The following is a 64,848-nucleotide window of genomic DNA, read 5'->3' as shown; positions in this document are numbered from 1 at the left end:
AAGGAATGATATATGTTGACTCCCATTAGAACAAAATACTTTTATTTCATCTGTTGGTTAATCGTCATGATTTACTAATTTTGTTACAACAAAGATACTTTATTGGCATTAGCCAGAAGATGTGCATTTGTTTAATAAATATACAAAGAGACCATCTCTGGACTCTACTCAAAGTTTTAATAGATGTACAAAAATGTGTCACAAAAACAAAAATACAATACTACAGTGAAAATTGTGTCTCCTTAGGTGTAGTAACTTGTGTAGTGCATGACCTGAACAACTGCATGAGGCCACCATGAGTTTAGCCTACGTTTAGTGAAACTCCTATGAGTCAGGCATTTTGCTAGATGCCAGAAATGCAAACATGAAATAGGTGTAGTTCTGATCTTCAAGGTACCCATACAGAACAGTTACTTTTAATGGTTTTTCAAATTAATTTCATTCACTTATTCATTTAACAAGTAATTATTAAGTATCTTTCAGGGGTACTAGGTTATGACCTAATATTGGGGAATAAAACATATTTTTCTTACCTAAATATACTTTTTAAATTACTTTATATATTACATATGCTTCTACTTTGAGGGTGATATCTATGTTCCCTTACTTAAATCTTTAATTATATTCAATTTTCAAGGCAGCTAAGTTTTGCTACAATATACCATAATAGAATAATCAGCAAATCGCTTTTTCAATAGTTTAAAAAATTAAATGCCAATTTAATGGATTATAGCCATTCAAGTTTGTTTGTTTGTTTTTGTCCTTTGGCATAGGTCTTGTCATAATGCTTGATAAAGCATGATTATGGAAAGGGTTAGAAAAGTGACATCATATGATGCTAACTCTTTGAACCATCATGCCATAAGAAGTAGTCCAGACAGCTTCTCTGCCACCTAAAAGAAAGAATCCCAAGAGATCATCACTTAAAACAAGAATCGCAAACCCTTTATTAGAAATAGAGTTCAGGGCTGGGCATGGTGGTTCACACCTCTAATCCCAGCAGTTTGGGAGGCCAAGGCAGGTAGATGACCTAAGGTCAGGAGTTCGAGACCAGCCTGGCCAACATGATAAAACCCCATCTCTACTAAAAATACAAAAATTATCTGGCATGGTAGTGCCTTTCTGCAATCCCAGCTACTTAGGAGGCTGAGGCAGGAGAATCACTTGAACTCGGGAGGCAGAGGTTGCAGTGAGCCGAGATCTTGCCATTACACTCCAGCTTGGACAACAAAAGCGAGACTCCTTCTCAAAAAAAAAAAAAAAAAAAAAAAGATACAGTTTTGCTTACATGATATGAACAAACATTTATCCCACTGTGGGAGGGACAACTGATGACAGACTCTGGAAGCTTGAACATGTTGATATGAGTTGCATCTCCAGATGGTCCCACTCTGGCACATGTCTCCACTTTCTCAGAGGTTCCTCTTCAACTTAATTCATTGAGTGTAACCTCCAAGTCGTTCAGAATATATGAATTCTTAACATGGGACTTTTTCATTTGTTCTTTCCAAGAGAGAGAGAAATGGCCACGTTTGCAGGATTCAGTCAAAGGATAGATAAAATGGCTAGGACTAAATGAATTTATGAACATCTTCCTGAGAAGAAGAATAGAGAGAGTAAGTAAGTACATTGGTCTCTCTTGCACATCTCTCCCCTGGTACCTTGAAAGTTTTTGCAAGGGTTGTTATCTCTTACCTGTTTTCTATCATCTGCTATTTTGTACAATACAGTGCCTCTAGACCTTACAATGGATGCTTTCTGCTACACTCAGTGGTGTCTACCAATATTCCCTCCTTGGACTTAAGGATTAAAGAGCAAAATAAGTATGCTCTCTGACCCTACTGGAATAAACTCAGAAACATCACACTATTTAAATTTGTCATTGTCCAATTGTGACACCAATTCTGTTCATGATGACATTTTCTGTTAGTTTGATAGGGTCAGGTTAGGATTATGATAACTGTAATTCACTTTTAGGTATCAAATTTTCATAAATCACATCCTCCCTTCCATATGATGGTGTGCCACGTGAGACATTTTAATGCATTAATTGCCTAACAAGAGTATAATGAATATTCACTCTGGAATATTGTTCAAGTATGTTCCAAGGGTTACTTTGTAGCAAAGCCTCAGAACATTATATTCTTAATGTTGTTATATATTTGTTTAATTGAATTCCTTATACTTTTTAGTAATGGATGAGAATTCTGAAGAATAGTCTTTAAGCTGGCAAAATTTTATGATTCTTTTATTATCTTTTAAATAAGACAGTGGGGAGACACGGAACTAGTATTTATTCAATGTTTTACTACGGGTTAGACACCATGTTATGTGCTAAGCATATCTTCTCTGCATAATTATAATCACTCTACAAGGTTGCCATGCTGTTCATAGAGATTGATTGGCCCAAGATTCTACAGTTAAAAAAATGGTTAAAGCATAATTTAACTCCAAGCCTGCCTGGCTCCCAAACCCATTCTCTTTCCTCTCTCCATGGTATTTGTACAGCAATAGTATCAAAATGTGGGATCCAATAAGATCCACTTGAAGAAGTGAGATTTAGTTATGTTTTCACTCCAGTTGAAATTTATTTCTGAGAAGATTGATTAGACCTAGAGTTTGTTCTAGTTGAAGTGATAAGCCTTGTTTTCCTCATCCAGTGTTTGAAGGCAGACCTCAGTTAACCATGGCCTCAGGACCATAGATGAGTTGATTGGCTTCTTTATCTTCATGAAATTGACATAAGCAATATCTACTCTGGCAAGTCTGTTCTTCTAGAAATTACAATACATATTTCGCAACACAATGTACAATGCAAATATACTATGCATATGGACTATGTTACACTAATTAGATTCAGCATCTATTTAGAGAGTGTTTCTAATTGGTTTCTCTACTTAGGAAAATAAGTCAAGGGTAAGGAGTCTTACTGTGAATTTAAATCAAATTAATTGTAGCCTTTTATATCAGCTATACCTAATAAAATGTTATTTTCTTGAATTAATTAATTACTGCAGTGATCATGAAATCTCCCTGGTACCTCTCAGTTCCAAAACTTATATATATATATATATATATATATATATATTTATATATATAACCTAAATTTATATATAATATAAATATGTTTGTATATTATATATAAACATATTTATATATGTAATATATATTAGTAATTATATATAGAGAGAGAGAACTCTATGTATATAAAGAGAACTTTTTCTCTATCTTCATTACTGGTTCTATACTTCGAATGAACAAAATCTTAGAAATATTGCTTATCTTGTAAGACGAATTTAAATTATCTTCCCCGGACCAATATTACAAAGGAATTTCCCTGTACTTCCTAAATATATTCATTAAGAGTATGGTAAAAATTCTTCATCCAAATCCCAGAATGCAAGCTCTGCTAAAATAATTCCAGAAGCAATAGCTCTTGATAACCACATTCTAGAGCTCCCCAACCTCAGGAATTTTTGTTTCATAGTTATTTTATACCCATTTTATATCTCCTGCATAATTTTAAGCTGTTTGAGATCAGGAGTCATATTTGTAGATTTCCTGGAGTACCTGGAATAATGTCCAGCACATAAAAGGCATTAAAATGCAATGTTACAATAATGTAATCTGCATAATATGCCTAGCAATATTTTTGAATTTCTAAATGTATGGCATACATTTATATTCCCTATTGATGTTTATGATGTGTAAGTTCAATTAAGTTATGTTGAAGAACTGTAAATAAAAAAGAAGAACACAGTATGTTCTCTGATATTTTTTAATTGTAAGCTTATACAGGGAATTTTAGACCATAATTTCCCATTTTTTAACCCATGCCCATGTATCATTAAATATACATTTCAAACCATATATAGAGAGAAGTATCAGATTTTATTTTAATAATTTATCTATTTTTGCACCTCTCTGTCTTCTAGCTCTGTCCAGTAATCTACAGCTGTCAGGTAGTAGTAATAAGCATATGACAATTTATAGTTATAAAATTAAGCTATTATTATTTATTACAATAAGTGTTTATAAATAAATAATTGTAAAATAATATACATGACTTTAATTATAAATGTCTATGAAAAAAGTTTCTGATATGTATTGTCATAGACTTTATTATTCTTACCTTTTTCTTTTACTTCCTTGGCTTAAGCTCATACCTAATTGGTTTGTCCTGTCACACCTCTGTCTCTACCACTCCTTCCTTCCTCTCTCACTTGCCTCTCTTTCTCCTCTCCTTCTCTCTCTCCTTTTTCTTTGATAATTATTATAAGCGAAATGTCCACCTCACAGAATCCATTTATTCAATGTCTAACTCTCTCAGTTCATCTCCTTTTTTTCATCTCCATTGTCAGTGTATTTATTTACAGCTTTCTACTTAGTAGCTATATGTAAGTGCAGACACTCTCCCATTGCCCCCACAGCGTGTGTGTGTGCTTTTTTTTTTTTTTCTTTTCTTTTTCTGGGAAGGACCTGAACTTACACAATCATTTTTCTTTAGTTTTTTAAACAAATCAAAGTAACCTGTACCATTTATGATTTCACTTATCTAAATGACTTCCTACCAATAATTACATTTAACTATTTTTTTCTGCAAGAGATCATTTGGATGGCATGAACCTGGCATTTCGATGTATAATGAATTAGATTCATTTCCAAAAACTAATATTCGTCAATAGTACTCTAAATGGTAACCTAATGAATACCCTATTCTATGTATAGTCATAAAATAGGGGGAAGGAATGTAATCTTTTGTGGATTATGTACATTTAATCTCATTTGATCTATACCCTAGCCTTATAAAAAGGAGTTAGTAATAGACAGAACATGGAATTGATCTCAAATATGTCTGACCCCAAACCTGTACTCTTTGAATTAGATCACATAGCAAAGATGAATATTATTATTTGGCCCAATTTGATACTCATTATTCTTAATATTTTTCCAGAATATACCAAAACTAAGTTTATCAAATTAGTAACTACCTCTCAGCCATATAGGAAAGTAAGGTATTTGAAATCTGTCAGTTGAGTTATGTAACAATTTGAAATTTAAATTTCATATACTTTTTTTAAATTTTAGATTCAGGGGATACATGTGCATGTTTATTACATGCATATATTGTGTAAAGGTGGAGATTGGGTTTCTAGTGTACTCATCACTCATAGAGTGAAAATTACCCAATAGGTAATTTTTCAACCCTGAGCCACCTCTTATACTCCCCCCATTGTAGTCCCAAGTGTCTATTATTTCCATTTTTGTGTCCATGTGTACCCGTTCAGCTCCCACTGATAAGTGAGAACATGTGATAGTTGATTTTCTGTTTCCAAGTTAGTTCACTTAGGATAATGGGCTCTAGCTCCATCCACGTTGTTGCAAAGGATATGATTTAATTCTTTTTTATGGCTTCATAGTATTCCATTATATATATAATTTTATGTATTATATATTATATATTTATCTATTATATATATCATAGGATGTGTGTATATATACACATAAACACATTATATATATACACTATACACGCTATATATACAATATGTATACAATAAATGTTATTGTGTATATATACAAAAATGTTATATATGCGTGTGTGTGTGTGTGTGTGTGTGTATGAATGAAACATTTTCTTTATCAAATCAACCACTCATGGACACTTAGGTTGGTTCTATGACTTTGCTACTGTGGATAGTGCAATGATAAGTGTACATGTGCAGGTGTCTTGTTTATAGTTTCATATGCTTTATTTTTTACTGTAGTAAATGAAAAATATGGCCCCATCAAATCAGAAAATTGAATCTTGCTTGAGGACAATAATTAAAATTCTTCTTATATCATCAAAGTCCAGGGCTTTCTTCAAATGTAAACTTCTGTTTTTTAAAAAAGTGTGTCCTTGCCATTTTTACATACCATCCCTTATCCCCATAATTACATATCACCCTTAAAATATGGCAAGACTCTCAGAAAAAACATGGACATTCTTAGTAGCCTCTGTAAAATAATTTATTTTTAGATGTAATAATTAACAGCAATACATCTATAATATTAAAATTTACAAATCGTTGTTAGAACTAAACAATTCATAGGTAACCAATAAGGGAGGAAAGGAATTCGAAAGCAACCAAGAAAAACAGCTATAAGAACATGGAGATATACTTCATATTCAATAAAGTGGAAAAATTATTCAAAAAAACATGATAAATATAAAGGATGAGTATGTTATACATGTGCACATATTAAATGTTTGAAATCACAAATTATGATTTATTTTCTCGACTCAACAGTTACCATAGAATCATAAGAAGGAAGAGAATCTTGATTTTTCCATTAGAGTATACCATGTTAGATCTGGCAGATGACCTTTCACTTTTTATAGTGCTCAAAAAAAATGGTACACTTCCCTTTGCCTTTTGGAGACATCACTGACTTTGGTATTCAGGGTAGTAAAATCATGATATACAAATTCTTCCCCATTAAAACTCAATTATCCTATTTACTTGATTTTTGGTCCCTTTCTTCATTTTCCTTATTTAGATATTAATCTCTACTAAACAACCATTACTCTATTTAAAAAATTTAAGTCTAAAGCTTGAATAATCACAGCTCTATTAATATTGGATATTAGGACCTCCCCTCAATTTTTACTCCTATGTCATATCAAAAATATTAGTATCTTCTTTGAGGGAAATGGGAAAATTATATGAGTTTTAAAAGGGGTTTATATTTCTTTCTTAAATTAGTATTCAGAATGCCCCATAATTCTGTACTCATATATGCATTTCTCCTGTACAATTTTAAAATCTGTTTTTTAAGATTAATTTTTTTAATGAGTCTTCTTAGAATATCTTGCTTTGGAGTTTAGGAGTTAAATCCTTTCATTAAATGTTTAAAAAGAATATATATTCTGAAGTCTTGGGATAGAACGTTCTATAAATGGCAATTAGGTCAAGATGGATGAGAATATTGTTCATGTCTTCTAAATCCCTACCGATTTAAGGCTACAGTTTTTAAAGACTGATAGGGAGGGACTCGATGCCAGAATCCTGAGGGATAAAGTAAGGTAAAAAAGTGTGTAGAAAGACAGTATAGATCAGTGCTCCTCAAACTTTAATGTGCATATGATTCACCTGGGGAATTTATTAAAATTCATATTCTGCATTTTATATCAGAGATATAAAAAGAATCCTGTTTGGGCATAGAAGTTGTTTTCACATGCCTCTGAGGTACTTGCTCCTATACTAGCACAATGGCAGGCATTGCTGGTTGTCCATCCCATCCCCATTCTTCTCTTTTTCCTAACAGCAATCCTTTTTTTATTTGGAATGGGAAAATGTCACTATAAAAGGAAAAAAGTCCCTCACCTTCCTAGCCTCCCTTGTAGTTAGGGTGACCATATGGCGAAGATCTGGCCAATGGCATTCAAGCAGTGTATTTTGCCAGTATAGTCTGCTGGTTATAGTTGGAAAAGCATTTATTTCTCCCATGTGATAATCTCACTTTCCTATTTCATCCTTCTTTATTCTCTCTAATTAGATGGAAAATATGAGTCACAAGATGTCACAGACAAATTATTAGAACAAAAGGATGGCAAACAGAAAATAGTGGCCTGGGTACTGGGTCACTTCTTTGAGTAGCTGCCCCATTCTGAACTGCCTTCCTTTTCACTTTTCTATTCTTTTTTCTTGAGATAAATGAACTTCTGCCTGTTAAAGCCACTGGCAGTCAGAGTTTCCAGTGGTTATAGCCAAATACGATTCTAACTGATGTACTCACCAATGATAATCATAACTTCCTTTCATATGACACTTTATGGTTTCTAAAGTACTTTCCATACATTGTCTCATTTAATCTTCACAACAACCCAGGGAGAAGTCTGGGCATTTGTCTAATCTTTTACAGGTTAAAAATTTGAACGTTTATGAGCTTAAATTATTTGTACATTTAAGTGACACAGCCAAGATTAAAATCCAGTCTCCTGTTTGAAGAGTAAGCCCACATTCCATCTCTAAGAGTCCCCTACCTTCCATATATCATGTAACCCGAGAAGCAGAAATGATAAAAGGCGAGCAAGGAATAGTCGAAAACCTAGATAAAACAGTATTCACACATGAAGGCATCAGAACTTGAGTCACCAGTGAAATGGATCCATTAAGAAGCTATCCTGGACCTTAATCTAGGAGTGCAGATGCCCTTCTCTCCAGCCAAGAGACCTCATTTAAAGACTCCTCTATCCTCACCCCAGAAAAATCCATAGAGGTTTGCAGAAATATTCCTTAGTGGGTTTTCAATTCACAGCCTTATGCATGAAGAAAGGTATTGGCTGATGCATGAAATACCACTACCAGTAGGCTTTGCTTGTTTAATGAAACAAACCCATCAGGAGCCCGAAGATAATTCACCATATTGGTGGAGTGATGGCAACAAAGGCTAACTGTCTAACACCCCGTAACAGTGGCAGGGCTGAAAATGCTAGAGGCCCATTAAGAGGGTTTGCTGACAGCCAGCTGTACTTGAAGACTTTCTGCAAAATGTGAGCTGGCGAAATTTCAGCAATGCCCCCAGAATCAGAAACCCTGAGACAGAGTCCTAAGGATAGAAAATTCTTATTTGCAGAAGAAGGACCTAGAAAGTCTTTGTGTCCTGAAGAAGTTTGTGACCAGGAAATTTCATCAATATAAATGTGTTTTGAAGAAGGGACAGACATTACTGTCCAAGGGGTAAGCTTTTAGATATCACTGATTACTTCATACTGCTATCAGAGTCAAAGAAAAACCCAACTAGACTCATGCTTTTCCTGTAAAGCCATTGACTCAAGAAGACTGATATATGACTCCCACAAAGAACTTGAAATTAGCTCCCTACAGAATCTTTTATTTCCTAGAATAGATTCTGAGTTTGCTAGAGTATCTAATGCACTCAACTTATTAGGTGAGTGCAAAAGTAATTGCAGTTTTTGCATTGTTGGAATTTGCCGTTTGATATTGGAATACATTCTGAAATGTCATTGTTATACATCATTTTAATGAGCTTTTCTTGCTTTATGTTTGTTTGCTAATGACTTATTACTTGTTGTTTATTTTATGTGTATTTTAGACTATGGAAATGATGTTAGACAAAAAGCAAATCGAGTGATATTCGAATTCAAAATGGGTTATAATGCAGCGGAGATAATTCGCAACATCAACAATGCATTTGGCCAGGAACTGCTAACAAACATGCAGTGCAGTGATGGTTCAAGAAATTTTGCAAAGGAGACGAGAGCCTTGAAGATGAGGAGCACAGTGGCTGGCCATTGGAAGTTGACTGCAACCAGCTGAGAGCAATCATCTAGCAATCCTCTTACAACTAGCTAAGAAGTTGCCGAATAACCCAATGTCAGCCATTCTTTGGTCATTCTGCATTTGAAGCAAATTAGAAAAGTGAAAAAGCTCAATAAGTGGGTGCCTCATGAGCTGAGTGGAAGTAAAAACAAATTGTCGTTTCGAAGTGTCCTCTTATTCTATGCAGCAACAACGAACCATTTTTCAATTGGATTGTGATGTGCAACGAAAAGTGGATTTTGTATGGCAACTGGCGATGACCAGCTCAGTGGCTGAGCTGAGAGCAACCACTTTAGGAAGCTCCAAAGCACTTCCTAAAGCCAAACTTGCACCAAAAAAAGGTCATGGTCACTGGTGGTCTGCTGCCATTCTGATCCACTACAGCTTTCTGAATCCTGGTTAAACCATTACATCTGAAAACTATGCTCAGCAAATTGATGAGATGAACTGAAAACTGCAACTCCTGCAGCCGGCATTGGTCAACAGAAAGGGCTTAATTCTCCACGACATTGCCTGACTAAATGTCACACAACCAATGCTTCAAAAGTTGAACGATACCACTGCGCTCCAGCCTGGGCGACAGAGCGAGACTCCGTCTCAAAAAAAAAAAAAAAAAAAAAGTTGAACGAATTGGGCTACGAAGTTTTGCCTCACTGCCGTACTCACCTGCCCTCTTGCCAGTCGACTACCACTTCTTCAAACATCTGGAGAACTTGCAGGGAAATGTTTCCACAAACAACAGGAGGCAGAAAATACTTTCCAAGAGTTTGTCAAATCCTGAAGCAAGGATTTTTACACTACAGTAATAAACTTATTTCTCATTGGTAAAAATGTGTTGATTGTAATGGTTCCTATTTTGATTAATAAAGACGTGTTTGAGCCTAGTTATAATGATTTAAAATTCATGGTCCAAAACTGCAATTACTTTTGCACCAACCTAAGAAAAAGGGATATTCTAACAAGCTTACTACTAAGCAAGTAGATTGCTTTGCTGTCGTATTCATACTATTTAATTTCTTAATTCATCCTATTGTAATTTTGATAATTGCTTTGCTTTGTATTTTGCTATTGCTCAAAGAAAAATAGATATGGCAAATGGCATTATTTAGAAAGTTATGTTATTATAAACTAGTAACAAAATGGGAAAATTGTAAAGGTAAAATGGTGAGATTTTCTTTGAGGAGAAAGGCTGTCTACCTTCCTCTTATTAGGGTGTCTCTTTGAAAACATAATAGGCCCAATAGGAGACATGACCTTTTGATTTTACAATGCAAGGTATGGACCTTCTGGCCTTTGGAGGAATAATCACATTCCTCCAAAATGAACTCTTAAGAGGTGTACAGGAGACTATCACGAGGTGCATCTATGTGTCTCCTGAGAAATTAAGAGAAGATTCAATTGTTCTTTCTTCTACCTTATTGTATAAATTTGTTTGGAATTCTGTCCAGACTTGTGGACACCTTTGTGCTATCTTTTTATGCACGTAGAACTGTAATTATTACTAGTAGAGTTTCCCCTTTCTCTTTAAATGTCTCATTTGAGCCTACTTATTTAACCTACCCCAATACAGCCATTAGGGATTTATTTTACAAAAGATCAAATAAATCTGAGATTCTAGCCCTTGTTTAGAATCAGTATGCATATTTTCTTAATTGTGAAACTTGTACCCTAAACAAATTTCAGAATTCTTAATCAGCATTATGTGTGAGACAAGCAAAAACAAAAACAAAAAAACTGCCAATGTATGTATTTCAAGACATCCACAGAATTCTGTTATTAAATAGCATTGATGTGGCAGTCAGCCAGAATGTTTAAGCTGTCCAAAATTACTGCCTCCTCTGTGTTTAGGGAGTCTGCTCTTGGTCTTACAAGTCCAAAAGCAGAATATCACAAATTCACATAGAAGTGATCAGGATCTAGAGTGCCATGCAGATTCACAGGGCATTTGTTTATAAAATTTGTGCTAGAAGATTACTTGTGAACTAGGGACAAACCCTTAATTATGAATAGGGAAACCCAGAAGATAAAGCTGCATTCAAAGTCTGCTTGATGGAAACAGAAATATCAAAAGATAGCCTTACAGGGAAAAAGTTAAGGTGTTACCACAAATGTATACATGAAATGGCCAATAATTTTATATTTCAAATAACTAGAATTGTACAGAGTTTAATTTTACAGCTTTAGGGCAAGGATAAACTCATTTTTATTTTTGCAGTAAAAGGTATAAATATTGAAAATTATGTAGGTTTCAAACTTAACTATGATACACATTCTCAAATTAATGAATTTTACTGAGATTTTTATATCAAACTTACTGATATTTAATGCAAAATAATAAATATTAAGATTCTTGGTTGTACATTATAAAATGCATCACAGAGCAATTTATTGACACAAAGGAACCATTTTGGCTCATGTAATTGAAAAGTCTAGGAGTCACATCTTCAGGCATTGCTGGATCCAGGTGCTGAAATGATGTCATCAGGCCCAAAATGTCTCTTTATTGCTTGATTCTGCTTTCCTGAGTTGGTACCACCTAGGAGACCCTCTCTACTTGCTCCATGGCTGCTCCAGGCTCATACATACTTAGTATTAAGATTTTCTCCTCCTCTTTAATATAAAGGAAATTCAGCTAGATGATCTTTACCTTTAGTTCAAAATTCTGTAATATATAAATAACTCTAAATAACTGGTAACAGTTAATGAAACATCTCCTGATTCAGTAAAGATAATGGTTATTTACAATTGAATATTTCATATTAAAAAGTTCATTAAAGGTTTATTCTTATAGTTATTTCAAATTTGCCCTTTGCATTTTTAGTAATTCTTTATGAGTGATACAAGCAAAACTACAACCTAGCACAAGTTGAAGTATCACAAATTTCAAGTCAATTGCTACCATATTACAGAGATTTTAATATAATTTAGATACTAATATTAGTGTGTAGTGAAAAGTGTTTGCTAAGGGGAAACTTGGCCCATTAATTGTCAATCAAGAGTCAAGATTTAGAAACCTCCTTTTTTACAAGAAACAAGTAAAAACTGGGATGGGAGAATAACATTAGCAATTGCAAACCTCAGTTCATTCCATTAAAATGTTGATTGCCTTGGGAATAGATTCTGTTACAGGAGGAAAAAAGTGTAAATTCAAACACTTAAGGAATAAACTACTATAAAGTACAATGTGCTTTATCAATTAATTAAATTTGAATTTCACGGAATGAAATATAAGTCAACAAATATGACAGTTTATGTTTGTTTATTATGGAAGAATCATTAATAATTTGATAATTAAATGGCCCTGAATGGTTAGACATGTTCTCCGTATTTAAATAAATAGTATGAAAATATTAAAGTAATTTCAACTTGATAGAGACCACTTATTTTTAGTTTAGGTAGAGTTCCAACCTAATGGTAATAAGATTCCAGATCCTAAAGATGTCATGTGAATATTGCTCTGAAAAACCAAAATTAAAGCTTTCTTAAAGATGCTATGTAGGGCTGAGAGGTTTTTCACTTGTACCATTAACAGTCTTTAAGTTCAGCAAGTTCTGCCTCTAGAGAGCACCAGAACAGCTACTTATGATTTATTTCATGACTCTGAAACTATTACTCCCTCCAAGGGCTGTACAAAGCCAATACAATGTGCACTTGGATACCTAATCCCTCATGGCTACTGCACAATGCTTAGGTTGTTTATATTTGGAAGTCAGAAAAACATGTTGCTTGCAAGGCATTAAGATGCATGAGGTCACTTAAAGCTATTGATTGTATTTTCATTATCTGTTGGCACTTAGGGAAGGCATTTCCAGATAATTGTCTTCAGTATGGCTGGTCATTAGTTCTCTAATCTGTAATTTAGACACTGCTGTCAAACTAAAACATACAGTCCTTTGTTAAGCTCTATTTTTTATCACTTGCCCTAAGCTATGAGCAAAATGCCTACAGTGGCAATAACACGTTTATTAAATTGCTATATCAACCCATTCACCACTCAGTCCAGCCTAGTGTTGCTATTAAACTTTCTCTAGATGTCTATCCTATGGGCTCTCATATCACCCAATACATATCTTCACCATGTCAGTATTTACCTGCTAGGGAGATGGCCTTACCCTACACTTGAAAATTTCTTAAAGCCTGTCTTAAAGACTAGTATCTTGTAAGTCTTTGGTTACATCTAAGTTCCCAGCACTTAGCAGTGTCTGGCATTTGGTAACTCTCATTGTTTTTTGAACAGATTGTTGCAAAGTTAGTTGTTTTTCTTCCTTGGCACCAACCTTAAAGGTTAGAATCACCATTCCAAAATTTCCTTTCCATAAATTTATATACGTCTTTTGAAACTCTGTACTGCCAGCCTTTATCATACCTGAAAATGTGTCAGCTCAGTTTAATTACTGCAATTACCTCCTAACAATTTGCCTCCAGTTTCTCTTTCAGGTTACCAATACTGTTCAATGCATCCAAATTCATGTTCCTTTAACACACCTTACATTTTTAATCCCCTAAAAGCAACTTGCTGCTCTAAGAATAAAGTATTAACTTTGCACTAGTATTGAAGGCCATCTTTTCCCTTCTCACTAATTTTCAATGAAAAATTTATTTAGATAGTGAGTTGGGGGTCCCCAAGATCATACTGAGGTTCAATGATACACTTGGAATCACAGGACTCAGAAAAGCTGCTATGCTTCCAGTTACAGTTTATTACAGTGAAAGGATATAGATTAAATGGAAAAGGTGTGCAGGGTGAAAATCAGGAGAAACCAGGCACAAACTTTAAGATGTCCTCTCCCAGTGGAGCTGCACAGACAGCACCTAATTCAGCAACGGTGTTTACCAACACATGCAAAGTATTGCTAATGAGCTCTCTTGAGCCTTGGTGTTCAGGGTTTTTATCGGGGTTCAGTCACATAAATATTCAGCTCCCTCATAACTGACCTTAGCTACTGAATCTCCAGTTTCCCAGAGCTTAAACTGTAACAGTAAGGCCCATGGTCTCAGGCGTACAAAAGCACTTGTAACAGGTAAGATATCCCAAGGACTCAAGAGGTTTTCTTCCAGGAACTGGTGAAACACAGGTCCGTCCTTTGCAATATAAAGGATTTGAGCCTTTACTGTACAGAGAGGTCAGTCTACTCCTTATTAGTCAACCACATCTTACTTCTTCCTGCCTTCCTGTCTGCCAATCTGAAGTTTTCGTAACCATCTATGGAAATCCTTACTATCCTTAGACTCCAGCACAAGTCATCCATTTCCATGAAGATTCTCCTCCAACCTCTCCCATATTGCTATGCATAGAGGCAAATGCACCTTTGCCATGCATGGGAAACTTTTATATATTGCCTTCAAACACCACTTTACCGGGCATGTCATCTCTGTTATTGTTGTCATGCAGTAAATACTCAGGAAATGAAGGATTACTAATGAGTTAAGGTTTATTCTTCTTTCTTTAATGTAGAATTTCATTTTGACCTAAAATTATCCTTCCTGTCTTCATAGAATATTTGGTTTTAACATACAAAATTAGATATGCAAGCTTCTTACCCATTCATTTCAGATCTCCGGCATATTCTTATTTCTCATTTATCTTTTCACACTAAAGAAATCGTAACCTTTTTATAATTTAATCACTTTGACTTTGGTTGCTCTTTTCTGTACTTTCTCTGCCTCATGTTACTTTTAAAAATTTGATCAAATTTTTAATTTTAAAAAATGTCATAAAACATCACATTACTTTGCACAAGGGAAACATACTTTCATTTCCAATACATTTCTAAGTCTGTCCAGAATTTTCATAGTTTTTTTTTTTCATCAAAATTATCAGGGAATGCTATCAATTACTTCTTAGTACTTTTCCTAGGCCACAGTAAATAATTTGGAGTCCCTCATTCAATATCAGGATAATGGTTAGCTATCATTAATATTGACAAATTAGTATGTTCTAAGGAGTGCTAACGCTTATCTTAATCTTGACAGTACAAGGAGGCAGGTACTCATTTTCATAGCAACTAAGACACGGGAAGATTAATATGCTAAACTCTACAAAATAATCTGACTCCAGAGTGTGTGCCTTTCACTGCCATGCTACACTGGACTAGCTCAAGACCCTAATTAACAATTTCCTTTTAAAAACCATACCTCCTATTAGTGTGAATTGAAGTGTCTCTGTAATTGGCAGAAGCACAATTACAATAAAGTTTATCCAAGTCAGATTGAGACAGCTACTTTTTAAAATAAAATTTTAAATTTTAAAATACAAAAATTTAACTTTTAACTATCATTGTGATCACTTTCAGGGCATTTGTTTTAAAATGTTAAATAAGCCATAGTGCAGCATGTTCTGGCAACTTGTATCAGTTAATGAGTTTTCTAGAGTACGATTTATTATAACCATCTTGATATGAGATGAAACATAAGATAGCTTGTGCATATTTTCATATATCAAACAGAAACACATTAGTTTCCTGCCTGTTCCCCACCCCAACACACACTAATTTTTAATACAAGACACAATGTATTGTGTCCCCCTGGAGATGTCTCCCACCCACCCTGACTCCTGGATTCTTTTTAGCATATTTCAAATGTAATAACAATTTGGTACCATAGTAATTATATGGCATTTGTAAAGCCAGTATATCCAGGGGTGGGGGGGGGAACTACGTAAAAGCAAAATATTTACATTATAGTTGAACATTATCCTAAAGAGAAGAAAGCATATCATATATGGTTGAAAGGACATTGATGGGAATTTGATACTAGTTGTAGCAATGCTTGATCTGTGCCACTTCCGACAAGTAATACTCTGTAAAATAAAAGGACTTTGGCTGGGCACAGTGGCTCATGTCTGTAATTCCAGCCCTTTGGGAGGCCAAGGCGGACAGATCATGAGGTTAGATCGAGACCATCCTGGCCAACATGGTGAAACCCCGTCTCTATTAAAATACAAAAAAATTAGCCGGGTGTGGTGGTGCGAGCCTGTAGTCCCAGCTACTTGGGAGGCTAAGGCAGGGGAATCGCTTGAACCCAGGAGACAGAGGTTGCAGTGAGCCAAGATCACGCCACTGCACTCCAGCCTGGCAACAGAGCAAGACTTGTCTCAAAAATGAATAAATAAATAAAAATTAAAGGACTTTAAAAAAAAAGAAACACTAAAAAAAAGAAGGAAATAAAAAGGCATAACAAAACCTAATACAAAAATTGAGTTTTAAAAAAAAACTTAATGCCAAAACCAACAAGAGGTCTGAAAGATACCTGGCAGAACAATTCTCAGCTCCTTCATTCCACAAATGACGCCAGTAGGCAGCAGATGGATACTGCTAACTAATGAAAGAAATTCTCCTGGTGAAGTCTTATTTCGCCTTTATCCTTAGAATTATGCAACCTACAGACTTAGCCATCTTAAAAGAAAAAAATATAGATGGGGAAAATAATTGATTTGAATTATATTCATTTAAACAAGACTATTTCTAGTTGTTTTGAATGAATCCAGAACCCATAAATTATATCGCAGAACACTGAAAGAATCTGATGAAATAACACATGACCTTGGACAGTAAATCTGAGTCAAGATGATTTGGTTGAGATAGATAGATAGGTAGAAGCTTCACAAGGTGAAGAATATTGTTCCCTGGCTTATCCACAGCTTTAAGCGCACTGCCTGGCATGTATTAATGGCTTAATAAATGTCCCTGACAAAATTCCAAAATCTAATTTTTTGAAGCTTGTGGACAGGTAGAAAAGCAAGCAATGGCCACTAGGAGGCAGCATCGATTTACGAAGACTAAGCACGTCTCAGTTTCTCACTATACAGAGGAATGAAGATCACATCAAAGCATCTGACCAAATCTCACATCAATAATCCCTATAAACAGGATGAAGCATAAGTACTAGATATCTCACAATTAAATGAATTTGTCGCTAGTTTAATGGGAGCACTATGCTATTTAATGGGTATCAATCTAAATGGAGATAGCTTTACCTTGTCATTTTTTTCAGTATTACATGTAGACAGAAAGCAATTTTTATCAAATTTGCCCATGACTTAAAACTGAGATTCACAGCCCAAGTTTTTTTAAACCCAAAATAAGTAAAATTCAATTTAATAAAATTAAATCTATATGAGGTAATGACTATACAAGTACAGAATGGAGAGGTTCCGCTTTACACGTGAAAGACCTTTGAGTTTACACTTTCAAACTCCTTGAGTCAAGAGTATATGCTGACATAGAAACAAATTTTATTGTACATTTGTTAAAATAGTGTAAACTTATACATACTTCCCACACAACCTGTATTCTTCATCTGTTCTCTTGTAGAGATATGGTAGTCAGTGGGACAGACATTTAAAAAGCTAACCTGACAAGACCTGTATTTGTAACTTTTATACATTGGGCCTTTGACTACCTGGAATAGTATTAAATAGCTGTTTACTGTTAGGTCCTCAAAATCATACCAAATGTTTAAAATGCAGCCTAATGTTACTTTTTACAACCCAAGAAGATAGATGTCATTATCCTTATCTGGAATAAGATCCTGTGTTTGAATTCAATTCTGTGGGGTTAGAGACTCATGCTAGCACGTAAGTGCTAGGTCTTTTAATAATTCCACCATGCTTTCCTTCACTGTTTAGCGACTATTCCTTTTTCCTCCATTACACAGCTGCTGAACCACAACGAGTAGAGCCCAAGAAAATTTTTAAAGCACCTTAGGTAATTATAATGAAAATGACCCACAATGCAGGTTTGGGAACTGTGTTAGATCATCTGGATATTTCTCATCAGGCTTCTGATAGATGCTTGATAGCAGATGTTGAGACTATACTTTCTGATAACAGGCAGTAGTATAAAGAGCTGAAAGACCTAGTTGAATTTGAGCAGTTACTTACTAGTGCTACCTCTTATAAGGCACTTGACCCTGCTGAGCCTCAATTTTCCCATATATAAAATGATCATTGTAAGCACTCAGCATCAGGCTTGGCACATGATATGCACTCAATAAATGCTACCTACTAATTTTAAAGATGAAGGCCCAGAATATACTATATTGTCAGTTAAGAGTTGCTTTACAACCCTGGCTACTAAACTGTCTGGTTCACATGCCATTATAAAGGGACTTTACTTTCTCATTCACATGATGAATCTTAGGTTACACGGCTGAGGAAAATGCTGACATCGTTATTCTGTATTTGCATTAAATAACGTTCAAAAGTTGTTTTTATCATACTTGTATCTCACATTATTAGCTTAAAAATTAGGAAGGATGTTAAACAGGATGTTTAAGCAAATATTAGTAAAACTTTCTCTCTTGTTCTTCTGGGATCAAGATTTGTAATATTTAAGCCAAAACTGTCAGCATGTGAGGCCAAGTTACCAAAGTGCTTTGACCTAAAAGCAATGTTATTTTAAACTATTATTTTAGATAGTATCTTGTCAGTCAAAAAAAAAAAAGTCCTTTTTGCAGTTAATTGCCCTTTCCAAATAACTTTAATGAAAATATCTTGCCAAGAAACATCTCTGATTCATTAAGCTGGGTTCAGATTGTGCCCGAGTCACAAAGCACAAAGGTAATTACAGGTTGAAATTGATTTGAGCCTCTTTATAAATAAAAACTGGTTATAGAATAAATGTCTCATTAAATATATCTTGACACTGTACATTAATTATGTTACTACTCATGGTTGTGGCTCCCTTACAATTCTCATGCAAAAATAAATCCAATTTTAATCAGTCATAAGCATAAAAAGTTGACCATGTGCTTGTATCCAGGAATAAAGAATTACATAGATCATCTGGCATATTATCATTCACAAGCTCCATAACTATTCATAAAAACAATAATTCACATTTTGGGAATGCTTTTTCCAACATCAATCAGGAAAATAAAGCTTTATAAGGTGTTTCAGATAGCCAAGAATACATCACATTAGAAACTCATTATCATGAGGGACAGGACTGGTTTTTATTTACTTGTTTATGTGTAATTTCTGTTGATATGCCAAGGATTTTGAGAAAAGATCTGACTCTGGACTTCATTTGTACCATTAGAATGCATTTTTCTTAGCAATTGAATGATGTGTATTCTTATTTAATTTTTGGAATTACTTTACCAATTAAAAATGCCATATACTATTTCATTCAGTCCCTAAATTTGCCGGTTTGCCTTACCCACTTTCCATCATTTTATTAATAAATTGATTATAAAACATTATACTATAAAAGCCAAACATTTATGAATAGCCAATACTAGCTAACTTCTCTAATCCTCCCAGAGACAGCCCTTAACATCAACCAAATAATTCTAGGGAATAGTGCTTCTCCCCTTACAAGGCTGATTTGAGTGAAGATATTTTCCTCCCCCAAAAAGCTATTATGTTTAAAACGTATGGAGTTTAAACTGTTTTAAAATATGAATGAAACCCACCTCTAAACTCTCTATAAGGATCTATTCCAGAATTTATACAAATTGTTCATTTTTTATTGAACTTGTATTGTTTAAACCAAGGGACAGCAACTATGCCTTCAAGCTCAATCCAGCCCCCACCTCCATTTTTATAGATGAAGTTTTACTGGAAGACAGCCACTATTCATTTATGTATTATCTATCGTCATTTGTATGCCACAATAACCGAGGTGAGTAGCTATAACAGAGACCATATGGCCTTCAAAGCCTAGAAGACTTACCATCTGGATCTTCATAGAAAAAGTTTGCCAACGACTATTTTTAAGCACTTTCATAAAAACAAAACAAAGAAACTATTTAAATTTGTTTCAAGTACAAGGATGTAAATATTTTTCTATTTTCTTCTCATCACAAAGATACACACTTTGGCCTATACATGAGTTGATCAGAAATTTTGTGGACTAGCCTGGATATCTAAACACTACTTACAGCATTGTTTCTATCAATTATTTAAAAAACTAAGTTGACGTCTTCTGAAATCAGGTTTATGGATAATGAATCATGTAAAATTGCTGACAATAATAGCTAGCACTACTTCAATACAAACTTCGAGTTTATTTACTCACATTTATAAACGTTAATATTAGAAATTCTCCAATTCTTAAAAATTAAAAATTGAAGACTACACAGAATCAATTTTTTTCAGATAATATACTGTCTGTGAAATTCAACATTAATGTGTTCATATTACTTTCATACCTAATCAATTGGGCATCAAGAGACTTTACCAATCATCTCTGTCAATTCTACCATTGCTAGTCATTCTTAATATTCAAGTTGGAATTTTGGGCCAATCTATTAAAACCTTGTCAGCATTTTTGCTTTTCACAAGCAAACACATTTTTACCTACCCACACCTCAAAATGCTAGGGAGCAACTTTTAGAAGCACTAGCAAAACACTACCAGTGGAATTGGATAAATGCCGATGATTCAGATAACTCCAGGAAAGATTTGCCCTCCTGTGATTTTCCTAAATATCAGGGAAAGAAAACACACATATCCTGTACTACTAATGTTATTTGAATGCCTGATTTATATAGCACACTAATTTCTCTTTTCCACTAGTTTCCATAAATACTAAAGTATCAAAAAGTACTACTTTTTGCTAAAAGTTTTCAAAATGACCATTATATTTTCACACTATTTAATTAAAAAAAAGAAACCGAGCTACCAAACTTATATTTAGGCAAAAAAAAAAAAGTTTTTTCAATAAAATGTAGAAATATTTTAACTTACACATTACAATGAATCAACAAGGAGTCAAAATCCAGTTACGCATTCATAAAAATTCCATATATCATCCTCAGAATAATCAGTTTCTGTACAAAGATTTACAGATGTCCAAGTATGTAGTTTTTCCTCAGTGTGCTACAGAATTTAAAGGCTCTGCTCGAATATTCCCCAAATCAAGCGCAGAATCTGTTTCTTCATCAATTTCTCCAATGACTGCACTAAAAAAGTCAGAGTTAAAACAATCACATTTCTGAAATAAATTTACATGTGTTTCAAAAATCTTATTAATCAAATCAAAGCACTGAGTACCATTATTCCAAAACATAAAACTGAGAAAGCATAGTAAAAAGAACTAATTGAGGTAAAAAAGCAAACATTGGCATGAGTCAGTGAACTGCATATTTAAATCACAAAACTCAAGAAATAATTTGAAGGCACATTACAGGAACCAATATTAAAGGACACATTGTACATAGTGATTATATCATGAATCTTTAAAGGAAACAAACACACAGGGACAGATACGGTAAAAAACTCTCAAACTTGCAAATCGTATTATTTCAATTCAATTCTAGGACTGTATTAAAAATAAATTTCGCAAAATCCCTCCTAAAATAATTAGTAAATAAAAGTATCAATTATTTGAGTAACTTTGATGAATTAAATCAATGATACAGATAACAGCTATTAGATTGTTTTCCTAAGTTTTCAGTTAAATCCAAAGCCATTTCTTCATATACAAAAGTAATAGTAGGACCAAGTACTTTGGTATCTAACAAATCATTTTTTATGTGATTGGCTCAGGTTAAGGCTAGAAAATTTTTTCTTGTTCAACACTAACATAATATCTGTAACTTTAAATTCATTAATACCATGCTAGATAACCAACCCATAGCCCTCTAACTGGAAATATTCAATGTTATCACTCAGACCACAAGATGACTATGAAATATTATTTTTAAAAAGTATTTGTTGGGTTTACATTTGTTTGGTTTTATTAAGAGTAAAATTTATTATTTTTTTTCTTTTTTTGAGATAGAGTTCTGCTGGTCGCACAGGTTGGAGTGCAGTGGCACGATCTTGACTCACTCGAAAACCTCCGCTTTCCAGGTTCAAGCGATTCTCATGCTTCAGTCTCCCGAGCAGCTGGGATTACAGGCGCCCGCCACCACACCCACCTAATTTTTGTGTTTTTAGTAGAGACAGGGTTTCACCATGTTGGCTAGGCAGGTCTCCAACTCCTGACCTCCGGTAATTCGCCAGCCTCGGCCTCCCAAAGTGCTGGGACTACAGGTGTGCGTCACCGTGCCCGGCCAAATTCTCAAGACGAATACTAGTAATAAGCGATTTGCCCAATTTTGCTTCAAAATATATAAAGTCTTAAGTCCTCTAATAAATGAAAAATATCAAACTCTGGTAGAATAAATTAAGTTTTCTCAAAATAAACTAAAGACCCCAATTCCACTCTTAAATATTTAGTATCATTTAAAATCCCTATGGTAAGCAGTGAAATGCTGATAAATGTTTAAAAAACAGCTCTCTGGAAAAAAAGCGGTAGCCTGATTTGCAGCATTTACTAATATCCCTTGTGCAAACACTCCTACCACAGCCAATTTCAAGCTACTAACAAGACATTAACTACCTTGTAAAATTCCTTAAAATATAACAATCTGCTTTCATAAGCCAGTACAAGCTGGCTCTAGCATACCATTTTTTTCACTGAAGCTCAAGAAAAAAAATTGTTTTAAGGAGAAACCTTAAAATCAATTATTATGCACAGCTCCCATATAAACAGTGTTGTTCTGATCCAGAGACCTGGGCCCTATCTGCTCTGCCTCTCTCTCATTACTTATAGCTCACCTTGTAACTCCATCTAAAAGTCATCTCTATAAAATATTTTATAAACTCTTGATTTTTGATTACAGATCAAATTACTTATTCATCTAAAGGTGATGCTAACATAAACAACTTAAATGAGTAAATTATTCCTGCACTTTTTATTTTAAGTTATTCCAGGGGACAGTTAGTCCCTTAGAATGTGTTAATGTATCTAGCTTAATGTATCTTAGCTTAAAATTGCTAATGCATCTTTTGCTTCTTTCCAACTATATTTTGATTCAGTGTAGTACTCTCTAGAAAATTGATTTGGCATTCTTCTAGCCTCTATAACTATTCTAACACTGGCCACATGTAACTATTAAAATTAATTACAATTAAATAAAATTTAAAATTCAGTTCCTCTGTCACATCAGCCACTTTTCTTTTTTTTTTTCAAGATGGAGTTTCACTCTTTTTGCCCAGGCTGGAGTGCAAAGGCACAACCTCGGCTCACTCCAACATCCATCTACCAGGTTCAAGAAATTCTCCTGCCTCAGCCTCCCAAGTAGCTGGGATTACAGGCATCCATCACCACATCAGGCTAATTTTTGTATTTTTAGGAGAGATGGGGTTTCACTATGCTGGCTAGGCTGGTCTTGAACTCCTGGGCTCAGGTGATCCACCCACCTTGGCCTCTCAAAGTGCTAGGATTATAGGCGTGAGCCATGGCACTGGAACCACACCAGCCACTTTTCTTTTTTTTTTTTTTTTGAGACGGTGTTTTGCTCTTGCTGCCCAGGCTGGAGTGCAGGGCTGTGATCTTGGCTCACTGCAACCTCCACCTCTCAGGCAAATTCTCTTGACTCAGCCTCCCAAGTAGCTGGGATTACAGGCTTGCGCCACCATGCCTGGCTAATTTTTTACATTTTTAGTAAAGACGTGGTTTCACCATGTTGGCCAAGCTGGTCTTGAACTCCTGACCTCAAGTGATCCACCCACCTCCGCCTCCCAAAGTGCTGGGATTACATGCGTGAACCACTGTGCCCGGCATTTTTTTTTTTTTTTTTTGAGAAGGTATCTCAATCTGTCACCCAGGCTGGAGTGCAGTGGCATGATCTCGGTTCACTGCAACCTCCACCTCCTGGGTTCAAGTGATTCTCCCACCTCAGCCTCCCGAGAAGCTGGAACTACACGCGCACGCCACCAAGCCTGGCTAATTTTTGTATTTTTAGTAGAGACAGGGTTTTGCCATGTTGGCGAGGCTGGTCTTGAACTCCTGACCTGATCCACTTGCCTCAGACTCCCAAAGTGCTAAGATTACAGGCACCACGCCTGGCCAATTACTCTTAAACTTTTATATCTGTCTGTCCCAAGTAAACTGAGGCCACAGGGACATCGTAAGTGTGTCAATGATACTAAAAAATTAAAAGAAAATGAATAACAAGTAAGTACTTATTTACAAATACATCTATGTTATTGAGCATGAATTAGTATTGTTCAAATGAGAGATTTCAAAACCATTTTTCAAACTTTGGCCTTGGACTCTAGAAATATGTTCCTCTAAAATTCTGGGTATTTCTAAGAACATTTGAAGAAGCCTCTCTAATGAAGTATTTAATATAAGGCAGGGCCCTTTCTGGACTCTAACCAGGCTACTTAACTAGTAGAAAAATGGGAAAATCTCAGGTAAGTTTAATTTGTAGAGAGAAAGCTTTGGTTGAAACATAAAGTGTTGACATAAAATGTATAGCTATGCCTTACTTTATGCAAATATAAGAAACGCTGTATTTACAAAAGAAATGAATGCAAGATTCTATTAATTACATATGGACAATACAATAGGGTACTTTGGGTAAAACCTCTTCTCCATAAAGTAAGGCAGTATCGGCCGGGCGCGGTGGCTCACGCCTGTAATCCCAGCATTTTGGGAGGCCGAGGCGGGCGGATCACAAGGTCAGGAGATCGAGACCATGGTGAAACCCCGTCTCTACTAAAAAAATACAAAAAATGAGCCGGGCGCGGTGGCGGGCGCCTGTAGTTTCAGCTACTTGGGAGGCTGAGGCAGGAGAATGGCGTGAACCCAGGAGGCGGAGCTTGCAGTGAGCCAGGATCGCGCCACTGCACTCCAGCTTGGGCGACAGAGCGAGACTCCGTCTAAAAAAAAAAAAAAAAAAAAAAAAAAAAAAAGTAAGGCAGTATCATTTATAATTTTAACAGATATATTTTACTTACACGTTGTCACCTCTTACAATGTATAATCCTAGTACCACTTGCTCTACCCCCTGTGAAGAGCTGAATACTCGCTCATGGCTTTCATCCAAAATCAAATTAATGGTCTGGTCAAAACCTTTCAGTGTTCCCTGTAAAGAAAATATTCAGGAGAAAAAGAGAAATATTCTGGTTTACCTGAAAGTGTAAATTCAGCCTCACAATCATTTCAGTTGCTAAGTATTCCAATACAAGTAACAATACAATGTCAAATAAAATACCTTTTTTATAACCAACAGTATTCGAGGGTACACAATTTACCTCTTGGTTGTTTGGCTGGGGTGGGGGTCCTGCACCACACATCTCACTCATATGCAGAGTTGACGGCAGTTAGAAACGACAACTATGTACTAATTTGAGTATCTCCAAAAAGTAACTAGCATAAAAGCTTACGAAGACCAGCAGCTAAAGGTATAAACTAAAACAAAGGAGATTTAAGGGAAACTGATGGGCAAATATACATAAATAAGGAAGAACCATACATACCAACTACAGCAATGTAATGTATCACTATATGCTACATACCAGCACTAAGCAGTGTGCTAAACACATCGTACACATTGTCTCAACTCATCTCTACCCTTTAATACTATAATTAGCCCCATTTCAAAGAAGAAACTGAGGCACAGAGTGGTGTGTCTTATGGGCACATGGGTAGTAAGTGGCAGAGCCAGGAGATGAACCACAAAAGACTAGCTCCTGAGTCAGACCACTAAACCGTAACATTCTATACTATCATGCACAAGTAAATATAATTTGCCATTTTTCAGAGATTCAAATCAGTCCCATAAATATTTTAAAAATTTAGTAGTTACATATAACACCTAACGAGTACTTACTAGTTACCGGTGCTCCGTCTGTCTCACATGTATTGTTTAATGTGTATCAAATGGATGTATTATTGAACTCTCCCAGTAAGGTAGATACAAATGTGACTATACTAATTAGAACCAGAACTTGAAGGAAATAATCAGGGAGAGTTTTATGAAAGTTTAGAATTGAATAAAAGAAGGCATGGGTCTAGCATAACAGAGTAACTCAGATGGTATTCAAGTTTCTGAAGAATTATCAACTAACATTGGTTTTGATGGTTAAATCTCTCAAGCTCTTAAACTGTTTTATCCTCTGAAAGTCAAAATATATAAAATGAGAATTAAATAAAAAGAAATCTATAACTTGGAAGAGAAACAAAATATGGAGTATTTATTGAACTAGTTAGCAAATGGTTATTATTATAAACACCCATTCATAACTTATTGGCTTCATTTTGCCCATTAACTATCCCATCAAATAAATTATGTGTCAAAGAAATACAGAACTATTGAACTTTAGAACTTAAGATGCTCTTTTTATATCGCTTTCCTTCTTCTTTAAAATTAAAAATAATTTCCCAGTTTATTATCTATCCTGTTAACAAAAATAAGAAAATTTAAACGTAAGGTTTTCACTAAATAAAAAATAATGCAAACATCTATTAATAGCAATAGGCTTCTTGAAGTGTTGAGGTTAAAATATGTCAAACTGTCCACATTTGAAAAAATACAATGTGAGGTGCCTAAGAAAACATGATTGCTTCCTTAAGAAAGAAGCCAGGCAACTGGCCTTGGCTTTGATGTCAAAGCAAATTTAAATCCCAGTTTGGTTCTGTCACCTGCTACCCTGTGACTCTGAGAAAGTGAGTCACCTTCTCTGAACTTGTTTCCTAATCTAGAATACAGGGGTACTTATTCTTCACAAGGTTGTATGTACATTAATTAATGTAACACATATGCACCTGGCACACGATATAAATTTAGTAAATGGCAAAGCTAGAACTTTGACTAACAATAGTCACTAAGAACAAACGAAAGCAAAACTGCAGAATGGAAAAATAAGTGATCAAATTATTTAAAGAAACTAGGTAGGGTTAGAAAAGTTTAGTAGCCTTAAAATTCTTTTGAAAGCATTTGGAGTAGGAATTTTAAGTGAAGAAATAATCAAGTACCCAAAAATCTTGAGATGAATTCCTCAGATCAAATTCCAAATACAAGTATCACCATAGGAACGTTTTATCTTTGTTATATGACATAAATTAGCAAGGGAGAAACAACTTCAAGGAACAAGCCAATTTTACGTAAATATGTGTATATAGAGAGAGTCAATCATCATAATGTGTCCTACAGAAGACATGTCACACAACCTAAAAACAAAGAATGTTAAGATTGTATACAAGCCTTAAATGTTGATATGTAGATATTAATAGTATCTAAATCATTAAAAAGTTACTAAGCATATGCAAAATTTCAAAAAATTCTGATTCATGTGGTGCCGAATGAGGAAGGAAATAAAAATGGAAGAAGAAAAGTAAGTTTAATGAAGGTCTGCAGACTAGGAGCTCTCTGAGGGCAGAATCTATAACTCTAGCTCCTAGAAGCCTTGTAGGTAACACGCCACGTTTATGAGTGAGGAAAACGTGGATTGACAGCAAAGTGATAAAGAGCTGAATTATAATAAAACTGCACTACAGGTGTAATGTGCTGTCTAGGCATTAGAGATCAGAGGTTTCACATAAAACTTGCAACCAATAAACCTACAGGAAAGCAGAGAATGAAAATTCCGAAGACTTACCACAATCATCCTCCCATCAGATGTAATAACGGCAACAGTTCCTGATAACTGAATAAAGGAAAGTGTTTCTTAGGGAATGCAAATTGAAAACAGACTCTGGCAAGGTAATGATTTAAATTATTAGAACAAATATGACAATTAGGTAAAAGTGTTCAACACAGCCACTAAGTTCACTACATAAAAACGTTGAAAGATTTTGGGACGCCAAGGCAGGAGGATCACTTGAGGTGAGACTAGCTTGGGAAACACAGTGAGACCCCCCCCATCTCTACTACCCTGGCCTGGTGACCTATAGTCCCAGCTACTCAGGAGACAGAGGCAGAGGCAGGAGGATAGCTTGAGCTCAGGAGTTCAAGGTTGCATTGAGCCATGATCAAGCCACTGCACTCCAGCCTGGGCAACACAGTGAGACCCTCGACTCAAAAAAAGAAAGAAAAAAAATTTTTTAAAAGCTTGTTTTAGTTTTGTGATAATTACATGACTAAAAAAAGGAAAAAATAGAAAAGAAAACCTCTTTCTGTATGTGATCGGTGTATCCTATCTCAAAATATCCTGGATTTTTGACACTTTTCTACTAGGAATGCTGCCAATCTATTATTTCGGACAGGATATTTCGTTTCTTGGGCCTGTTTATATCTAAAATGAAAACTGGATGAGTACTAAATTCATCGATGTTGGACGATTTTCAAGCATGTTAAAAAACTGTCTTCCGGGGCAGGCTTCTGTAATTCAAAAGTAAATAAACTATATAATCAGTGTCACAAGGTACTAACAATGCCTGTAACATTAAAAGCATTCGGTATTTAATTTTTGTCACCCAGTTTGTACCTGAACTTAACATAGTGTTTTTGTTCTGAGACTTTAAAACGGTAACACTTGTAAAGTCTATTTTAAGACTTCCCGTGGGGTTGTTACTTGCTCCTCACTATAATCCATTACAACAGCAAGCATTTTTTTCATTCCACCACCAGGTAGGGTCTTCAAGTGGTAAAGGGACAGAAACAGTCTGTGAACCATCGTTAAACTTTCTGCTATCCTCGAACTAATGAGCATATTATGTGAATAAAACAAGTACACAGATTTGCAAAACTGTTGTCGCAGCCAGGACGACTGTTCATCTTATTTACAAACTTGAACACTTATGCCCTAGGGAAATAGTAAGGAAGAATCAAGAGCGTAATTTTTTTTAAGACAGAAAAGTTCGGAAAAATCACACTGGGTTTTTATTTGGCTTTTGTAGACAAAATGGAAAGGACCCCTGGGCCCGCAGCAGCTGGCAGGCTCTAGGCGCCGCCGCCGAACTCTGGGTCATTCCGGGGTCCTCATCTCGCCCGCCCCCAGGATCCCGCCGCGGCCGGGCCTCCCAACTTCCCACCGATCCCCGAGCGGCGGTCTCTCCGCGGCCCCGGCTCACGCCCGCGGCGGCCAGCTTGAGGATACGGTTGATGTAGTTCTCCAAGGCGGACGTCATGCTGCTCGGACCGGCAGTTCCGGATAACGCAGTGGTGCCGGCCACAAGCAGAACTGAAAGGGCGCGCCAGAACTCGGCAGCGGTTCGCGTCTGCGAGCCGCCGCAAATATCGTGAGAGTTGCTGCTCCGCAGCCCTTTGACTCGGAAATTGGGACGAACTAGCCAACCAAACAGAAGCAGCGCCGCTCTGACGAGAGAGTGCGCGTGCGCAGTGTGTTTTCGCTGTAATTCTGGGCCGTGTTCCGGAAGCCGTGTAAGACAAAGGGAACGAGAGGCGGAAAAAAGGAGGACGCTTCCCGAAGGTGGGGTACGAGAGAGAAGTTGGGGGAGAGTGGGTTTCCAATCCGAGTAAAACCCAGTGTGGTGGAAGATAATAAGTGAAAATGTTGAGGTAGAGCAGGCAGGAAGAAACAGGATAAGGCGTTTTTTATTAGGAGTGAAGGAGGAGAGTAGACGAGCGCTGTTGTGTGAAATGCGGGTGCGGGTAGTTGAATCCCTAGTTTTCTGCAGCAGGAGCCGAAAATAACACTAAAAATAAGTCCAGTTGGCCGGGACAAAGTTGCGCACGTTATAACCACACGGTGTAAGCGTCTTAAGAACTCAACAATGAAATGCACGTTCGTATGTTCTGCTTTTGTCTCTAAAAGTGGTCCAAAATGGAGGTGTTTTTACTTTTTAAAGAAACTAAATGTAAATAGAAAAAGGTGTGTGACCATCCCTTAGAAAACGAATGTTCACGCTTCTACCACGCCGGGATGGTCTGCCGGAATTCTCCAGGGTGAAATTAATAAATAAAAGGCTCCTTCAGCACCAAGAAAGGACTGATGCAGGAAGGCACCAAACTTGGTTCTAATCTTGGCTCTGCTAACGTATTGGTGTCATTGCACAGGTCACTTCAATTCTTCTGGGCCTCAGTTTCCTTATAGTGCCATAGGTATCATTTCAGATATTTCCCAATGTGATACTGTTCCCACTTTATTTACTGTGTTGCCCTAACTTGAGAGAGCTTGAAGTTAGAAAGAGATTTATACACAAAACATCAGCAGGAGCGATTTCCCTTTTTTACAAAATATCTTTATGATTTAGGTTAAACATGTATTTTCTTAAGAATTGTGGCTTTGGAATAACTCTTGCAATGTCAGCAGTTTTCCTGGGAAAAGGAAGCATTTCTTAATTAGAGCATACCCACAAGATACCTACAAGATGACTCCCAAATAGTTAAAATTTTATATTCTGGAAGTTATTCCGATCTGTTTGAAATCAAATGTAGTCAGGAATTAGATTGTGAATGTCTCATATTCTCAGGGTAACAAATGAAAGTGTCTTCCACAAATGAAAGAACAAAGATAATTGTGTGATTTGCAAATGTTAGGAGTTGAATCAAAACCCAAAGACTAATTAATGATTAACGAGGTGTTAAGAGTTTTGTTTAAAACAAAAAAATTGCTGGGAGTGTTGGTGTATGCCTGTAATCCCAGCTACTCTGGAAGCTGAGGCAGGAGAATCGCTTGAACCCGGGAGGCGGTGGTTACAGTGAGCTGAGATCACGCCATTGCACTCCAGCCTGGGCGACAAGAGCGAAACTCCATCTCAAAAACATAAAAACTAACCTCTGTGTGATCTTATAAAAATAAAGCTGGGTACAGTGACTCACACCTGTAATCCCAGCACTTTGGGAGGCCGAGGCGGGCGGATCACTTGGTCAAGAGATCAACACCATCTTGGCCAACATGGTGAAACCCCGTCTCTACTAAAATACAAAAATAAGCCGGCGTGGTGGCGGGTGCCTGTAGTCGCAGCTACTAGGGAGGCTGAGGCAGGAGAACCACTAGAACCTGGGAGGCGAAGGTTGCGGTGAGCGGAGATCGTGCCACTGCCCTCCAGCCTGGGCGACAGAGCGATGCTCCATCTCAATAAAATAAAAAATAAAAGTAAAAAAATAAATACTCCCAACAGCTTTTCATCACTTAGAGTGTGCTTTTGTTTTGAAAATGTTTAACATTATATGGTAGCTTACGAAACTACTTTCATCATAAATACATTGTAAGTCTATGGCCTTGTGTAGTTATTAAAGTAATATGCCAGATAAATAACAGATGTACAGTATTTATGGAGCATCACAAAATCTCTTTGGCTGGAAACTTTTTTGCATGTGTCTTAAAACTGCTATGTTTTCTGTAGTCTGTAAGGATCACAGATGTAACGAGAAAGCCTCTGGATAGATAAAAGTCCAGTTATTAAGACAAAAAATGAATTACATCTGGATGCAAACATTACATGTATGATTTATCTGTATTAGCCATGTACCCTTGAGAGTATGTGAATGTAGAGAGCTTAGCATCTCATAAAGGAGAATTACGTTAAAGCTCCAACAAGGGAAAACTGATACATATAAACATCTGACTACTAAAAAATTAAGAGTTAAGGGTGAAACTTGCCCCTTAAGTCCAAATCTCTCAAAGTAATGCGTATTTAAATGACATATCACTGATAAAGTATCAACCAAAGTATGCTTGTAATAGATAATTTTATTCCATTACTTCTGAATCTAACTCTTGAGCAGAAAACATTAACCTAAAGGATCAGACTTCTGGTAGAATCTGAGGAAACTGAATTTGCCCTTCTCTGAATAGTTTATGGAAAACTATACAATTTTTTAAATAAAATTTTTAAAATAAAATAATATTTTTAACCTTATGTGATGGGAACTTTTATTTCCTTTTCTGTGTTTATGCTTTACTTCCCTGCAAGTTGCAAGGGTGTTAACCAAACAGTAATATATATTGAATAGATCTAACCAGAGTTCTCCTAGGCAGAAAAGGACATAAGTAGATCGTGCGTCTCTACTTACAAGGAAATTCCTGAATAGTTACAGACCTTTAAGTATAAAAGTGAAATAATTATTGCATTAAAAAATGAATATTCCAAATTACAAATAAAGGTTATTAATAGTCTCCATTTAACACTATGCATTACAAAGTGCTCTACTTATGTTTTTCATTTAGGGTAATAAAGACAGGTAGATTTAACTCCATTACTTTAGGGATGGAAAAAATCAAATATAGGTGATTCGGTAATTGAGAAGGAGTTTAGGATCATTATTAAGAACACTGACTCAAGAACTGCCTGAATTTTTATTTGTGTGACTTTGAGCATACTTAACTTTCTGTGCCTGTTTCCCCATCTGTAAAATGGGGAAAACTACACAAAACTACATGTAATTGTTGAGGAACTAAAAGTAATACTTGAAGAGCCTGATATATAATAAGTACACACTATTCAAGGACATAGGGTATACCATAAAGAACCTTTTTTTTTCTTTTTTTTCTTTTTTTTTTTTTTTTAAGTCCCAAAGCTTATTCCAATACGGTGTTTTGTTCACTGCCGTTTTTTATGATTGGACAGATGCAGCTGTGCACATTTTAAGTGCTTAAGGAAGGGAAAGATGGATATGAGTTTGAATCTTAGAAGGTTTTACAAAAAAGGTAAGACTTAAATCAGTGCCTGAGAAGAAGTGCAAATACACTAAATACACTTTAGGAAAATAACCTCACATTAATTTTTTTTTTTTTTTTTTTTTTTTGAGATGGAGTCTCATTTTTTCACCCAGGCTGGAGTGCAGTGGTGCGGATCTCAGCTCACTGCAACCTCTGCCTCCTGAGTTCAAGCAATTATCCTGCCTCCGCCTCCCGAGTAGCTGGGATTACAGCCATGCACCACCACGCCTGGCTAATTTTTGTATTTTTAGTAGAGACGGGGTTTCACCGTGTTGTCCAGGCTGGTCTCAAAATCCCAACCTCAGGTGATAAAGTGCTGGGATTACAGGCGTGAATCATTACGCTTGGTCCTGACATGAATATTTAGCAGAGGTAAAAACTGAAGATAAAAAGGCCAGCAGGAATTGAAGTATGAGTTTCTGATTTGTAGCAATAAGAATGGAGAGGCATATTCTGTGCTGACAGAGGTTATTAAGTAAATAATAATAAAAGGATGGAGAGGCAGAAAAAAATGTGATGTGAAGACAGAGCCTAAGAAAGGTAATGAGGCCAGACCCAGTGACTCCCATGTATAATTTCAGCACTGTGGGAGCCAGAGGTAGGAAGATTGCTTGAGTCCAGGAGTTTGAGACTAGCCTGGGCAAAATGGCAAAACCCCATGTCCACCAAAAAAAAAAAAAAATTAGCTGGGTGTAGTGTCATGCACCTGTAGTGCCAGCTACTTGGGAGGCTAAGGCAGGAGGATAGCTTGAGCAGGGAGGTCGAGGCTGCAGAGAGCCATATTGGAGCTACTGCCCTCCAGTTTGAGCAATAAAGTGAAACCCCATCTAAAAATGAAAAAGAAAAGGCAGACAGCAAATCCTCGGTGGCATAGTGATGGCAGTTGGTGAATCAGAAGTTAGCAAGATTAGGGAGACACAGGAAAAGGCAAGACTGCTTGTTAACAAAGTAGATAGGGCCAATCTGTAGAACTATGTAAACATGATGTATTTTTTGTTCTGATGTATTACATAGTTCTGTAGAATTATGTAAACTTTGCTCACTAGCCAATGGCGAGGCCACAGAACATACTGGTGATACTTTCATGGGCATATACTTTACCTTAAAGATCTGGAGAACCAGTATATCTTAGGAGGCCCTCTGTTTCACCTCATAAAGGGCAATATATACTAATAAAATACTTACGTATGCTTTTATGCATTCTTTATGGTATTTTTAAAATTGATTTTTATTATTAAAATTTTTAGACCAGGTGCAGTGGCTCACACCTGTGTTCCCAGCACTTTGGGAGGCCAAGGTGGGCAGATTGCTTGAGCCCAGGAGGTCAAGACCAGCCTGGGAAACATGGGGAAACCCCATCTCTACTAAAAATACAAAAATTCGCTGCACATGGTAGCCCACACCTGTGTTCACAGCTACTTGGGAGTCTGCAGTAGGAGGATCACTTAAGCCCAGTGAGCCGTGATCATGCTGCTGCACTCCAGCTTGGGCGACAGACTGAGACTGGTCTCAAAAAAAAAAAAGAAAAAAAAATTTTTTTTTTTTTAACTAGCCATTTTCACTCCCCAAATCCTGCTATCCCTTTACATTATTTTTATTTTGGAAACTGGGCTGCTATAACAAAATACATTAGATCGGGTAATTTATGAACAACAAAAATTTATTTTTTTCAGTTTTGGAGGCTGAGAAATGCAAGATCAAAGCAACAGTAGATTCTGTGTCTGATGAGGGCCTGTTCCTTATAGATGACAGTTTCTTGCTGCATCCTCACATGGCAGAAGGTGGCAAGGCAGCTCCTTTCAACCTCTTCAGTAAGGGCACTAATCCTATTCATGAGGGCAGCGTCCTCATGTCTTACTTCCCAAAAGACCCCACGTCTTAATGCAATCATATGGGATATTAGGTTCCAACATATGAATTTTGGAAGACACCAGTATCCAGACCATAGCAGAAACCAAAAAATGACAAAACATTCTGGCTATAATATGCTATGTATAATGTATTCCTGAAGATCTTCACATTTTAAGAAAATGGCTCACTTAAGAGCCTAAGGGAAAAATAAGTCTGGGAAAGCCCTCTGAAACTCTGAACAACTGAGTGGTGGTTCCCAAACTTTGCTACTTACTGATACGATCTTTAAAAACTGATAACTGGCTCCCACACTCAAGACATTCTGAATTAAATGGAATGAGGGGAGAAGCTGGGCCTCAGTATTCTAAAACATCCCTAGATGACTAATACACAACAAAGTCTGGCAACGACTCAACTGTAGTATTAACAGACAGTAACAACCCAAATGAAAATAGTAGTTCACTTAAAAGGACGTGTAAAACTCCTAACAAATAAAGCAATGTTATATTAACTTAAAGAGTTTTATCTTTTTTAAAAAGTTGACGGTTGCTTAAAGAATGACAATTTACAGAAGGGTAGACACTGATGAGTGATGGAAACAAGGGCAGCAGATCATCAGAAGTTGCAGATAGAAGTAGTTGCAAACTGCAGGAAATGTAGAGTTGCCAGAGATGGATGGCTCTGACTCATTGTGTGATGTCGCTTTTGCCCAAAAATGTGAGGGAGCTGCAAAATAAGCACTATCAAAATGGAGCACATGGCTGAACCAAGCCCAGGGAAGAATGGGGTCCCACACCGTGAAAGGTCATCATTTGAGTGCTGTATTCTCCCAGGCCTGGTGCAATCACAAAACTAAGTGCAATACTTGTGCTTCAGCTATCGTGTCTTTGTACTACAAAGCATTAAAGTGCTATGAAAAATTATGTATGAACCAACCCACTTTCCTTATTATTCTAACATTACTTTCCTATTTAACAATCTCATGTGACCTCATGTATACTATAAAAAACAGTGCTCGGCTGGGTGCAGTGACTCATGCCTTTAACCCCAGCACTTTGAGAGGCCAAGGCAGGAGGATTACTTGAGCTCAGGAGTTCCAGACCAGCCTGGGCAATGTGGTGAAATCCTGTCTCTACAAAAAATTAGGCATGATGATGCACACCTCTAGTCCCAGCTACTCAGGAGGCTGAAGTGGGAGGATGGCTTGAGACCAGGAGGCAAAGGTTGCGGTAAGCCAGGATCTTCTCACTGCACTCCAGCCTGGGTGACAGAGCCAGATCCTTTCTCAAAAATAAAAAATTAAAAAGACAGTACTGTAGCATAACAGACTATGTTAGTATTCCACTGAGAATCTGGAATTTAAATAACGTCATCCTGCCCCTGTTTTACTTACCTCCCTCTGTGGTTCACACTGTCCTTTAGCACCAAGTAATTCTTTAGGTAGACAGTTCTTCCACCTCTGACTTTGCCGTAGAAAGGTACTTGAATTCGTATAACTTGGGACAGCTTTATTTAAATAGCACATACAGCATATGACTAATCCAAATGGAACACCCACACCTGATCATTTTTCAATATTTATTTTTAAAAAATAAATTACCATGTATGTGTTATCACTATAGTGAACCAGATTAGGGAACTTTATTTTAAGCTGAGTACATTTGCTTTCTTTTTTTATTGTTTTGCTTGGCTTTTTAAAATTGTCTCTAGTAGCGTGGATTGCAATACAGGTCAAATTATATTGTCATTTCCATTGAATTTTTGCACGCCAAAATTGGAAAATAATATTGATGTCAGAAATTACTTAGGTTGCTAGGATCTTCAGTCTGAATTCATTCCTTAATGTTATAATCCACACAGAAGGAATAGATTGATTTGGACTTGTTGCAGACATTGTATGGCAAGGGAGAGCAAAGCTAATTTATTGTGGGGTTTTTTGGTTTTTTTTTTTTTGGAGAACAATACTGAGGTTAGGCAATGAGAGATGAATAATGTAAGAAGGTATAGAAATGCAAATAGAATAGTGAGAGTGAAGTATAAGAATTATATTGACAAAAGCTAAACATAAATAACCCTGAGTGATCAATGGAAAGCAAATGCCTGAAATTACATTAAAACACATGGGGAGCAAATGAGGGTTGAAAATTACTTATTGTGTACAATGTTCACTACTCAGGTGACGTGTGCACTAAAAGCCCAGATTTCATATATGCATGTAAGAAACCTGCACTTGTACCCCCTAAATATTTTTTTTAATTTAATTGAAAACATGTGAGGCAGAAAAAATATCAGAGCTTTCCCTTATTTCTGATAAATTCTCATTATATAAGTTTTGTTTCATTTTTGTAACAAAGCAGAATGACTCTCCCACCTCCACCCTTTTTCTTTCAGACCATGGATCACAGATATTTAGAGCTAAAAGGGAACCTAGGAATTTTCAAGTTTACATTCTGTGTCATGTGGATTAGGAAACTGAGTCCCAAATAAGTTCAGTGACTCTTTTAGGGTTACATAGTAGAACCTACAATCAAGGCCTCCTGGATTCTAGTTCAGCGCGTCTTACAATAATTAATAAAAGTAACTGTTCTACTTGAAAGACAGAATTTTGAGTTTATATGTACATATGATTGGCGCATATCCATGGATATATCATTGCAATCGTATGTAGACTTTTTCAGACATCTCAAGGAATATATATACCTTTGAGTCCAAATACTCAAAGGTAGGTTGACATTTTTCAGATGTCACTACCGATGGGAAGAATAGGAAAGGCAACTAGGATATTGTGGAAGGTAGAATAATCTCTCCTACCCCCACTAATCCCCAAAGATGTCCACATCCTATTCCCTGGTAACTGTGATTGTTACTTTACATGACAAACAGCACTTTTCAAATGTGATTGAGGGTAAAGACCTCGAGATGGTGAGGTTATTCTGGATTACTCAGGTGGCCCCCTCTAGTCATGAGTCATTAAATGCGGAAGAGGGAATCAGAAGAGTGGGTCTGAGAGATGTGACATGAAAAGACTTGTCCTGCTGTTGATGGGCTCTGAAGTTGGAGGAAGAGGGCTATGAGCCAAGAAATGTGGTTATCTTTAGAAGCTGAGAACAGCTCCTAGTTTATAGACAGCAAGAAAACAGGGATCTTGGTCCTACAACAGCAAGAAACTGAATTCTGCCAATATCTAAGTAAGCAGGAAATGGATTCTTCCCTAGAGCCTCCAGAAAGGCATACATTCTGCTAACACCTTGATGTAAGTCCAGTCAGACCTATATCAGACTTACAGAATTGTAAGTTGATAAAGTTTTGTTGTTTCAAGCCACTAAGTTTGTGGCGATTTGTTATGGAAGGAATAAAAAGTGATACACGTATGCAACCTCTTAATTTATTGTCTTCCTGGATAAAAGTCACTGACCAAAGTCACCGAGAAAGTGTCTATACTGTACATAGGAGATTTTGAATATTTTTTATTCATTCTAAGCAACTTAAGTACTATTGCTCGTGGCAGTCTTTCTCTGTGGCACAAAGTCTTTCTGAATTCTAAACTTCCACCCAGAATTTCCTCTGTGGTGATATTAAGTAAAAGGTGAGTTTCTTCAAAGTATTATTTCATTTGTGTGTTTTTCTCATTATACTGTCTTTCTTATGAAGTGGATGCTCCACTGTCATGACAAGTAGGAGTGGTACATGTTCAGTCTTTACCTAAATCTTAAGTCATCTTCGTCAAGTACCTACTGTGTTCCACACCTCTGTCAGTCCAGTGGTTTCTGCTGGTTTTTTCTTTAGGTTTTGTCTCTTGCCAGAAGTCATTTTGTTGGTAATTAACAGAGCCAGTCTTTGAACCTAGACAGTCAAGCTCCAATGTACTGCACTGCCATTGAGATTGTTGCCCAAGAAGAATTCACAGTAGTGTCAAGAAATAAAGACAAAGGATCACTTAAGGTTATTCAGATTTGAGCAGTTGTGACTTTTTCTTCAGACTCCTGGGCCTAACTCTTTACAAAGAGGAAGAGACAGATTCGACACTTTTCTGCCTCTGTTGCATTTTTTCCATTTCTTTAATATTAAGTATCTGTATTATTGCTATTTTCTATTACAGGGGTTGGCAAACTACAAACCTTAGGGAAATCATTCTGTTAGTAAATATTATTGGCACACAACCACAACCATTAATTTGTATATCATCTATGGCTGCTTTGGGGCTACAACAGCAGAGCTGAATAATTGCAACAGAAGCCCACAAGACCTAAAATATTTATTATTAGGCTCTTTACAGAAAGTTTGCAGACCCCTGTTCTCTAATGTTAACAAATGAGATTTCCAGAGCTTTTATATTACCAAATTCATCATTCTGACCAACCTCATGTATTCTCATAATGCCCATTTTTGACTAGCTTTGAGATATGATTCTTCCATTTTTCTGAACATGACCTTTTGCACTGAGAATAAACAGACATAACAAAACCTCAGAGGACTTCAGAGAAAGCCTGTATTGTTTTCTCCCTACCTACCCTACTTCCTATTGTATTTAGAATTTCTATCAAGGATATGCAGGAAAAGAAATGAAAAACAATAACAAAAAGAATATGCAGGAACTTTTCCAAGACTTTACCCCAGTGATAATAACTCACCTAAGGAATTTTTCATGCATGTGGCATGATCAAAAATAAAGAATGGTCTGCATTTTAACATATGCACCAGAAACTAAATTGAAAATCACCAACATGTCAAAATAATGCAATGAATTGAAACAAAATCTCAGTAGAGATTTTTTGAAAACAAAAAGATAAATCTAATTAAAGACAGCTATTTGTTGGGGACATTAGTCATTGCCTTTTGGCTGCTTAACATCAGTCTTTTTATTTCTTGAGAGTTCCCTATTTTACAAGTTTTGGTGATGGAGCTCAATATATCAGGCACTTTTTTTCTGATGTTTCTTGCAGTGAAAGAGGCCTAGGCTCTGCTTATGACTACCACAGTTACTGAATTGAGGACTGGTGCTGCATAGCAGCAAATCCTGTAGAGAAACAACTCTGATGGTCACACCAGTTGTAGCAAGAGCAAATTCATAAAGGAGCATGCCATTGATGCCTGTGGTGACATCCAGGGCACAGTGGGCAGTGTCACTGTGTGTTGGGTCAGAAGCTTCAGTCTGATTGTTTGACAGTAGTGTTCAAAGGTTCAAAGCTGGCTGACCCAGTTTTACTGTGCATTTGACACCTGCCACCCAGCTACCTAACCTCTGAATCTTATTCTCCTTTTTAAAAGGATATTGAGTAGCTCACATAATTGTAAGACAATTATAAGCTATTTTTGCTCATATGGCTTCTAAATTTTAACTAAAAAAAAATTTAAGACCCTTTTATGCATACTTACTTTAAAATGCTAAATTTTTATGTAGTATATTAATTGCAAAGAATGGAATTTCTAGCACATGGTGTTTTGTTTATGTGCTTTAAATATATTTTCATTAAAATTTTGTAGCTGCAAATTTAAGTCATATTTATGGTAGAGCCCATATCCTTATCAAACCCATTAGCTGACTTTATTTTTCTATTTAAATAAATACCTTACCCTGCATCCTGTGAGAGCTGTTGGAGAGTCAATCCACCATGAACCCTGAAAATCACTGCACATTCTTTCCAGGGATGCTGCTGGTGCAAAGCCCCGACGACTCCTTACCTAGTCAAGTTTTATGTCTCTTCTAGGTATATTAGTATATAATAATATCCATTTCCCATTTCTCTCAAAATCACTGTGCTCCTGTGTACTTTCAATTTTTGATACGTGCATCTCCGCATTCGAAGGCGTTTTCTGCACCCCGTCCATGTGTGGCAGGCTAGGAATTCTGGGGAATTAACACTCCCTCAGGGAGCAGTCTTCAGTCAGTGACTGAGTTTGTAAATAACAACCTCTTCATCAACAAGGTGGGATAATCCAGGGGCTATATCTCTGCTCATTCAACAGTAGCTGGCTTAATTGTGCACATTTTATTGGCTCACTTCCTTTCCTTATCACTCCACTCCCGTACTGGTTTTCCCTAAATAATCTACTTGCACTTAAATTCTTGCCCCAGGATCTGCTTTTGGGAGAACCCAAACTAAGATAGAGATCAAAAGATCTCTTCCTTTAAAAAGGTCTGTATCTTGAGTTAGGAGCAGTAGTCTAGCCCCAGTCCTTGTCATCATTTGACTTCACCTGATTCTCTTTTTTTTTTTTTTGAGACGGAGTCTCGCTCTGTCGCCCAGGCTGGGGTGCAGTGGCCAGATCTCAGCTCACTGCAAGCTCCGCGTCCCGGGTTCACGCCATTCTCCTGCCTCAGCCTGCCGAGTAGCTGGGACTACAGGCGCCCGCCACCTCGCCCGGCTAGTTTTTTGTATTTTTTAGTAGGACGGGGTTTCACCGTGCACCATGTTACCCAGGATGGTCTCGATCTCCTGACCTCGTGATCCACCCGTCTCAGCCTCCCAACTGATTCTCTTTTATGTGAAGCAAAGGACAGGTGAAGCTGGGAGTTCTGCCCATCTTCACAGATCTGCACAAGCCTCCCTAAATATTCCTGGGTAGACAATCTTTGCTACCACCAAAGTTGGTCTAAAGTGGGTTGTTCACTCAAAAACAAAATTCCTGTCTTTAGTAGACCATAGTCTGTCTGCTGCACCAGACTTCAACTTGGCCCAATTATGTAGCAAGAAATGATACTAAGAAATAACTTAGTTATCTGATTGTGGCACAGAAAACATTTATTTTATCGTGTTAGGACAGACTCTTGACTGCGTGTTACCCCTTAACTCATCAAGCCGGAAATGTGAAAAGTAGAGAGTGAGCCCACATTCAGAGCTGCTCTGACCTACTGATTCATTCCTCTGGGAGGGTGAGATCCCCAGACTCTGAGAGAACCTCCCACTTGTTGCAGCCACAAATCTATATTCTAATCTCATGTATATCATTTGCCTTGCTTGCTTACTGGTTCAAAGCAAGAGAGCACTGTTAGGTGAATGTGAGATGCCATTCTCACCTGTCCTCCAGCAATAACAGCCACTGTCTCTGGACTGGCATAGGTGGTCACCACCAAATAAACCTGAACATCCTGCAAACTTATTGGGCTCTTCAAGCAAACATTTGACAAATTTGATCTCACCTTCCTCCCCAACACCACAGTGACCTAGTGGCTTTCAAGAAGCCTGAGCCAAACTCACGGTGTGGTGATGTCAGTTAGTTGTGGAGATGAAGGAATAAGCTACCCAGACCTTTTCCCTGGAGTAATTGGGCATGGGCTGGTGAACTTGCAAGGACTTGGAGTTTATGGAATTTCACTCTTACCAATTTGGTTAAAAAAAAAAAAAAAAAAAAAAGTATGTTTCCACAGAGCATCGTGGTGTGAGCCTGTGATCTCAGCTACTTGGGAGACTGAGATGAGAGATCACTTGAGCACAGAAATTCGAGGCTATAGTGAGCTGTGATCACACTATTGCACTCTAGCCTGGGAGAGAGTGAATCCCTGTCTCCAAAGTAAATAAATTAATCAAAAGTGTGTTTTTATTAGAGAATCTTTGTGAAAATAGCTCTTCCTGCTTCTGTTGTAGCTGGCCCTCCTTTGCCTTCCCCAGTGTTTAGATGGAAGACCAGAAGACCCTGGGGGATGAGTGAAGAAAAAGACCCTCTTTGTAGTCTTTCATTCCATACAAATAGATGACTATAAACACATTAGACATTACCAGTCTAACCTAAATTGCAGCAATTGACACAACTTACCTGAAATTTTCCTCCCCCAGCACACCTCTCCAAAGAAACTTACACAGAAAACCTCTCTAAATATAGATGTTGCACTGGACTTTAACCTTTTCTACTCACTCATTCAGAAATCTTTAACGAAAGTTTGACATGTAAAAAAAATAGAAAAATTATTTTCATATAGAGTATTAGAAATGAGTAAGACACATTTTCTTAAGATTTTTACCTTTTTTGTGGAGTGTGTGTGTGTGTGTGTATACATGTCTATTTGTATGTATATAACATTAACCACCAGAGGAAAGCAGAAGAAAATATGCAGTGGTGTGTATTGCCACACAGATACTGCTGGGAACAGTATCTCTCTTTGCACAGAAACTTTTCAGTTTCTCTGTGGGTGGTGTCTCTTGCCCCTTTCAGTTCCCAAGATAATTAGGTATCAAGAGGTCACTACTAGACAGAGAGCCTTATTTCCTGACCATTATCACTTCTACAAACGGTGGAGCAAAGTGCAGAATACTGAGATAGTCATTGGCTCTCTGAAGCTAAATAAGATACTGTTCCTGCTTTTGAGGAGTTTACATTGTAATGATATCTTTGCAATAAATAGAACTAGCTGAGGTGGTTCTCCCTATATTGAGTTTGGGTTAGCAGGCAAGGAAATGGAGTTATCCACAATTGGCTCAACTTTCAATGGGCACAAAATCTTAGATGAAAATGAGAATTGGAAGGATCCTGTTTTAGCATTAGTGAATTATTTCTTGTATCCAGTAAGTAGAGTGATGGACAAAGGTCTGTCTGGGACTAGTTAGGAGAGACAAAATAAATCCAATTTAGAAGGCTGATATAAAATTTCCAGATTGGCTTAAGAATCAGTTTAATCAATGAATGTCTCCTCCTGCCTGAGATAGTGGGATAACTTGCCAACATTGATTTAGAGAAGTTTATTGATGTCTCTTGGTCATTTCACTTCTTGACTGGCTCCCTTAATATGCCATACCCTCCACTCAAGGCTCTGCAGTGGATTCTCATCTGCTGAGAGATAGGTTCAAGCCCTTGCACAGGATGCCTTGATTATTTCATCCTGAATTGTAACTCCCTAGTCTACCCCATTTGTTCAAAATTCTAGGAGAGCTATTATACCCACATCAGACTCCAGGTGAATACGAAATAAATGTTGTATAACAACAAATTGGGAGTATTAAAAAATAGCAGTTAACTATACACTAAGATCTTTTTTTCATTTTGTAAATGAGGTTTAAATTAGGGTGGAGGTTGCAAATCATGCATAATTTCTGTTAAAATTTATTAGTGAAGTAATTCTGAGACAGTTTCATGAGTGCAATTAATAAATATTTTATCCAGGAGAAGTTTTCCTGGAAGAACAGAAATACATTGGAAAGTTTTCAGAATGTTTTGTAAATATTTTGTGAAAGTTGAAAACTTGGAGGAAGAGGGTATTGAATCCTAGTAAAAATCAGAAATCCCTGATTCTGCCATCCTCAGTATTTGGCCTCCATAGTCATCGAAGAGAGGGAAGAGAGGATTTTGGAATCATATGAAGTAAAAGGCCTTGGTGTGGTTTTCATCACTTTGGTCTACATCCCATCTTTTAGAACTGAATCACAATTCCCCAACTGAACTAATTGGAGGCCAATAAATAGAGTCCACCTGTACACTCAGAAAGATATGTGGATTTGGTAGAATATAGCCAATTTGTTCTATGTTATATTAATAGAAATCATCTAGAATGAATGCTATTGTAAAAAGGATACAGTGGTTAAAGGGTTTTGTTATAAAGAACTTGCTTAAGATCACACAAATAATGGCAAAACTAAACTGGAACTCAGATCTCCTGACCTCAGTACTTCCTCCAGTGTTCCAAATTACCTTCCTACATTGACTGGGAGGGTTTTGGAAGTAACAGAAAACCTGAACCAAAGTGGATTATGAAAGAAAAAACTTGAGGAGTATGAGTTCATATAATTGAATTGTGTACACACTGCTCTAATTTTAAGCTTTATGAAAGGGAGACTTAATTCATCAGTTCATGTTGCCATCTGGACACTGAGTCCATTTTGAGTCTTGTAGCTCTGTCTTCCTCCAGATGTTGGACTAGTTTTCATACTAGATCTTCTCATGGCATCATTAAGGAACTTCACATTCTTCTCACACTGTTCATGGAAGGTTCCTGGAACTCCCACAGCAGCAAGGAAACTTCACTTGTAGGAGTCCTTAGCACATCTGTAATGTTTTATTGGCCAAAATGTGATACATCTCCATTTCTGGATCAATCACTGTGGTCAAGTGCAAGACGCTCTGCAGGACTCAACCTGGGGATGAGGTCTGTCCACTCCATCTACATGGTCACTTTGTACTGAGGTTGGGTAAGTACTCCTAAGGAAATCAGGTTTGTTTTGGTTGGGAAAAAAATGGAAATGGATGCTGAGGTAACAACCAACAAATATCCACTATTTTGTAAGATGTGTTTGAAACTAATGCAAAAAATCTCTGAGATTAAGATGTGTACGTAGCTCATCAGTTATATTAAGTTTAATTGTATTCCCTATATCTAATATTTATAGTACCTAAACTGTTACTAAGATGTTTATTATTTTATTTAAAATTTGGTTGAAGTTTTCTATATCACCCTAAACCAAGTTTGGAAATAAAGATTTAATACTATATGACATGTACAATTGCTCTCCTTTAGTGAAAAGTCCTAAAAATCTTATGGTTGAGAATACAATATTTACTTTCTGGAGACTCTGCTCACAAACTTTCTGGACAAAAAGCATTACCCACAATCACTGCTAACTAAAAGGATAGAGAAACTTTTCTTAGGCTTTCCTCCAGGATTGTCTGTGCTTAATCAGCTTCCCTATATATTCTCAAATAGCCTCTGAAAATATACCCTTTGTCCCTTTTTCAACAAATCCATAATTATTTATTTATTTTTTCTTCTTCATAGTTATTTTCAGACATTTACAATGTCTTAGAGTGTTACATAAATTGAATAGAATGAATTGTGCAAAATAACAATATGTTGAAGGTCCAAAAGAACTATACCTTTTTATGTCTGAGAAAAAGTTTTAAAATCAGAACCTACACAGCAATAAGTGGTTTAATGATAGCCCTTTAAGTGCACCGTCAGAGCTCTTTTATAGAATTTTGTGAAAGACATGCTAGATAATTTCCATGGAAATTGATCTCATTTAAATGATATTATCCTAAGGAACATTTCATATAAACAACTCATATTTTCCTTAAGTTTCTTTTAAAGGTTGAGCTGACATTCACATCAGGATTTCATAAGTCAGTGCAGTGCTGATGTTATTACAAGGTAATACTTTTGCAATCATCAGCAACAGGATAGGATTGCAGAACTGTAACAAACTGCATGAAAAAATACAAAATAATGTCATGTTTGAGTAGTTGTGATAATAAGTGATGGCATATCAGTGTACAGGTAGTGGTGAAACAAATGAATTATTAAAGAATATAATTGTATCCTTATTATGCTTATCTTTTTGGTTTTTTTACTTTTGTCAAATAAATTGGGTTGGTAATTGATGGTAGTAATATAAGGTGTCCTTTAAAAAATTTAAGTAAAGAAGTAAGTTTATCTGAAGAAAAATAGAATAAACAATGAAATTATAGTTGTCCTCAGAAATGGTAAAAGTCATCATTACAAATGAAATGTCATCTATATTGAGTGATCATAGATGTCCTCAAAGAACTTTGAAAGCTAAGCAATAACATGCATAATGCATTCAGTGCAGAGAAAAGCAGAACATTTTAAAGAGATGTGTCTGTTCCTAGGCAGAAAGGTATTAACAGTGGTAAGGCATGGATATGTACTTCAAAAGGAAATTTAGAAATAAAGGTGCAGAAGAAGCAAATCTGTAAGAGCATGCCTTCACTTCAAGAGGGAATGCTCTGTTAGGCCGATTCAAGAATCCACTCAACAGGAATATAGCTATTTCAGAGACTGTCACATCAAAACCAGATGTCATTACACATTCCAATAAGTAACTCCTTAACTGCTTCCTTGCTTCCCAAATACCCTAGGGATAATTGGGCTCACTGGTTAGGGCTAACTATGTCTAGAGTGCTTGGCAATCAAACTCCTTATTGTAAATAAATAAAATGGCTTAAATACCAGACCCTGATGAGCTTCGTTAGTATGAATCACCTTCCCGAATACACTAAATGTGTTCACATTGATGAAATTAAGTTTCTTTTTTTTTTTTTTTTTTTGAGACGGAGTCTCACTCTGTAAGGACAGATCCTGGACTGGTTGGCTGCATCAAGATACATACCACTTTGTGGGGATCTATCTGAGTGAGCAGTACACCTAGAAAATCCCTACGTCTCATGACTCACATTTTCTCAACTTTTGCAAGACTAATGTTCATGTTATGTGATATGAACCAAGCTCTTAATGTTTTTTGTGTCATATTAACATGTGAGTTAGGGAGATAATCCCTTAATGAAAAACATATTTATTTTGCTACTATAAGAACTTGAAGTTTTGCAAAGGAAAAAAAAATGAGTTATTTGAGGACCTAGCTGGCCTGAAATTGAAGCATCAGATAAATTAAATGTTTCTCATTTAAACTACCATGTATCTTTCTCTTTTCTTTCCTCTTTCCTTCTTCATTGCCAGCCTTTTTGAGTGAGCCGTTTGCTGTCACTGCCTCCACTCCTTCGGTGCCAAGTATCTCCTCTCCACCCCCCACCATCTGGCTCCCACCCTCATTATTCTGCTGAAACTGTCTTAAAGGTTTCTGACTGATAATAGACAGCTTCTTAATCACTATTTTACTTGACTTGTCTGCAAAGTTGGATGGTATGTTCTATGCTCTTCTTTTGAGAACATACCTCCTCGCTTTCCTAATGTCCAGGACCTGTATTTTCTTAATTTTTCTCATGGCAATTTATACTTTTCTCTCAGTGCCTTCTACTGGCAGCCTTTTAAAAAAGAAATATAATGTGGCAGATCAAGCTAGTGTCCCCTTCCTCTTCTCTTCCTCTCCTACCTGTTATCCTAATATTCTGAAGTTGTATTGTCATCTCTATATTTGTATGTCTGTATACAACATATGTCATTTTGTTTTTAAAATTTCCCATATATAGCATCGTAGCATCCTTTGCACCTTGCATTTTGAAAATTCATCATTATGTATTTTGCAATTATCTATTTTGATATATCTGGACTTAGTTCATTTACTTTAACTTCTCTGTAATCTTCTGTGGTGTTAATTAATGACAGTTTCAACAACTGTTTATATATAGATGTTCAGAGAACTTTTTATTTATTTTACATTTCCTTTGGTGGCTTCCTAAAATACCAGCTACCAATTATAGACCAGTGACCCCCACAACTACATTTGCTTAGAGATCAGTTTGGGGATAATTTGGGCAAGCCCCATGCATTTATCTTACAGGTGTTTAGCTTATCCAAAATGAAAATCACTGTTGTTTCTGGACATGTTTCTTTCCCCCATTGTTTTTCTTCTACCACAATTCAGAACACCACCATCCTTCCAATCACCAAAAATAGAAAATTTGGAATCTTTCTCTTCTTTAAAAAATCTTTTTTATATATATTTTATTCTCTTCTCTAATTTTGCATACAAAATGTCTGTCTTCTTTTTTCGTTTTTTTTTCCATGCCTACCTACTACTATTGCCTTCGACTAGGCCTTTGTCATTCTTATCTGAAGTAGCACAGTTTCCTTCCAAATATGATTCATGCACATAATTTCTCCCTAATATTAATCCTTCATCCAGCTGCCAGAGTTATCTTTTTAAAACAGATTGGCAAATTTTTCTGTAAAGAGACAGTAAATATTTTGGGCTTTGTGGGCCATTGTGGTCTCTGTGGCACCTATTCAACCCTGCCAGGATAGCATGTTAGTTTTCAGTTGTAGGAATGGCAATACATAAATAAATGGTTGTAGATCTATTCCAATAGAAGTTTATTTACAAAAATCTGAATGGACCAGATGTGGCCCAAAAGCCATAGTTTGCTTACCTCTGCTCCACAACATAAGTTATATCGTGTATCTCCCTATCAAAGCCTTTCTATTTTCTACAGAAGATAGTGTTCACCATCCTTTAAAATCTGGCATCATCCTCAATTTACCACTTAAGGTCAGTGCCTTAATCTCTGAGATTCTAATTTGTATTCTAACTTGTTCTTAATAACTCTATTATTATCATATCATGTAGTTGATACAAAAGCTTAAGATAAATATAACCTTTTTTTACAAATCATTAAGAGAAAATTTAACACTCTAACTGGCAAACTAGACAAAGGGTATGAATAAGCGTTTTACACTAAAAAAAAGAGAAATTCCCAAAATGTATTTGCAAAAAAGTGTAACTTCATTAATAAATGAATATAAATTAAAATGATACATCTTTGCTTACAAAATTGGCAATTTAAACCATGATAGCATCCAGATTTGGCTACTATATATATATTATATTTATATATATATAAATGCTGTAGAGAGAGTCCCAACTTACAATGGTTCAACTTACAATTTTTCAACTGTAACATGGGTTTATTGAGACATAACTTCATAATAAGCAGAGGAGCATCTGCAGAGGAGGTGCTTTCAGTAGAAATAGGGGATATGTTTATTCAAAACTTCTAGGGGAAAATTTTATAACAAATATTAAAAAGCCTTGTCCCAGCAATTCCATTTTTAGGGATTGCTCGTGTAGAAATTATTATGAAAGTATGTAATAATGTAGCTGCAGGGATAATTATTACAATGCTACTTAAAATACCAGAATATGGCTGGGTGCATTGGCTCACGCCTGTAATCTCAGCAATTTCGGAGGCTGAGGTGGGTGGATCACGAGGTCAGGAGATTGAGACCAGCTTGGCCAACATGGTGAAACCCCGTCTGTACTAAAAGTACAAAAATTAGCCAGGCGTGGTGGTGCACACCTGTGATCCCAGCTACTCAGGAGACTGAGGCAGGAGAATCGCTTGAAACTGGAAGGCTGAGGTTGCAGTGAGCCGAGATTGCGCCTCTGCACTCCAGCCTGGGTGAAAGAGCGAAACTCCATCTCAAAAAAATAAAAAATAAATAAAATAAAATACCAGAATACTTAAAATAACAAAGGTCCCACAAGAGAGGATTGATTAAAGAGTACAAGTGTTAAAATTTCTATAGAAGACCAAGTAGGATTTATTCCAGAAATGCAAGTCTAATTTAACATTTGAAAATCAGGCAACCTAATTTACCACATAAACAGAATAAAGGAACATTTTCCACCTAAGACTGCTAACAAGGCAGAGATACCTACTGACATGATGTCTGCTTGCTGTGCTGGAGTTCCTAGTAGGTTTTCTTTTCTTTCTTTCTTTTTCTTTCTTTTTTTTGTTTTTTAATTGAAACAGAGCCTCACTCTGTTGCCCTGGCTGTAGTGCAGTGTCAGGATCTTGGCTAACTGCAACATCCGCCTCCTGGGTTTAAGTGATTCTCTTGCCCCATCTTCCTGAATGGGTGGGATTATAGGTGCACACCACCACACCTGGCTAATTTTTGTATTTTTAGTAGAGACGGGATTTCTCCATGTTGGACAGGCTGGTCTCGAACTCCTGACCTCAATTGATCTGCCCACCTTGGCCTCCCGAAGTGCTGGGATCACAGACGTGATCAACACACCTGACCTGGAGTTCCTAGTTAGTGTTATAAGGCAGAATAAAGAAATAAAAAACATAATCATTGTAAATAAAGAAGTAAAGATATTCTTCAACAGTTTCATGACTGTGTATGTAGAAAATTCAGAGAAATCCATAAACCAACTACCAGAACTAATAAATGCATTTAGCACTGAACACAAATTTTAATATACAAAAATCAATTTTGTTTTTATATACTATCAACAAAAATTTCAAAATAAAATTTAAAAGCAATTCAGTTACCATTTTTAGTAATACACCAATAAAATTTTCTTAGTTTGACAAAAATAGATCAGAAATGTAATATACTAACGATGAGAGTAACTGGGTCAGGAGTATACCAGAACTCTACTATCATTCTAACATTTCTGTAAATCTAAAATGTTTCCAAACTACAACGTTTATTTAAAATGGAAACCCAGAACCAACAAACAAGCAAGGAAAAAAGCAATACCAATGACAGTAGCCACAAACCCCTCAAATACCTAGGAAAAAAATAACAAAATATATGCAAGACCTCTAAATTTAAAACTACAAAACATTGCAGAGAGAAACCAAAGAAGACTAAAACAAATGGAATAGTGTAGTAATGTATTTGGAAGATTCCATATTGTTAAGATATCAGTAAATCCCAAATCTGTAGATTCAGTGCAATTCATTTGAAAGTCACAGCAGATTTTTTATAGGAATTGACATACGAATTCTAAAATGGAATTATATAGTAGTGCAAAAGATGTTAGATAGATGACAATCTAAAACAAAAAACAGATTGGAAAATTTATTCTACCTTCCTTTATTTTTCTTGAGGTATAATTGTTATACAACAAACTGTACGTCATTAATGTGTACAGTTTGATGAATTTGGAAATATGCATACACCTGTGACATCATCACTACAGTCAAGGTAATAGACATATCTGTCACTTCAAAAGTTTCTGGGTGGTGCTTTCATCTTTGTTAGTTTTTTGTGTCTGTGTAGTAAGAATACTGAACATGAAATCTACTCCAAACAAATTTTGAAGTGCACAATACGGTATTCTTAATTATAGGCATTATATTATACAGCAAATTTCTAGAACTTACTCATCTTGCATAACTGAAATTTTGTGCTCATCAAACAACTCTCTATTTTTCCCTTTGCCTAGCCCTGGCAACCACCATTTTCTATGAGTTTGACTATTCTCTGTGAGTTTGACTGTTTTAGATACCTTATATAAGTGGAATCATATAGTATTTGTCCTTCTGTGATTTGCTCATTTTACTAATGCCAATTCTTCTTAAACTCTTCTAAAAACTAGAAGAGAGAACAATCCCAAACTCATTTTATCAAGCCAGTATCTCCCTGATTTTAAAGCCTAACACATCACAAGAAGAGGAAACTACAGGCCAATATCCTTGATGAACATAGATGCCAAAATCCTCAATAAAATACTAGCAAGCAGAATTCAGCAGCACATTAAAAGGATCATAAACCATAATCAAGTGGGATTTATCCCTGGCATACAAGAATTGTTTAACATACAAAAATCCATCAACATGATACACATTAATAGGATGAAAGAAAAAAACACACGGTCATCTCAATACATGCAGAATCAGCATTTGACAAAATTCAACATCCTATCATGATTTTAAAAGCTCTCTACAAAATGAGTATAAAAGAAATGAACCTCAATACAATAAGGGTATGTATAAAAACCCACAATTGGCTGGGTGTGGTGGGTCACGCCCGTAATCCCAGCACTTTGGGAAGCAAAGGCGTGGGGATCACTTTTGGTCAAGAGTTCGAGACCAACCTGACCAATATAGAGAAACCCTGCCTCTACTAAAAATACAAAAATTAGCCAGGCATGGTGGTGCACACCTGTAATCTCAGCTACTTGGGAGGCTGGGGCAGGAGAATCACTTGAGCCAGGGAGGCAGAGGTTGCGGTGAGCCTGAGCCAAGACTGCACCATTGCAGTCCAGCCTGGGCTACAGAATAAAACTCCGTTTCAAAAAGAAAACAAAAACAAAAAACCCTCAACATCATAATCAATGGAGACACACTGAAAGCTTTTCTTCTAAGATCCAGAATAGGGCAAGGAAGTTCACTCTTGTCATTTGGATTCAACGTAATACTTCAAGTCCTAGCTAGAGCAGTCAAGCAAGAATACGAAAAGGCATACAAATCAGAAGAGAAATTTATGTTTGCAGATGACATAATCATAGAAAACCCTAAGGACTCCACAAGGAAATCTGTTAAAACTAAAAAATATGTAGTCCCAGCTACTCGGGAGGCTGAGGCAGGAGAATGGCGTGAACCCGGGAGGCGGAGCTTGCAGTGAGCTGAGATCCAGCCACTGCACTCCAGCCTGGGCAACAGAGCGAGACTCTGCCTCAAAAAAAAAAAAAAAAAAAAAAAAAAAAAAAAAAAAAACTAAAAAATAATTCAGCAAGTTTGCAGAATACAAAATTAACATACAAAAATCAATGATTTTTCTATAAATCAACAATGATCTGAAAGGTTGAAAGAAAACAATTCCATTTACATCACCAACAAAAAGTAAAATACTTAGGGATTAAGCTTAACCAAAAGATGAAAGATTTGTTCACCAAAAATTATAAAACATTGATACATTGAAAAAGACATAAATAAATGGGATGATGTCCTATTTTCATGGATTGAGTCGTGCAAGAAAGTGCCTTTTTGTTCCTAAGGAAATAACTACAGACAAAAAGTTAAATGTCTCCACAGGTAGCTACTCTATGTTCCCCTTATGTTATGTAAAGTGCCAATTTAGTGAGTGCGAGATGAATATATAATTGACTTATCTCCTACCTGCTCCTTTCCTCTTGCAACATGTGGATTCAGTAGTACGACCATACCCTCCCTCTTTCCTCTAAGATTGCTTTTTCCCTTTAAATATTGAAGCCCCGCAAGTCATCTTTGGAGAAAGACACAGACTTCTCTCCTGGACATGTCCTTAAACTTGGAAAAATAAGCTTCTAAATTGATTGGGAACTGTCTCAGGTACTTTTTGTTCTGCAAATTGGTGACCATCAGAAGGGACTCTGGGTGGAGGTGGCCCTGACCTTTGGTAACTCTCCCATCAGTGCTTGGGACCAGCTTGAACTATCTTTTTTTTTTTTTTTTTTTTTTGAGTTGGAGTCTCGCTCTGTCGCCCAGGCTGGAGTGCAATGGTGCTATCTCCACTCACTGCAAACTCCGCCTCCCGGGTTCACGCCATTCTCCTGCTTCAGCCTCCCATGTAGCTGGGACTAGAGGCACCCGCCACCACACCCAGCTAATTTTTGTATTTTTCGTAGAGATGGGGTTTCACCGTGTTAGCCAGGATGGTCTCGATCTCCTGACCTCATGATTCGCCCGTCTCAGCCTCCCAAAGTGCTGGGATTACAGGCATGAGCCACCGCGCCCGGCCCTTGAACTATCTTTATTGCTCAAACCAGTAGGAAAATTTGCTGAGGTATAGAAGCTCCCCACTCCAGAGAATCTCTCATCTCCCAAATTTGGTTGAGATCTGAGGTTTATTTTGCTGTACAACTCCTTTTCTGGAGTTTTACTCACAACAAAGAATGAGAGTTTTCCTGCTTCCATGATGTTAGAGGCAGGCAACTCCTTTCTGGAGCTTTAGCTCACTTCCTACAGTGAAGGCAAGTTTGAAAGTTTTTTCCCCTGCTTCTAAGGTGGTAGAGAGCAGTCTTCAGCCTGGGCCCCATTTCTGGCTAAGTAGGTGAATTGTGGTTTTTGTCTTGGAAATTCTCCTTAATGACTAAAAATTAACATTAACAAGCGGGTGGTCTTAATTTCTCTTTACTATTAGAGCACTCCATAATCATATAAATTGTGTGATCATTTATTTGTTTTACTTGATTTTTTTTTATTTGTTTCTGTTTTTGTTGTTTTATTTCAGTCTTTCTCCCACTGAGTTTGACCAACTCTACTTGACTTGTTTAAATCTGAAGGAAAGTTCCAAATTATGGGGAACACAATCTTTGAATTGCCTAAATTCCCACAGCTGTTTACATAAACAGGAAAAAGGAAAAAAAAAATGGCCAAGAAAAAGAAAAAAGAAAGATTTTGACTACCTGAAGGGCTTTATTTATGTAACAAGGACACCTTTTGCTAGCAAAGCCAAACTCAAAGATCAACAACGGTGGTCACTCCATGCTACAGTTCAGTAGCTAAGGTTCTGCCCCTCTCTCACCATGGCTGCCTGAGTTTGGTTTGTAAATCAAATCTTTTCTGGATTGGTATTTGTGTTACTTTTGAAAAATCAGTTTGTCCCAGATAAAATATGGTAATAAGAGATTTAAAAGGATATTTTAAAGAGCTCAATGATTAAAAGTCAGCTTAATTAAAAGCTAATATCCAAGATGTATATGTGTATACATATGCATAATACTGCATATATATGTATTACATACATATGCAGGGTTTAAATATATGTATTTAAAAGGCCTTTATACTTTTGTTCTCTCCCATTATCCTGTTTCTTTCTGGGGGAGGGTAAAAGGTTTTTTTTTCTTCTCAGTTGACTGAATTCTGTTTTCTCCATTTACTTCTGTCTATCTCTCCTTCCTCTTGCTACGCTCTGCTACATAAGGGACCTAAAATAATTTCTAACAGTCTGGAATTTCTTAAAGAAAACAGTGAAGACCCCAGACTCCATTCTGGTGAGAAATCTCTGTTTTTCATTATGGAACTCCAAGACTGCAAACAGACAAGTTCCTCTAAGACCTTAAGCTGCTTGCGTTTGTATTATGTTACCTGATTTCTTTCTTTTTTTTTTTTTTTTTGTCTAAAATAGTGACTACATACAACAGGGGCTATTCTTGGCTGTTTAAGACAGAAGTGACATGGTTTAGACACTTAGAGAGATGTCCTTGTCACAAAGTGCACTGTAAAAACATTATGTGGTCTAGTTTCATGATATGTCTCTGTTTTTGGAGACCCAGGCTTCATTGTGGGCTCTGCCCAGAACTCAGAGGTCCAGTTAAAAGACAGAGACTAAATATAAAACTACCTAAATAATATTGGCCTCCTTATAAAATCCTAGGGTACATATCTAGAATTCGATGTTTGACTTGGAATTCATTTTTAACTCCCTCTAACAAACCAGTCTCTCTCTCTCTCTCTCTCTCAATCTCTGTGTGTGTGTGTGTTTGCACGTGTATATATGTACTTTGAGATGTAAATTTCACTTTCTGATTTTTACCTGAGTTTCTCCTTTAGTATGCAAATTTAGGGCCATCTGTCTGACAGTTGCTTAGGGTAGTGAAACAGGTTATCAAGAAATTGAAAGTCTCAAATAGGCGGAAAAAGGGTCTTATGAATCTATAAGAATCTTTAAGATCTAATACTACCTGAGTATCTAAAACGTCTGCATATTTACATCTTGTATATGCTTCACTACCAAAGTATATAAAAGAGCTCTAATTAATTGACTTAAAGAAAAAAAGTTTATGTCAAATACTTTATCAGAAAAATAGAAACCTTTAGCCCAAATACTTTTTCAAATTCACATGACTTAAGTAAACTTCTAATGAATAAGCTGGTTTTTAAATTATTGGTAAAATAAAATTAGACATGTCTTCAGATTTGTCAACATATATTATTGTTTAGATTTATTGGTCAAATAGTGTTATATTTATTTCTGCTAGATATTACAAGGTGTCAACATTTGTTATGAGGATTATAAAGCTGTAAATACATCCCAAAAGAGAATTATCTTTGTTTGTATAATTTTTTAATCAAGAAGTCATTAAATATTGTTGGTTTAATGAAAATAGCTAAATCCTGCATTGTTGGCAAAAACAAAAAACAAACAAACAAACCATCTTTTTAACCTTAAAGTTCTTTCTTAGGTAAACACAGGAAATTCACAGGCTATAAAATGGTTAACAGGGAAATAACTTTAAATGTTTTCATAAGTAATCTTGATAAACTATAAAAAAGTTAGGTAAATGGAATAGACTTGTCATATAATTTGGAATGTGAACTTACATTAAATTAAATACTAGATACTTATTAAATGGCTAGGTCATTTCCAATTTTTTTTTAATTATAAGAAAAGATTTTTCTAAAAATAAAGGAAAATAATTTTTGTCTAATTCAAAGGTTATTTAAAGGTTATTTTTGAAACAAAGTAAAAGGAACTAGTAAATAAGAGAGATGTAAAGAAAGTAATAAATATAAAGAGGTATTTTTTATAAGAAAGGTTAAAAGGAAAATAATTTTATATGAGAAAGAATCTTGTATGGTAAATTTTTGTCCTAAAGTAAACTCACTGGTTATTTAGGAATGAGGGATGTTTAGGACAAAACAGCACGTCCAAGCATGTTGTAAATGGTATGTATAAGTTGTAATAAGGTTTGTAAAAGGAGAATTTATGGAAAAAAATCTTTGTGTTTAAGTTGGCTATAATTAAAAGGAAATTATTTATAATAGTCTTTTAGAGATTGGGCTTTGATATTAAAAATACACTAATATGCTAAATATTTGGTCAGAACAACAAGATTTTCTTAAGGTATTTATTTATGCTTAATAAAATTACAAGAGATTTTAATTTTTTTAACCTAAAAGTTCAACTTTTATCCTGTCTCACTGTTTTCAGCTCTCTCTCCTTCAAGATGGCCTGAGATAATACCTCTCTCCTTCAACATTTTTGTCAGCTCCTGTAATTTTTTCCCTCAGCTTCTAACTACTCTTGTGGCCCAAAACTAAAAATGTTTTACCTTAAAGGTCTAAAGGAAATGTTTTCTTCCAATATAACATTCTGTGCTCTTGGCTTTAAACGTGTTCTATGAAACTTAAAACTTTAACTTATGATCCAGGACGTATTCTTACTATATCTAACTAATTCAAGTACCATTTTCATTAGTTTTGACTTGCACGCTAAGTGGACTTCTTCTAGGGAAAAGCAATCACACTGCAGAAGATTGATTTTCATTGTTTTGTTTTGTTTTTTGCCTTTTGGTAACTGGCCTAACAGATTTTACATTTTATCAAAATAAGTCCTGGGTAATTGTTACTAAATTTTGATTTGCTTAGGAAAACGGAGATTTAAACATTTTAAAAATGAAGGTTATCTCATCCATGTAACTTTCTGTATTGCTTTTAAAGTCCTTGTGCTGTTAAGTTACAGGGTTTTGATGCGTGGGTCTAAAAAGCACACCAAGTCATGCTAAATCCTAACACTGACAACAATTAAAACCTCATCTTCAGACCTGAGAGAATATGACAATCAAAATACTCCATGTTCATGAGACACAGAACCAGAAATTATAGCTCTGGGCCCAGGGACTGTTGCAGAATAGGTGGACATGTGAGGTTGTAAGGGCCAATTTTGAGAGACAGAATTAGTTCAGAGCTTCTCTATAAATTAAACATTAATATCAAAAGCACACTAATGCAAGATCAGCATCTGGGCCCCTGTGTCAGCTTAACAAGGTTTTCTTGGAGCACTAACCAACTATTTAATAAAAAATTAGATTATATGCTGGGCGCGGTGGCTCAAGCCTGTAATCCCAGCACTTTGGGAGGCTGAGATGGGCAGATCACGAGGTCAGGAGATCGAGACCATCCTGGCTAACACGGTGAAACCCCGTCTCTACTAAAAAATACAAAAAACTAGCCGGGCAAGGTGGCGGGCGCCTATAGCCCCAGCTACTCGGGAGGCTGAGGCAGGAGAATGGCATGAACCCGGGAGGCAGAGCTTGCAGTGAGCTGAGATCCGGCCACTGCACTCCAGCCCGGGCGACAGAGCAAGACTCTGTCTCAAAAAAAAAAAAAAAAAAAAAAAATTAGATTATAAAAAAGTATATGAAAATTATGTCTTATGGTCAAGATAGTTAAAATTTAATAGATTTGTTTATAAGATGTGAGAGATAGATTTAATTGGCCTCATGCTGTCTTTTCAAGGGCTTGTTGTTTGGGAAATTAAGGCCTCCTCTCTCAAAGAATAAAGATTTTTGCCTTTTCTTGGAAATCTTTGACTTATCATTTTGGCTAAATGAATGACTTATTTTACAATGAGCTGTGATTCTATTATGTGATATGAAGTGTTTTAAGCTTTTTATATTTGATAAACTTTCCAGTATGAAATTTTAAATTCAGTTCTGTTGACTTCATTAATTTTTGGTATTAGGTCTTCTGAAGCCCAAAAGAGACATGTTCAGCTTATTTGGTATAATAAAAATCATACAGAAAGCGTTGTCAAATATAAAATGGTGTTTAACCTTATTTGGATTATATTTATATAAATGGGTTATTAGTATGTGTTCCAAAATTGTATGAGATTTCTGTGATTCTGTTATGTCTTAATATATGTTGTCAGTAGTGATTATGATTATTATGTAAAATTGTTGTATGCCACAGAAGTAACCAAATTTCCTTGTCAACTCTGTCTTTAAGTATGACTGTTCTAAGACCTTTGTCATCCACAATTGTTGTTTTATTTTCATCCTTCTATGGGGTGATTTATAATCAGAAATAATACTGAGAAGTACTCTTAAATATAGGTTTCTGGTAACTAGAAATTGTGCCATTGGAGTAGAGAGAAAACTTCCAGGACTGTCATGGAGAGCTGGTGTATTAATGAGGATTGTTGATCCAATCTGGAGCAGGCTGACCTACAGAGTTGATAAAAGCCCCTTGGAAAAACTGACCTCATACCTTGTCCTTTACAGGGTCCTGACTTGTCTTAAATAAAGAATATCCCTTTCTGATAGGCCCAGGAACCCCAAGTTTTATTGGGACCTCAAAAAGAGAGGAATTCACCCAATTCAAACAGGTATCTGCAGGCACAGATAAATTGTTGGCTGGGCATGAGGTTTATAAAAGGTCTAATCTTAGATTCCTTATGGAAAAGCTTCCAGCAAAGCCAGTTTCAAAAAAGAGGGAGCCAGTATGGTAAATGATTATTCTTGCTGCACCTTATGCAAATAATCAAGTCAAGTATAATATGACTAAAACTTATTTTACAGATAAGTTTGTCCTATTATGATTTTTGTCTTTTATAAAATTAGGGAATTAGAGAGAAAAAAATCATGTTTCAGAATAAACTATAATACACTTGTTATTAGATTTTAGCCTGGTCGAGTGTTATTTAATTTTTATTATTTTTCTACAATTTGGACTGAATTCTAAAATCTTTCCTGATCAAAAGTCTCCAAAATCATGTTTTCAATTTTTTCTTCCTTCTTTTCCTTCCCCCCACCCCCATTTTTTCTGATTAGAAATACGGAAGCTAGACAACTTAAATTTTGTAAAAAAAAAAAAATAACAGCAACCTATTTATAAGCCATTTTCATACCTGCAATCTGATGTATAGGCTTCAGAGTAATATTTATTAATTTTCCAGAATTGTTCTCCCTTTGTTGTTTTTGGGATTTTTTCATTATTTTTCTCCTTTTTTTCCTTTGTTTTCTTTCTCTCTTCCTCCTTCTAGTTTTTCTTTGTGGGAGTGAGACTACAACATGGTAAAAGTGAGCTTTCCTAACATGAGACCTATTTATCTAGGAATAAATTGCCGTAACCACAAGAGATCAGACAAAACTTGAGACAAGAGACTAATTTTCTTCCAAAATACTTTCTCCAAAAGACTTTTTTTAAAAGGAGGGGGAGAAACGTGAAAGGAAAATAAATACTTGGGACCCCAACTCACTATGCCAAAAGAAAAAAATTAAGCTGAATGCTGAGTCATGTAAGAAAGTATCCTTCCTTTTGTTTCTACATACATAGCTATAGAAAAAAAGTTAAATATCTCCATACATAGCAAAATGAGAGGTCTAAAGCAGAATGAGTTCATCCATGGATTGGGTTTTTTGTAAGATCAGCTCAAGTGAAGCAAAGAAAGGACTGGGAGTTGAAAGTATTTCAAAAGGAGAACTATATTGATTATGGGATCTGTGTTGAACAGATGGGAAGTAATGGCAGGAGGGGACTGATGGATAAGAAAGTGGTGAGATGAAAGAATTGAATGTCCCCACATCATTGAGAAACTATGTGGTTGTATGGAGTACTTGCATCAATGACCTGAATGCATAGGAAGCTGTAGAAGGAAAGTTAGATGTTATTATTTGAATTTTTTGAAAGGGTTGCTGCTTCTTAAGAGAGGAAAAGATCCAAGGTGTGACATAGAATGGATGACTGAAGTGGAAAAAATGAAAATGTCATCGGAATATGGAAGTAAAAAAACTAAGAGGCTGAGAGTTTTTGCATAATCTAGTCAGGTATGGAAATCACCAAGGATAAAGGAAGGAACTGGGTTAGAATGGAAGGTCTTTTGCCAGGAACAGAAGACTTCAGTAATTGAGGAGATTTGACTAGGATGTTGGCAGAAGATAGTGAGAAGGACTAAGAAATGGTGGTATATCCAGATGACATAAACATCAAAAGAACAATGATTTTTGCAGGAGGGAAGGGGTGAGCTAATTTGAAAGTAGCAATGGGAGGGAGCAAGGAATGCACCTACCTCCAATCCTGGCCCTGACATTCTCACAGGAACCAGATAGGTTTCAACTAAGGTAAAGCAAGGAGGTGATGGGGAAAGTGAGGGAAAGGGTACTGGTGAACACAGATGAGAGTCACATGAGACACTAGAAGGGTTTATTTGGGGAGGGGGAGAAGTGGAGAGAATAACAGATTTGTGGATTATGAGTTTATGAGAAAAAGAAGGACTTAGGTTGGAACTTCTACAGATTAGTGAGATACACAGGGATGTGAAGTATGATGGGCTTGAACCTGGTAGTCTCATCTTGTCATCCTCTTAGTGGTGTGTGCAGCCTAAGGAATTATATTACGGTGCAGCCTCTGGGCTAATAGTTATTCTCTCAACAGTGGAGAGTTCTACAGTCATTTGCCATAATTAGATACATTACCTTGGAGATGGTGCTAAACCCTTCAAAACCCCAGTTGCTTCATCTATGCAATGAGGAACTGATCTAAGTAATTTCCTAAACTTCATTAGACATGTTAAGGATCTGACAGTGAAAAAGTGAGGTCATGTCACTGGTAAGTTTGCAGTATTAAAAATAAATATTCATCTTTCAAATCAATGTATGAGGAGCTAATAGGAAGAAAGAGAACTGAGTGTTTATGCATCTGCTGCATTTGACTTCAAAGTGTGTTAATGTTATCTCAACAAAACAGATAAGTGAAAGAACAATTCAGCTTATTTTAGAGACATTTGGTTATGCCTTCCTGCTGAAACAAATACATTTTGTAACTCATAAATATGAATTAATAATTTATGTTCTCTCAAACGCTAAATAGTAAAGTTGAAATTGAATTGACAACCTTATGTCACATCTTCCTTCCATTCTGTTAGACCCCCATCCAATCTGTATGTATTATTAATTAACTCTATTATTGTTTTTCTAACAGTAGGAGAATGCATGAATGAGACACTTGAAAGCACACAATCATAAGTGGTGAAGGCATTGAGTTAGTGAGAGGTTCATTCAATCAATAATGGAGATGCTTCTTCACAATTAATTTTTTAAACTTAGACTCATTTCGGATTAACCTTGTTGGCTGAACTGATGTATCAGTTCAGTCAATGCAGTAACCACACTAATAGCCTGCTTCACAAAACTGCCTATTTCAGTCCAAATAGTGGAACCACTTTGGGCTGAATCCAACAATGAATCCTACTCTCTGGGGAGCTTTTCTTTAGGTCTTACTTCTCTGAGTTCTGGGTCTTGGCAGGTGTTTTGTTGAATGGTTTAGTTTCTTCAGGGAGAGAGGTAACTGAGGGAAAAAGCAGGAAAGGGAGCTTGATTAGGAAAGGATATTGTATAAAATCAAAGGGGGATAATGTAGACATTACATCAGTATATATTTACTCATTTGCAAAAAAAAAAAAAAAAAAAAAATGTTTTATATGGGAGGTAAAAGCCTGATACAGGTGAATTAATTTCACTCAACTAGGAAAAGAGTTAAAAATTAGAATATTTCAGTAGTTTATGTGAAAGAAGTTCTGAAGCTTCTTTATCTTATGACAGTGAATGTAGTTTTGCATTTTTGTATTTGAGAAATATGGCTTGTTAGCTTATTTCATCCCAGATGTTGTACCTGTAGTTTGGGTAATTAGCCACTAGATGGCAGGGCCGTGATGTGAATAAAGGTTACAAAACAATACATGGGTATTCTGTACTCATAGATCATTTAAAAAGCCAACGCATGGAATTCCTCCCAACACAGTTTAAAAGTACAAGTTGAGCACATAGTATGTATTAGGATATTTGCAAGTATTGGAGATGCAAATTACATGACCTCTGTCACCAAAGAGATGCTAGTCTTATAGCCAAAAATATGTATGGGATATTTGGGTTTCTTAAAGCACTATAATTAAATGTGATAAATGTTATTATAGATTTATTTGTTTCAAAGTATAATGGGAAGATAGGGACTATTATAATGAATTTAGACTGAGACTTTAATTGTGGATAAAGTGGCAATATAAAATTACGGAAACATTTTCAAAAAACTAAAATTAACTTTAATTTTTACTTCAAATCCAGTGTTTCCCAATCAGGAAAGACTTTGCCTCCCAGAGGACATTTGGCAATGTCTGGAGCTATTTCTGTTTGTCACAATTAGGGTAAGGGTGCCACTGGCATCTAGTAGGTGGAGGTCTGTGATGCTGCTAAACAGCCTATAATGCACAAGACATGCTTCTACTATTGAAAAAATTATCTGGCCCAAAATGTCATAGTGCCAGGATATTATAAATATAGGCAAAGGTATTCAGAGGTTTAAAACTGTACAAGAGGACATCAGTAAAATTCAGTGTTGCAGAATGGGTTAAGATTAAACCATGAAAATGAAAGTTTTTGTCCCAAGATCAGGAGCAGATGAGGTCTAGTGGTTGGAAAGAAAGTCTGGAAATGACACCTTGGACTAAGGATATTTGGGCAAGCCCACATAACAGCATTTGAATATGCAACAGTTAGAGCTGGGACAATGAAAGCTTGATTTTGGTTTTGGCAAATAAGGGCTAGAGAGTGTGGAGCTGTGGCCAGAGTCAATTCTGTAGGGACATGTAGAAAAGGGCTTGGATCTGAGCCTATACTAGCTGAGCAACTCATTTTCCCTTCTAAATTTTCCTTCCTTTAAAGTGGGGAAACTTGTTAAAAGGATTGGAAATGTATGTTAAATGTCTAGGACATAAAAAGTGCTCAGTAAATGATATTGAACATTATTGAGATACTGTTGAAGCTCTAATTATACCTCTCCTTCCATGATTGTCTTTGCCCCCTTTTGCAAAATTAGTCAGTGTACAACTATATTGCATAACATGGAAAATAGAAAAACATATGAATTGTGGGATGGGAAAGGAAAAGTGAACGACAACATACAAAACATTTGCAAGACATCCTTGGGCAAAATATTGAAAGCTGAGTCAGAATCACCAAGATCTCTGAACAACATTCCTCTGTTAGGAAGAGAAAGCAGATATTTCCATGAGAATGTGAGGGGGATGAGGAGAGTGGAGTATGCTGCTGTGATTAATTAGCCAAACACAACCTGGTTAAATCCAACTCTCTGTGGCTCCTGCACCCACACAGCTACATGTTATGCAGGACACAATGATACTCACTGCTTCCACTTGAACTCATGACCACTGTCCTTCAACGTCCTCAGTACTGTGCTGCAATGATGGTATATATTCCCAATCCATGCTCTCCTAGTTAATACTTCATACTTTTTGAACCTCTTTGCAAACCTCCAACACCTCTTTTACCATAATCACTCTTAGCTAATGACCTTGATTCCTATTTGACTGTCAAAATGGAAGTCTTTAGAGAAGAACTTCCGTGAACTCTCCATCTCATCTACTTAACTCCTACATCTGTATCCATTCACTTCTTTGCTGTCATGAAGAGTTAGCTTGAACTGTTCATACTGTTAGCTAAGACCAACCCCTCATTGATGCACTATAAAGGCATCCCTTTACACCCACTAAAGCATGACTCTAGTAATTCTCAATGTTTTCTTCGACCATAATCATTCTCTTTTGGGTAATTCCCATCAGCCTACTGTCATTTCTCCCACCTTTAAAAAAAAAATTTTGCTGTGCCAGTTTTATTTTGCTTCTTCCCTTTAATACAAAAGCCTTAAAAGAATTCTCTATAGTGACTGGCTCTACTTTCTCTACTCAAGAGAGAGTTCATTCTCTATCTTAATCCATTAGGCTTTCACCACCTCTGTTTTGCAAAACTGCTCTTACCAAGATCATCAATGCAATTTATGTTAGTAAATCTAATAGCTCTCAAACCTCATCTTCCTTGAACTGTGTGGAATTTGACAATTAATTACATTCTCCTCCTTAAAATACTTTATTTACAGTTGACCTTCCATATCCACGAGTTCTACATCTAATACGTCTGGGATTCAATGAAGCCCAGATCAGAAATATTTTAAAAATAGGCCAGGTGTGGTGGCCCACACCTGTAATTCCAGCACTTTGGGAGACACAAAGTGTATGAATCACTTGAGGTCAAGAGTTCAAGACTAGCTTGACCAACATGGTGAAACCCCATCTCTACTAAAAATACAAAAATTAGCCAGTCGTTGTAGCACACACCTGTAGTCCCAGCTATTCAGGAGGCTGAGGCAGGAGAATTGCTAGAACCCAGGAGGTGGAGGTTGCAGTGAGCTGAGATCATGCCATTGCACTCCAGCCTGGGCAACAGAGCAAGTCTTCATCTTAAAATAAATAAATAAATAAATAAATAAATAAATAAATAAATATTTTAAAAATAAAAATAAAAAATAATACAATAATAAAAATAATACAAATAAAACCAATTTAGTATAACAACTATGTAGCATTTACATTATATTAGGTATTATAAGTAATACACAGATTAT

At 36.2% G+C, this 64,848-nt stretch overlaps 1 protein-coding gene and 1 long non-coding RNA gene across 4 annotated transcripts; one reads left to right on the top strand and one right to left on the bottom strand.

Moving 5' to 3' along the window:
* Window positions 1-5,994: 5,994 nt before the first annotated feature.
* On the bottom strand, window positions 5,995-39,107 carry LSM8 (LSM8 homolog, U6 small nuclear RNA associated). Of its 3 annotated transcripts, none has more exons than XM_077995061.1 (4): window positions 35,924-39,107; window positions 27,712-27,759; window positions 25,069-25,196; window positions 5,995-21,236 (listed from the first exon to the last, which is right to left on the bottom strand). In XM_077995061.1, the coding sequence occupies exons 1-4, from the start codon at window positions 36,053-36,055 to the stop codon at window positions 21,146-21,148; spliced, it is 399 nt and encodes a 132-aa protein (XP_077851187.1). In that variant the 5' UTR covers window positions 36,056-39,107; the 3' UTR covers window positions 5,995-21,145.
* On the top strand, window positions 29,404-48,683 carry LOC114677016 (uncharacterized). Its single transcript, XR_013415933.1, has 2 exons — window positions 29,404-29,484; window positions 44,353-48,683. It is a non-coding gene; the product is annotated as an uncharacterized LOC114677016 (long non-coding RNA).
* The last annotated feature ends 16,165 nt before the right edge of the window (window positions 48,684-64,848 follow it).

This window comes from Macaca mulatta, chromosome 3, assembly GCF_049350105.2.
Source record: "Macaca mulatta isolate MMU2019108-1 chromosome 3, T2T-MMU8v2.0, whole genome shotgun sequence".
In the NCBI taxonomy this organism is placed as follows: domain Eukaryota; kingdom Metazoa; phylum Chordata; class Mammalia; order Primates; family Cercopithecidae; genus Macaca; species Macaca mulatta.
Note: the sequence above shows the minus strand (reverse complement) of the source record. Positions and strands in the feature narration are given on the sequence as shown.

Bases quoted from the DNA above. Each gene is read 5' to 3' on its own strand.
- LSM8 (XM_077995061.1), bottom strand. From the start codon at position 36,055: ATGTGCTATTTAAATAAAGCTGTCCCAAGTTATACGAATTCAAGTACC. The intron at 27,760-35,923 runs GTAAGTAAAACA...TCCTTTATTCAG, and splicing joins AGTGTGAACCACAGAGGGAG to TTATCAGGAACTGTTGCCGT. The intron at 25,197-27,711 runs GTAAGTCTTCGG...TTTTCTTTACAG, and splicing joins CTGATGGGAGGATGATTGTG to GGAACACTGAAAGGTTTTGA.